This window comes from Nannospalax galili, unplaced genomic scaffold (assembly GCF_000622305.1).
Source record: "Nannospalax galili isolate Female #2095 unplaced genomic scaffold, S.galili_v1.0 scaffold8, whole genome shotgun sequence".
Classification (NCBI taxonomy): Eukaryota; Metazoa; Chordata; class Mammalia; order Rodentia; family Spalacidae; genus Nannospalax; species Nannospalax galili.
The window spans coordinates 1,730,679-1,789,374 of NW_008358318.1; the positions used below are offsets into that span (position 1 = coordinate 1,730,679).

The 58,696-nt window shown below is 45.2% G+C and overlaps 1 long non-coding RNA gene across 2 annotated transcripts; it reads right to left on the reverse strand.

Moving 5' to 3' along the window:
* Window positions 1-23,266: 23,266 nt before the first annotated feature.
* On the reverse strand, window positions 23,267-47,170 carry LOC115068171. 2 transcript variants are annotated; one of them, XR_003847546.1, is made up of 3 exons: window positions 47,055-47,170; window positions 25,127-25,246; window positions 23,267-24,024 (listed from the first exon to the last, which is right to left on the reverse strand). It is a non-coding gene; the product is annotated as an uncharacterized LOC115068171 (long non-coding RNA). The 2 variants fall into 2 exon arrangements; XR_003847547.1 differs by lacking the exon at window positions 47,055-47,170 and adding an exon at window positions 32,940-33,063.
* Window positions 47,171-58,696: the final 11,526 nt, after the last annotated feature.

Genomic DNA, 58,696 nt, shown 5'->3' on the forward strand with positions numbered 1-58,696 from the left:
GAGGGTTCAAAAATGAAAAAGACCCTAAAGATTTCCCAGCAGCAGATTCGACAGCCCTAAAAAATAAAGAAAAAAATCCTGAAGATTGCCCAGTAGCAGATTCAACAGCCCCCAAAATAAAATTCGACCAAGTCAGACAAAACTCACCCAACAACAAAAATAACTCTTACCCCCCTCTTGCTGATTTAACAAGCCCAGATGTTAATGCCCAGACTTCAAAAACTCCCAAAGATCCTCAGATAAATCCCCCTCCCCCTTCACCTTGGCTGCCACCACCTGTGGCGCCGTTCCAGCCATGCCCCTCTGCCATATAGCAGCTGTGTAATCTTAGGGATAATGGGAGTTGCCAGTCCCAAAGCCTCCAGACACAATGGCCTCAGAACCCCAAAACCCCACCGGTAGAGGCTTTTCCTGTCAACTTACAAAGAACAAGGCAACGCCCACTAGCTTGGTACCCGCTCCCAGCAACAGAATTAAAAGAATTACGCCAAGCTGTCCGTGAAGATGGAATCCATGCTACATGGACAAAATCTATACTACAAACATTTAATACTAATCTGCTAACCCCCCAGGACTGGAGAGATATTTGCAGATCTACCCTCCCCAGTCCATTATTTGTACAATGGGAGGCTTTATTTAGAGATGAATGCCTGATTCAGGTTAAAAGAAATGACATACATAATCAACAACTAAGACCACAATAAAGGCAAGATCTACCACCTGGATTCATAGATTGGAACTATGACCAGCTTTTTGGTCAGGGCAACTTCTCCACAGGAATCCAGCAGGCTGCAATTCCCGCTGGCTGCTTTGAACAAGCTTGCTTATGTGCATTACAGGCATGGGACCGCCTAACCCCCTTGTCCACTGGGCCTGGAGAGACCTCTTCATTAACCTTCCTAAAGCAGAAATCAACTGAAACCTTTTCGGACTTTATACTAAGAGTACAGGCCAGTTTAGATAGAAAAATAACAGATCCTACAGCCAAAGCAATGCTTTTAAACAACCTTGTCTGGGAAGGGATGACCCCTGAGCACAGACAAGCATGCCAGGGACTAAAAAATAACCCTAATACTATGCAGTTCCAGTGGCCTGGAACTCACTAGGCAGACTAGGCTAGCTAGCCTGGAACTTATAGAGATCCACCTGCCTCTGCCTCCCAAGTGCTGGGATTAAAGGTGTGCAGCACCATACCCAGCACTCATGTGAGGATTTTGATAAAAGTTGTACAATTGAATAATTAATGAAGAATGGAGGCAGCTACTACAATCAGAGCCTAATTTGGGGTCTGTGACTGTTTAGATATGAAATGTCCCCTCTCCCAACAGGTTTGGCCTCTGGCTGGTGGTTCCAATCTCTGGAATGTGACTGGATCCTGAGGGGTCTGACTTCATGAATGTCTTCATCCATTGATGGATTCCCAGCTTGATGGCATTACTGGGAGGCAATGGAGACATTAGGAGGTGGGGTCTGGTGGGTGGCAGAGGGGATTGGGATGTGTCTTTGAAGGGCATCTTGTCCCTGTAACTTATTTACCGGTGCTTCCTGGCCACTGTGACATGAGGAACCTTTGTCACCATGCTCCCTCTGCCTTACCACTGAAAATAATGGGGCTCACTGAGTGTGGGCTAAAACCTCTGAAACCGTGAGCCAAAATGAATCTTTCCCTCTTTAGACTGTTCCTCTGAGGTGTTTGCCATGGGGCTGAACAGTCTGACTAACTCAAGGTCCTTAGATCTGACTGTGGAGACAGAGTGTCCATTGATGAGGACAGGACAGGTGCGGTCAGAACCCAATCCCAGTGGCCTCAGGCAGAAAGCTCATGTCTCACTGTGGCCATCAGCCCCTTTACGCTGCAGCTGCAGGCTCTGTCTTGCACCTCCCAGTCCTGGGACCCAGGCTGAGGGAGTGGTCTATCTGGAAAGTGGCTGGGCACGGTAGTAGGGAAAGTGTGTAGTGAGCCTCATGCTGGCTCTGAAAGTGTCACCTGAAGTGACAAGCCAAGTATTATGAATTGACTTTAAAGGTGATGGACAAGTGTCTCTGTCCCTGCAGAGAGAGGACAAGGAGCCAGGAGTTGGTGGCCAGTGCCGTTGAACTCTAAAGACATTGTCTGCCAGGCATTGAGTATACAAGGATACCCATAGAGGCTCTAGGTAAGAGGGCCAAGCAAAACTTCAGCCCTGTGGCATCTGACTGTGGTCCCAAGAGCTGGTCAGAGGCCTGCACCAGCCAGCCTGGGGCTGGGGAAAAGGAGCGAGGGATCTGGTGCTGAAGGCAGGATTCCCATTCCATCCCTTTACCATACCTGCCACCTCTAGGGCCCCTGTCTCTTTTCATTCCCCATTTTCCTCTTTCCTGGACCTCATGGCTTTAAGGCTCAGAAATAATGTATACCTGTTTTGCTTTTATCAGCCTCCGAGCCGCAGAAACATACCACAGACAGAAACAACCTCAGTATTCAACAGCAGAGGTGCTGAAATATTTGCCAGCCTGACCAGACTATTACGGCTATTTAAAATAGCATTATAAGTGAACCTTTGTATTTGTGGACAATGATTTATATGACAGCCTGTCCTTTCCAAGAAGGGGCTAAAGATGGTGAGGGGGATGCCAGGCGGCAGAGGCAGCAGTGGTATAAGCATCTGGCCTCTGAGGGTGAGGAACTGTGCTGAGTGTATGCATGCTGATTCAGAAAGAAGCTTGTCCCGGTCTGATGGAACATCAGTGAGATCCTGTCCCAAAAATCCAAAGTTAAAGTGTTGTGGCTTTAAGTCAGTGGTAAAGTGCTTAGTATGCTCAAGGCTGTAGATTCAATCCCCAATATGAAAAAAAAAGGAACACAAAGTTGAAAAACTAGTATTCAAAGAACTGGGTGGTATCAAGGGCTGGGTCTAAGGAACTAAAGAGATGCATTCACAGGCCAAGGTAGCAACCGGCATGCCCCAGGAACTACTGTGATACAAATGAGTGTGAGCAGACCCACCCATCCTGTCACCTTGGTGAATTTCCCAGAGGCTGCTGGATGGAGTCCCCTAGTTGTAACTAGGGTCTGGTCCAGTGCCTGGAGCAGGATGCTCTCCATATACCATAAGGCTTTGAATGTACACACATTTTCTGATCATCACTTTGTCTCTCAACTCCCCTCACTTCCCCTCCTACAGTGAGGCTTCCCAGCCTGATTAACACCACACAGTACTGGAGTTTGAATCTAATCTCAGTGTCATGCTGAAGGATTTTAGTGAGACACTTATTCTGGCCTTGATGTTCCCAGATGTGAATTAATATTTCATGGACTTGTGTTACAAGGTGAGTTAAATTCAATAGAAAGGCTTAGAATGGACCCCGAAGGGAGAAGGCAACCAATAAACACCAAATGTTTAGAAAGTTTTAGACCACCAACTCTGAATTTCAGCCAACAGTTTGCAAGTCACTCAGGGCATCTTTGTAGATGATTGGGGAATATGAGAACGCTTGTAGAAAATCAGGTGAAATTGAGACAGGCTGGACACATTCAGAGGCAAATCGTCAATGGAGTTAATGTCATCTTTGAAAGCAGGTGCTTAGGCTTAGGTAAGCAATTCAAAATATTACACAGTGAAACGTCAGGTCAATTGTCTTAACACTGGGGTGGGGAGTAGGGAGTTATGCTAGAAGCTCACTGTAGCATCATGCTTAGAAATGAGTCTTCACAGATGAGGGAGCTGCATGTGAGACATGAACAGATCTAGAAGAGGCCTAGAACAGAGATCTAGAAAAGGATGTGGGTGCAGACCAGTGCTAAGCAATGTTGGGCAAGTTCATTTCTCAAACATTTAATGAACTACTGGGAACATGAAGATGGAGTATGGAAAGGCGGCAGTCAGCTGCCCTGAGGCCCCGAGCTGAGTGTGAGTCTAACACTAAGGGGCAGATACACTTCTCATAGCTTCAGTGCAAGTCAGACACTTCACCACAAAAACCAGCCTCACCAGGATCCATTCTATAAAAAGGAACACTAACCAGGATGTACCAAACAGAAACGACGGCTCCAGCAGCTGTGGGCCCTCTCTGAATGTCTCCAGATCACCTCTGTGGCTTCCCGTGCAGGACAGATCCTCCTGCTCTTTTCCCCACCTGAGGGTCCAGCACCCCCATGCCGTCCCGCTCTTCTCTCCCGTTATTATCATTCATTGCTTTCTAACATTATTTACTTATTCATTTGACTTATTTTTTATTATCTTGGTCTCTAAAGGGGTTCGGAAAATGTCAATCCAAAGTATGCCCCTTTGGCATGTTTTTAAACACATTTTATTCATTATTATTATTTTTAAAAATAGTTTATTATTTTATGTGGATGAGTGTATTGCCTGCATGTATGTAAGTGCACCCGTGTTGTGGGGCTTCAGAGGGCTTCAGAGTCCCCTGGAACTGGAGTTAAGTTCATAGCCTCCATGTGGGTGCTGGGAATTGAACCGTGTCCTCTGCAAGAGCAGTCAGTGCTCTTAACTGCTGAGCCATCTCTCCAGCCCATTTATTTATTATTTTTATTATATGTGTATGAATTTTTTGCCTGCATGTATGTAAGTACACCCATGTCATGTGATGTAGTGCCCATAAGAGGGCATTGGATCCCCTAGAACTAGAGTTATGGACAGTTGTTAGCTGCTGTGTGAGTGTTGGGAACTGAACCCAGGTCCTCTGCAAGAGCAGCCAGTGTTCTTTGTTTTTTAACTTAAAAAATTTTTATTGAGACTTTCATACATGGATATAAGGTGTTTTGATCAAATCTACACCCACTCCCTCCCCTCCAACTCCTCCCATATCTCCCCATCACTTTTTTCTGACAACTTCATGTACTCTTTTTTTTTTGCTGCTCTAACATTCCCCCCTCTGAAGAGGTAACCCTAAAATCTTTTAGGGATTAGATAAGAGCTCCCAAATACTTTTGACATTTTTGGCCTTTGGACAGAGTATATTTTTAAAAGGCCCAAGGACATTTTGACTTTTAGCCAAGAAATTGGCTATTTTTCTTTGGAGTCTTTTAACCCAAACTGCCTAGCCAATTCCTACCTCCTATTCTTATCACACCATCCTCTGAAGAGGTCACCCAAATTGCTGATGGGGAATTGGGACACAGACCACGCTGGCTTCTTCCATTCTGAACAGGGACACAGGGTGAGGCAATTGGGATACCCCTTCAGTGGGTCTATCTAAAAGACTCCCAAATTGCATAACTCTTAACTGTAGGGAGAAAAGAAAGTCCTTGACTGGTGGATAGGGGATGTGAAGGAGAAGTAAAGGCAAGAATAGTTAGCATTACAAGTTCTAGACAGGGAACCAGAAAAAAGTCAGAACAGGGCAAATTTCAGATGTTCATATGAGAGCCCATTGGGATTTTCTTGATGAGAACTTCCAAAAGCATCCCTCTATTGTCTGCCAAGGCTGGACTTGAGAGTGATCGACTCAGGATTTATTTTCAGGCACTTTGATAGCTGTTGGAGTGGTTAGAATCAGTGTCAGTTCCCTCTCAAAGGCTTCTAGATGGGGGAGAAAACAAATTTGGCCATCATTTTAGAACAATAGTGGGTTGTCTCCCTTAGCTGCAGGTGGGCACTACAGTATTGAAGACCAAGATTTGAAGTCTTACACCTGAGCAGCACTTTCTGATTAGAAACAAAATCATCAATGAGAAATAATTGTCTAAATAACATTTTATATGGGATTAAGCCTAATGTCTGGGAATTGTAATCCTTTGAACTCTTAAAGAAATATACTGATCACTTTAATCTTTGGTTATACTTTCCTTTTGGGTTATTTAGGACTATACAGTTGACCTAAATAAACCAATTTACTTTTACTTTTAAGGTCATTTGGGAATATGTTCCTCCTGGGTCACATGGGCTTGGGAGGAGCCCCTGGCTCCTTTATTTTACCAGTTCCATCTGTGTGAAGATAAGTCAAAGGTCGTGCTTGACCATGGCTGGCTTCACTTGGAAGCATGGAGGAAATGTTTCCTCCGAGTTGACCCTCCTTTTTGTAGACTGGACACTGGTTCAAGTCCCTCTGGTAGGGTCTCCATGGCCTCCCTGAACAGGAAGACAGGGGATTCACCACAGTTACAGGACATTTTAAGAGATACTCAATAGTCTCCTGAAACTTGTCCTTGGAGGACAAGGGGCAAAAACTGTCCTTTAAGTCCCTCTGACCAGATTAGTATAGGCCTCAAAGTATGGCTATTAAACATCCAAGAAGGTTAGTTCCAACACTCTGGTTCTTTTAATTACCATGTGCTATGTAGATAAAGCTTAAACTAGTTGACTAAACTATGACCTTAGAACATTTAAGATCATGTGTATATTATTTTTGTCTCATCCTTTATATATCATAACAGCAGCCAGTGTTCCTAACCACTGAGCCACCTCTCCAGCCCCATGTTGATTATTTCTTAGTTAAAAGAAACTGAGAACTGACTCAGGAAGAGTTCTTTGCCTCCCCCTCAATCACCAAAAATAAAGTATCATTTTCCCACGATGAAATGTATGTTTGTAAAGGAAAATTTCAATAATAAAGTTACCTGCATTGGGAGGAGGGCCCTTCCCAGACAGCCCTATTCCACTACACTTTCATTTGCACAAGTCAATCTTATTCGCCAGACATCCCTCACCTCCCATACCCTCCATCCAGGACCATCCCCAAACCCCTGTTCCTTTCTGGAACTCAGGATGACACCTAAGCTTCAATCATCTGGCCACTTCCTTGAGTCTGGTTTCTGTGAGACTCCCATTATGTACGCATGTAATTAAAATTGTTTTTCTCTTGGACATTTGTCTATGTCACTGTAATTCGCAGACCAGCCAAGGAACCTAAAGAGTAGAAGGAAGCAAAGTTTTTTCCCCAACAGGAGAGTAGGAACTTGATTTTTTTGCCCATAGAAGTCCCTGCAATAGAACTAGCTGACACTTTAAAAAACACTTGTTCATTTCCTTGGGTTAGGAAAAGGCCTTCTAAGCTCAATATCCAAGATATTGGATAGATGGCTTAGGGGATAAAAGTACTCACTGCTTAAGCCTGAGAACTTGAGTTTGATTTCTAGAATTCAGGGTGGAAGGACAGAACTGGCTCCTGAAAGTTGTTCTCTGCCCTCCACACACGCACTGTGGCATGTGTGTGTCTGCCTGTGCATGCACATACACGTGCACACATAACAAATATTTTAACTAAAAAAAAACAAGCCAGGCATGGTGGCACATGCCTTTAATCCCAGCACTTTGGAGGCAGAGGCAGGAGGATCTCTGTGAGTTCGAGGCCACCCTAATCTACCTAATGAGTTCCAGGCTAGCCAGAGTTACATAGTGAGACACTGTCCAAACAAACAAACAACACAAAACAAAACAGAGAAAGAAAAAAATAGACAAAATCTCTGAGAGTTCAAGGCCAGTCTGGTCTACACAGAAAGTTCCAGGCCAGCTGGGAATACAGAGAATCTTTTTTTTTTTTTAAATTGATGTGTGTGAGTGTATTGCCTGCATGTATGTAAGTGCACCCATGTTGTGCAATACCTATGGAGGTCAGAAGACGTGTCGGATCCCATGGAACTGGAGTGCTGGGAACCAAATCTGGGTCTTCTGTAAGAGCAGCCGGTGCTCTTAACCTCTGATCCAGCTCTCCAACCCCTCCACTTTATTTTTGAGATACAGTCTCTTACTGACCATGGAGCTCATCAGTTCATAGCCATACTAGCTGGCCAGTGAACCTGGGGATCCTCCTGTTTCTGCTCCCCAGTGCTGGGGTTTGAGGCCAAGTGCTACTGCCCCTAACTTTTACATGGGTGCTGGGGATGAAACTCAGGTCCTCATACCTGTGGGGTAAGCACTTTTCCAACTAAACTATCTCCCCAGGTGTCTTTTGTATATTTTGGGGGATTGCATTGTCATGTTTTCCTTTGGGTTAAAAACATATATTGGGGCTGGTGAGGTGACTCAGCAGTTAAGAACACTGGTTGTTCTTACAGAAGACCCGGGTTTGAATCCCAGCACCCACATGGCAGCTAACAACTGTCTGTAACTCCAGTCCCAGTGGATCTGACAGCATCTTCTGACCTCCGCAGGCATTACACGACACAGGTGCACTTACCTACATGCAGACAATACTCGCATACACCAGGGCTTTGTGCATGCTGGACAAGCTCTCCCAGCTGAGCCTCATCCCCAGCCCCTCGACTGACAGTATATCATAAATCTTAGTAACAACATTTATGGTATGGAAATGGTGACCATTATGGGGACCAGAGACATAGATTCTTACACCCTTAATCCCTGCTACCCAACATGAGTTTCTCCCCTCCCTTGTCAACAGTATAGAAAATGTGCCTGTCTCTTATCCCCTTATACAAAAGAAAACCCCACAAGGTACAGGATAACCAGGATGTCTCCAGAGACAAACTGGCCAGTGATCCTATCCTATATGGGAAAGTCCCCCCTAAACTTTAAGGAACAAGGGGGCTGGAGAGCTGGCTCAGCAGTTAAGAACACTGGCTGCTCTTGGAGAGGATCTGCCTGCCTCTGCCTCCCAAGTGCTGAGATTAAAGGCATGCACCACCACGCTCAGCTAATAAAAATAAATTTTAAAATGAAATAAAAATAAAAATAAAGTGGAGTGGGCATTGATAAGACACCCAGCATTGATCTCTGACCCCCACATGCACACATACATGAACACACACACACACATACACACACACAGAGTATAGAAAAGTATCTAGATGATAATATTAAGATGGGTTTGTTGATGGATAATTTAATTCCACTTTGTAAGTACTAGAGTTACAAATGAGTCGCCCAGTTGCCTCTTTATTTGACAGGGTCTCTCGAGGTAGCCTAGGCTGGCTTCGAACTCTCAATCTTCCTGCCTTTGCCTCCCAAATGTTCAAGTGTTGGGGTTCTAGCTATATACTACTGCACCCAGCTGAAGAAGATCCATTTTGCAGATTTTTATGATACAGACCACAAGTGAAGTTGGGAAAGGTGGGCATTGTATTCAGGGAAGAAACACGGCAGTCTAAGAACTTCTCCAAGAGAGTAAGCAGTCTCCATGGAACTTCTGGTGGCCCCACGGCACCCCACATCATAGATGGGCCATAATTAAATCAAACTTCACCATAGTTTTTAAAAAATACCTGCAAGATGGCTCAGCAGGTAAAGGTATTTGCCAGCAAGTCTGATGACCTGAGTTTGATCCCCAGGGTCCACATGATGGAAGGAGAGAACCGACTCTCATGGGTTGTCCTCTGACCTCCACATGGGTACTGTGATGCATGCCATACCTCCCCCAAATATGTAAATGTAATTTTAAAAAATACCTGAATGATGCTATAATGAAAACATTTGTCTATAAAACTTTAAGCACATCTTAATGTGAGATTGGTACATACTGATCACTGAGCATTCTAGCCTTGCCACCTTATCTAACACTTTTGATTCTGTATGTATTGCTGACCCCAGTATCTCAAATATGAAGTGGAAGCTGGGGAAATCAGTGCTGCTCTTGCCCTGGTCCCACTGCCCACCCTCTGCCCAGTTGCACATCTCCTGGCTGCCCATCCCCTGCCCAGCAGCCCAGCCTCTGGCCCATCTGATGCTTGGCCTCCCCATGAGACAGCACAGAGATGGTGCCACTGCAAGCAGTCTGGCCAAGCCCGGGAGCAGAGCTTCTGAATTACAGGCTGAAGCACCTTAAATTACAGGCCCCCTGAGGCTCTAACTGGCATTTGGAGAGCTAGAAACAAGGTACCGCAAGTGGCAGGAGTGGCTGTTTACTACGCTGCCTCCTCCTCAGTCCTGAGGGGCTGATTTGGGCCACTTGACCCTTAGTCACTCCATAGTACAATCTGGACTCCTTGAGCCAGAATGCACTCCCACAGGCCTTTGCCCTTTGCGTAGCCCAGCAGGCTGTAAGGGTTGGGAGCACCTTGTACATTGAACTCATGGACAGCATAAAAAAGCTTACAGTACGCTGCCCTGCTTCAACATGCCTTTCCAGGAGCCTCTGGTGTTTGTGTGGACAGGTCTTGTTCATCGCCTACCTTCCTGACCTCTCAGTTCTTTGGCTGACTCCACTTAAACATTCTGTCCCGGCCTCTTCCTCAGACCTTCTCTAGGGAGGTATTTACAGCTGATGAAAGTAGTACCTAGAATATATAAAGAATTGCTAAGAACAAATTTGTAATTGGATAAAGAGGACTGGAGAGATGGCTCAATGGTTAAGAGCCCATACTACTCTTCCAAAGTTTCTGAGTTCAATTCCCAACACCCATATCAGGCAGCTCATAACCACCTGTTATGTAACTCCAGCTCCAGGGGGTTCAATGCCTCTGACCTTCACATGCACCTGCACACACACACACACACACACACGCACACACATACACATATCCAATTAAAAATAAAAGTAATACAAATGAGTAAAGAGCGTGGTATACAGGCCACAGGGGGCAAAGTCCAACAATGGCAGTTAGTGTATGAAAGGATTCACTTGGAAATGAACATTTTATGCAGCCCTGAGAGACTGTCTGACACCCATCAGGCTCACCACTTTTGTTTAGCATGACAGCAGCAAGGGTGAGGGGACAATTGTATAAAAGACAATTGTATAAAAGCCAGGCGTGGTGGCGCATGCCTTTAATCCCAGCACTTGGGAAGCAGAGGCAGGCAGATCTCTGTGAGTTCAAGGCCAGCCTGGTCTACATAGTGAGTTCCAGGATAGCTGAGGCTACAGGGAGACCCTGTCTCAAAAAAAAAAAAAAAGACCAAAAATCAGAAAGACCTGAATTCACTTTCCAGCACTCATGTTGGAATGGCTCACAACTGCCTGTGACTCGAGCTCCAAGGCATCAGATGCCCTCTTCTGTCCTCCATGGATACCTGTACATATGTGTGCATAAACACACACACACACACACACACACACACACACACACATGTAAATAAAAATAAAATAAATCTTAAAAAACAATGTGGAGAAAGAGGAAGACAGCTGGCATTGAGCTCTAGCCTCTACGTGCATACTCACACACACATGCACATGAACACATATACATGCACACACCACACACATACACAAATAAAATGTGTGGAGGCAATAACCCAACTGTGGTAGATTGAAGGCAAATCTTATCCCATTAATGGATAGAGTCTATTTAAACTTTTTTGAATCTTTTGTTTTGACCAGAAGAATACACAGAAGTAAAGCTGTGTAACTTTCAAGGCCGAGCCTTAAGTGACCTATGGTTTCCATCTAGAATGTTCCTTCTTGACATCACATTGTGAGGAAATCTCAATGAGTCATGTGAAGCCATGAACCTTCTGGTTGTCATAGTGTGAAGCTAGTGCCACAGGGGACAGAACCACCCATACAAAATATGAAAACTAATAGATTTGTGTTGTAAGCTGAAGGTTACACAGCAATAGGTACCCCCCCCCACACACACACAGTACTACCTAGATTATATTGGAGAGAAGTTCTCTCACACGGGCATTGAGATAGGTCTGTGTGTGTGTTTACCGAAACATTCTCTGTGATGACAAGAAGTTGAACACAACTGAGTATCCATCAACAGGAGTAAGGGTAAATAAACTGTTCCATAGTCATGCCATGGAATACTATGCAGCTTGGGAAATTAATGAGTTAAGGGGCTGGGGATATGGCTCAGGAGTTGAGCATGTGCCTGGCATGTGTATACCCTGGGTTAAATTTCTAGAAGCACAATAAGTTAAACAGTCAGACTTAACTATAGGAGATCTTCTTCAAGGGAGTGACTCTAGATAGGCTGACTAGGCTCTGGTAAATAAACTTGTACCAAGGGACATCTGTATAGAAATGTTTGACCAGATAGGACTTAACATATATCACAGAATACCTGAAATCTGGTGGTGGGGGTGGCTATGAGGGGTGGGGAGGGAGGAGGAGGTCTAAATGTGATTAAGATGTGTTATATGAAATGCAAAAAAAAGTTTGAAGCATAAACAATAGCTCTTTATACTAAATCTCAAACATAAAAGGAAAAAATAAAAGACTAAATACCAAATACTGTGTCATAAAAGAGCCACAAATCAGCCAGGCGTTGCTGGCTCAGGCCTTTAACCTAGCACTTGGGAGACAGAGGCAGAGGCAGAGGCAGGCAGATCTCTGTTAGATTGAGGCCAGCCTGGTCTGCATAGCGAGTTTTAGGCCAGCTGGGGCTACAGGGGGATCCTGTCTCAAAAAAATAAAAGCTTCAAATGAAAAACAAAAAGAAAATGCTTCGACAGCTGCTCATATTTCAGCCCCGGGGTGGTCACCCTGCTCAAGAAAGAGCAAGTATCTGAAGGACAAGAGGGGCCACACGGCAGGACGGGGCAGGGTGTGGGGAGCCCTCCTACTCCCCGGTCTCTTCTGCCATCACTGGCACGCTGGAGTCCAGGAGTGTCGACTGAGCTGTTAAGGCTGAGAATCTGCTAAGCCTTCCAAGGCAGGGCTTCCTAAACCTCCCCACTCCTGCCCCTTTGCTGCCTGAGAAGTATCTGTGGGACCCCGGGTACACAGCATGTAAAATAGGTATACAATCAAACACTTACTGATAATAAATTGTACATTTGTTAAAAAAGTCCTTTGGTAGACATATAATTTAACTATTAAAGATGAAAGCTAATTTGCATACTAATGAGATGGCTGTCCTTTATTATTTTTACAAAAAGAATTAAAATACTTGCTAAGTATTTGCTACCACAGGACAAAGAGCATTTTATTGTTTTTTAGAGTCGATCAATATTTCAGTTGTATAATTGTCAACACAAAGAATGTCCTTTTACACAAGTAGAAGTGTGCTTCAGGGCATTTCAGAAATTGTTGAAAATTATGTCCTAAGCCCAAGCCAAAATTCTTTTAATGATTATGTATTAAGCTCAAGGTAGCAACTCAAATAGTAGTATTTTTTAGCTTTTTAAATTTTTTTATTTATTTTTATTTTACATGTATGAGTGTTTTGGCTGCATGTATGTAAGTGCACCCATACTGTGCAGTGCCCGTGGAGACCAGAAGAGGGCGTTGGATCTCCTGGAATTGGAGTTACAGAGATTTGTGAGCTGTCATGTGGGTGATGGGAACGGAACTGAGCTACAAGAGCAGCCAGTGCTCTTAACCGCTGCACCATCCCTCCAGCCCCTTAATCAAACATCCTAACACAGTACAATTCAAAGATAACTAATCTGACGTGCTGAAGCAGGATGGGAGGAAAATAAGAAAAAATTTTCTTTTCCATAATTAAATCATTATATTTCTGTAAGAGCAGTGGCTTTGTATTTACAGTAAAAACTGTACCGTGTAGCATACAATATATATCTAATCTTAGCTGAGGTGTTTCAGGTGGCATTCCATGCTGTCACAGAACAGAGACTGCAGTGAAGTTGTGCAATGCAACATGGGAGAGTGTCGCCAGAAACGTTTAGGGTTCATTATGTGTTTGATTTTGAATTAATTTTGGTCACTGCACATTCATAAACCATTTACTGTTGCCAGGTTTTATTTTTGTTTGTTTTTGTTTTTATTTTTGCCTCCCTCCTCTAGTTAAGAAGCTGGGCTTCTGGCCAGTAAGCTGGCTTAGTGGGTAAAGGTGCTTGCCACTTGACCCTGCAAGCCTGATGATGACCTCTGTTTGATTCCTGGACCCCATATAAAGGCAGAAAGAAAGAATGGACTCCCCAAAGTTGTTTTCTGACCTCTACTCCCCGCATCACACACACGCACGCACACACACACACACACACACACACACACACACACACACACACCAAACAATAAATTTTTTTTAAAAAAATTAAAGAAGTTGGGCTATAGAGAAAAGTATCCTAGGAATGAATTCTGGTCTCATTGGTATCTGTTTTTGAGACAGGGTCTCTCTGTCTGTGTGGTGCAGGCTCACCTCAAACTTGCAATCTTTCTGCCTCAATGCTGGGGCTTATAGCCATGTGCCACCATATCTGATTGGGAACAAATTCTGATCTTTTGTTGTTGTTGTTCATTCAGAAAAGGGCTGATCACGGGGAGGTGTTACCAGTGGTTAGGGTCTGGGAAGAGTGTTTTCAGGGTTTTGACATCTTATTTAAGAATAAAAGAAGGGCTGGAGAGATGGCTCAGCAGTTAAGAACACTGGCTGCTCTTGTGGAAGACCCCAGTTCAGTTCCCAGTATCCACATGGCAGCTAACAACTGTCCATAACTCCAGTTCCGGGGGATCCAACACCTTCTTCTGACCTCCACAGACATTGCATGACACGGGTACACTTACATGCAGGCAATACCCTCATACACATAAAAATAAAAATAACAAATAAAATACTTTTTTAAAAGAATAAAAGGTGTACACATATTTGTAAAGCTATAGAACAGTTCAGATGTGCTGTCAAGAAAGACATCCGCCCTCATGAGTGCAAGAGATATAACTGTCCCAGGTTGCCTGGGTTGTTATTAATGGGGTCTAAGGGAAGGAGGGGCTGATTGCTAAGGATGTACTTTGGGTGGTTCTCCATTTTGATGGGCAGATTTTAATTATATAACCTTTCTTCTACTGCCCAAGTACCTTTGCATAGTAGAGCAGATTTTAATCATATACACACTCAATTACACATAGGCATAAGATGATAAATAGGAAATTCTTTATAAAAGTTCACTTAGAAGACACAGTTTGTCTTCTTGTGCATGCACCCAAAATCAGTCTAGACTGGATCTGCACCCCCACACACATATAGGATATAACTGGAGTACTAATTGAGTACTGACTGTATTTGGTGGTTTTTTAAGGGGAGGAGAATCTTATTCCATTGTTCAGGGATGGATGTAGTGAAGGTTGATGCACGTGGGGGTGTTAGCTTGCTAACAGGTTGCTAAGTACATTGTTCAGAGAGGTGTATGTGTGCATACGTGTGCAGGTAAGGGTCTCAGGCTGCCAAGTACATTGTTAGAAAACAGATGTTTGTACAGCCAAAGCCAAGTGGAGTCCCAGGTTGCTAAACTATTCCCTATGTGTGCCTGCCTCAGAGGGTGAACCTCAGAGACTCATATCCACCCACAGAACCAGCATCAGGACGGTGGAGCTGCTGCTTTAAAAAACAAAAAACATCCAAAGACAGCCCCCCCACACACCATTTTCTCCTCCCTCTATCTCTACTGCAGCCACACCCGGGCCCTGCCTTTCAGACCATCTCACCCTTCAGTCTTCTTCCCAAGCTTTCTAAGGCCGCTCCTTGTTCTTCCCAGTTATTTGAAAGTTGGTGATGTGGAGTCTGGTGAGCTCCTACAAGGGGGGCAACCACCCCTCCCCACCACCCCAGGCCTGGAAGAGGCGGCCTTGAAAGCCGAGGAAGAACAAACTCTGGAGTCAACTACAGCCATGTCAGATTCCAGAGCCTTGGATTAGGCTTGGTGGCTCATAGATTCTAGAGCCTTAACTTGCCTCAGCCTCAAGGCCAGAACTGGAGAATAGGGGGTAATGGAGAATCTCTGTCAGAGTTGAAATGCCTGACTGGCCTCCTACCAGCATCCTCTAGGAGGGAGTCACTGGCATTTCAAGCAGACTATCTTGTTGTGCTCTAGGACCCTCAATGTCAGTAGTACCTTTGACCCCTGGGATAACCAACAAGAATCTCTAAGCTGGCTGTCTAAGGAGAACAATGGGGACAGCTGAGCTCCCTGAAGGCAAGGACCATGTCATTGAGTCTGCACAGGCCCTGTGTGGGTTGACTCTTTCCATGGATCTAAAAAAGAGATTTATTTGTATTTATTTATTATTTATTTATTTATTTATTTATTTGTTTGTTTATTGGTCTTTTTGAGACAGGGTCTCCCTGTAGCCCCAGCTGTCCTGGAACTCACTATGTAGACCAGGCTGGCCTTGAACTCACAGAGATCCGGCTGCCTCTGCCTCCTGAGTGCTGGGATTAAAGGCGTGTGCCACCACGCCTGGCCCTTATCTTTGTTTTTAACTACATGTGTGTATATCTGTGTGTGGGTATGTGGACATGGGTACAGGGGCCTGTGGAGGTCAGAGGCTTAGGATCTCCTGAGGCTGGAGTTACAGGTGGTTGTTAGCCACCTGATGTGGGTGCTGGGAATCAAACTTGGGTCTGCTGGAAGAGTGGCAAGCACTCCTAACTTCTGAGCTATCTCTCCAGTGCCTGGACTTTGGTTTTTGATGATGATAATACAATCACCCCTAGGCAGCCATGTGACGAGGAAGCACTTTTCCTTACCCAGGCTGCTGGCAGGATAGGCAGAATGCCATCACCTTATAAGTCCCAGAAATCAGGTCAGCCAGACTTGGCTGACAGAGCCCTGCAGTGGGGTGAGGCGTCAAGGAGGGGGTGGCAATACCAGGGTGACACCACAAAGATTCAGGGCAGAGTGACATGATAGCCAGTCAGAATGGCCTGACTCCAGTCCAAACAGCCTGCCCTCCTCTGTCACCCAGCCAGCAAACAGGATCCTGGGCCAGCTCTGCCCAAAGAAGACTTTGGATATGTCCACTCCATGACACTCATGCTGAAGGCATGCAGTACATTTGGAGACCATATAGCAGGAAGCTGGGACGGCCCCTTCTCCTCCCCTCTTCCAATAAGCAACTGAACAAGGGAGTCCCAGCTCAGGTTCCGAATGCAATGTGTTTGGCAAATTATTTTAACTCTTAGAGCAATAAACAGCATGACTGTCACTGCCCTTCCTGCCTCCAGGAAGCTATTGGGACAATCCTACCACCTGAGGGTTGTGACAGTCTTTTTGCCAGATCTAAAGCCAGTGCAGCCGCTGGCCTGTCTTGCTCTCGCCCTTAGCCAGAATTCTAGCATGATCCTGCAGGGCAGCAGGCTCTCCCGCCCTTCCTGGCCCGTCCTCTGTGGAGACAGCTCCCTGGCTTCCAGCAGCTCTCAAGGATTTTAGAAGTAAACATTTTACATTCAATGATGTGACTTCTTTCAACATGAAGCCTTTTCTCTTTACTATGCAAAAACCTACCCAGTTGCCAAACTGACATTTTTCTTTTTTGGTGTGTTTTTCTTCCTAAGGACAGGAGGCTTCCTTCTACCGCCACCCGCCCCCCAACCCCTGACCACTAAGCATTCTGGGCAGGGTCAATTGCTTGGGGAGTCCACAGTGCAGGCCTTGGGCAAGTAAAGCCAGGGACTGCAGTGTTGATTAAGAATAAATACCGCTGTCGGAAAAGATCCACAGCTGTGCAACCAGGAAGAGGATTTTTTTTTTTTTTTCCCAGCTCACTTCACTAGGAACCTATTATAAAGTCAATTGGGTAACACATCTCAAAAAAACAGTAGAACCCCTCTGATATGGTGGCCCAGTAGCCACACACTCTTGGGCCTGGCTGTGTCATTTCTTGCTAAGACGCAATAAAAGCCATTCCCTCCAAATGAGATTTAAAGCCCGAGCTGCCTGGGCCTTTCACCCTTTTAAAGGGACTGCTGCCAAAAGCAGCCCAGCTTTGGCTGATGTGCCTTAATCCTATTGCACTGTTCTCATAAAACTCACTAACTGCCAGGATACCAAAGCTCAAAGCCCATTCATGGCTTCTTCCCCAGGAAGTCACCTGCCTCACAGGCTCGCTGCATGTGGACACTTTCGCCTTGACAGTGCATGATTCTTTGTCCTGTTGTCTGCAGACTGTTCCTACTTCCCTATATTTATCTAGACCCGCTCTCATCTATGCCACCCCTCTGTGACTGTGGGCTCCTACAGGGCAAAGACCATCTTAACCCCTTGTCATAGCCCCACAGTGTCAGTACAGCACTGTCCGCAGAGGGTAGTCCCCCATTTAATCAAATGAATCAGGCTTCACCTCCTAGCTGAGCTAGAATGGAGCTTCTTTGAAGGACAAAGCTTCAAAGTCACTTCTAGTATTTAATCTATTCACTGGTTCACATCCAGCGGCAGCTTTATACTTAATGTATAGGCGCTCAAATGCCCAAAGATTTGCTGGATTACATGTAGCAGTATTGAACCTGGATTCAGAATATATTCAGACGTGTGAAGAAAGCATCATTCTTTTCTCTATAGCTGAAATGCTGGTAGTGGTGTGTGTGTGTGTGTGTGTGTGTGTGTGTGTGTGTGTGTGTGACACACACATTATTAGAGATGGAATGTGAGCTTTGTGCATGCTGAGCAGGCACTCCTCTACTGAACTACATCCTCAGCACCCTAATGTGCTTGCCTTAGGAGCCCCCCAGGTAACCAGATCAGCTAAGACTTCCTAATTAAAGGTGGTTCATTCTACAGACCCCAACACTGAATACGTGACCACTAACTTGATGTTCTCAGGATCCTTGTGCCTGTTTGCACATTTCTTATCCCAAACAGGGGACTCTCATTTTTTGAATTTGTAAAAATTTATTTTTATTTTATGTATATGAGTGTTGTGCGTGCACGTATGTACGTGCACCACATGCACACAGTGCCTGTGGATGCCAGAAAAGAGGTGTTGGATCCCTTGGAACTGGAGTTATAGACACTTGTGAGCCACCACATGGGTACCGGGAACTGAATCTGGGTCCTCTGTGAGAGTAGCTAGTACTCTTAACTGCTGAGTTGTCTCCCCTGCCCAAGATCTTCATTCTTAACAAAGTCCTTTGGGCCTGGAGTCATGGCTTCCTCTGCTTTAGATATGCTCTCTACTTCAAAGCAGCCAGCTCTGGGGTCTTTACACCCATGGAAGGGGCAGTGGCGAGCCCTTCATGCCAGATGACTCAGAAGCTAGAGGAACTGAGTGCTCCTGGCTGTCCTCCACACCTTGCTCTCAAGCACATCATTTGCTTTGGGGTCAAGTAAAGATCTAATTGGACAATGCTGCACAGTCATTGTTGCTCCAGCAGATATCCACTGTCTCCTGAAACCCTCCATGGATGAGAAACCTCATAGTAACACGATTTATAGACACAGAACTACATGTGGAAAATGTCCCATATATAATACAACTATATTTGAAATCACAATCTCAACTAGGTATTGTCAATCCTCATTACACACAGATTCCATGATTTCAAATTTACCTACATGAAAACATCTACTTATAGCACCCACATGGGTACTTCTGTGTGTGTGTGGTGCTAGGGGTGAAATCAGGGGCCTCATGCGTGCTAGAAAAGAGCTCCGCCACTGAGCCACATCCCAGCTCCCAAGTCAACACTTGCAGACCTTTCACAGTCATTCACGGATGTGGGAAGAGAGGTGGTACACCGGGCTGCCTGATGTGCAGGGTCTGCTGAGATTGACACTCTTGGTTCTGCTGTTACTGTAAATGACTGTCCTGTTTAGTAACACACTCTCTACATCTCTGTGTTTCGTGTTGGTGCTTTTGTTCTTTAGAATGGCTCCAAGCATCACACTGCTGACTAGTGCTCCTCAGTGCAAGAGGATTATGACACACCTTTGCACATGAGTTAGAGTGCCATCAGTTATGAGTTCAATGTTAGTGAATCAACAATATGCATTAAACAAAGTGCCTTTAAATAGAGATGTACATAAAACAATGTCATGTACTAGCAGGTTAATGGAAACGCTGTGTCCAGAGGCTCAGAGAAACCAGTTTCAATTTCTCCACAGGGGCAAAGGTTCATATTTGTTCAATGTTCCAGTAACTTTATAGAATATACTGACCATGAATAACAAGAATGAAAAACCCAACCAATATATACATATTCCACATCTATCTAAGGGAAACTTGTTATTCTTTTTTGCCACCAGCATCTAGATCCCATTTTATAGTTTCAAAATTTCTTGCCTTATGGGTCTTAGCTGGCAAGGAGTTCATGTCCTGTTCCAGTTCCAGGTATATGATCCAGCCTCTGTCAACCATATCCACATGTCTAGAACTGAACTAAATCCAGAGTCACAAAGAGAAGTGATCCAGGGTCTCTGGAGACAAGGATAATGAAGGTGGTGCCAGGGGCCGGTATTAGCAGGGCTGGTGAGGCTATGGTGCCCACAGTATCCTGCACCTGCTTTAAGAGCTTACAACTGGTTGTGTAGATAGCCTGGCTCCTCAGTTGTCTTATCCCTTTGGGGTGAAGCAACATCCTTTTATTTTGATTTTTATTTAGTTATTTTTGTGTATGAGTGTTTTGCCTACATGTATATAAGTGCACCCATGTGTGTTCAATGCCTGCAGAGGCCAGAAGTGGACGTCAGATCCCCTAGCACTGGAGTTATGTACAGTTGTTAGCCACCATGTGGGTACTAGGAGCTGAACCTGGGCTCCTTGGAAGAACAGTCAGTACTCTTAACCACTGATCCATCTGTCCAGCCAGCTCCTCAACATCCTTTTAATAAAATTATATATAAATCAGCCAGGGTTGGTTTCTATTGTTTACAGCCAAGATATGATATGTATACATGTATGTATGTAGTATGTATGTATGTAGTGTGTATGATTTTAATTGTATTCCTCTGCAAGTGTGTAATGGCTAATACTGTCAATTTAACAGGATCTAAAATCACAAAGTCCTTTGGGACTGGGATCATGGCTTCCTCTGCTTTAGATATGCTCTCTACTTCAAAAGCAGCCAGCTCTGGGGTCTTTACACCCATGGAAGGGGCAGTGGCGAGCCCTTCATGCCAGATGACTCAGAAGCTAGAGGAACTGAGTGCTCCTGGCTGTCCTCCACACCTTGCTCTCAAGCACATCATTTGCTTTGGGGTCAAGTAAAGATCTAATTGGACAATGCTGCACAGTCATTGTTGCTCCAGCAGATATCCACTGTCTCCTGAAACCCTCCATGGATGAGAAACTTCATAGTAACACAATTTATAGACAGAACTGTGTGGGAAATGTCCTATGTATAATACAACTATAATACAACTATATTTGAAATCACAAGGACTTTGCATATGTCTGTGAAGAAATTTCTAGATTAGGTTAGTTGAAATAGGAAGACCCACCCTAAGTGTGGATGGTGCTACCCCAAGGGCTGGGCTCCTGCACTAAATAAAAAAGAGAGATTGAGGACTGGGAAGATGGCTCAGTGGGTAAAGCACTTGCCATGAAAGCAGGAGGACCTGCGTTCGAATCCCCAGAACCCATGTAAAGTTAGATGCAGCAGTGTGAATCTGTAATCCCAGTGCTCCTATGGCAAGATGGGAGATGGGTACAGGATAATTCCCAGACGCTGGTTGACCAGCTAGCCTGGTATACACAGGGGCAAATGAGACCTTCTCTCAAAGTGGCAGGCAGAGGCTGAGACTCAAAATTTTCCTCTGATGTCCATGTGTGTGGGGGGGGGAGAGAGAGAGAGAGAGAGAGAGAGAGAGAGAGAGAAAAAAATAATAAGGGGAAAGTTGGCTGAGCACCAGTGTGCTGGATAGCTTTAGTGTCAACTTACACACCTGGGTGGAGGGAGCCTCAATTGGGGAATTGCCTCTATTGGACTGGCCTGTGGCCATGTCTGTGGGACAGCTTCTTGACTGTTGAGTGATGTGGGAGGACCCAGCCCACCGTGGGTGGTGCCGCCCCTGGGCAGACAGGCCTATGTTGTATAAGAAAGTAGGCTGAGCAGGGGCCAGGGGAGCAAGCCAGTAAACATCGTTCCTCCATGGTCTGTGCTTCAGCTCCTGCCTCCAGGTTCCTGCCCTGAGTTCCTACCTTGGGCTCCCTGATGAACTCTGACCTGGGAGATGTAAGCCGAACAAACCTTTTCCTCCCCAAGTTGGTATTGATCAGAATATTTTGTCATGGCAACGGAGAAACAAACTAGGACACCCTGGTTGTTCAGATTTTGAAATCTGTGCTGTTTTCTTTCCTCCAGGTCACTGAGGGTACAGAGCTGAGACACTGGCATTAGAAACCTCTTTCAGTAGAACTGAAAAAGGCATTTAACCTCTGTGTGCCTTAATTTACCATCTGCAAAATCAGTACAAAGGCAATTAAATAGGGTGGTTGTGAGAATTAATCAATGCAGGTTGGGAATGGGAGGTGAACATGTAAAAGTGGTATCTAATCATGCCATCCTTATTATGAACAATAATAACATCATCAACGTTGAGTTCCTAACTCAGTTCACGATGCACTGACCCACCAGCTCTGATTATTACTGTTGATAATTAATATGGATAAGACTTGAGGCTAATGAGGGCTTTTCATGTCTTCAAACCTTTACTGGAGTAGGAGGAGAAGAAAATTCAATATTTTCTTTACACCAAATGTAACTGGCTTTGGATTTGTTGTCTATTTTTGTGTTTATCTTTCCTTAAAATTCCCTGAAGCCCACTTGGAATAATGGAGTAAATGAGTCAGTATGTAAAAATGAATTTTAAAGCCCACACGTGGTTGCTGAGACAGTGGCTCATCCGGGAAATGTTGGATATTTTTTGAAATTCAGAAAGCAATGATTGAGAGCGAGATAACCCTCTACAGCTGTAAGTCCAGGGGTTAGGAAACTTCAGAGAGACTTGTGACTCCATGCATGAGTATTTTGTGAGTCATAGCACTTCTATGGCCGTAAGCTGAATAAACCCTTTCCTCCCCAGGTTGGTACTGGTCAGAGTGTTTTGTCACAGCAATGAAGAACAAACTAGGACAACCAGCACTCATCTTTCTCGGATTCCTGGCTGAAGATGTCATGTGACCAAATTCCTCAGCTCCTGCCACTATGACTCCCCCACCATGATGGACTAACCTCAAACTGTGAACCAAAATAAACCCTTCCTTAAGGTTTTTCAGATATTTTGTCACAGCAATGAGAAAAGTAATTAATACAAAGTAAATGAGTGAACAGGGTTCCCGGAGGGTTCCCGGAGGAGGCTTCGGGGAGGGCTTGAGGATGGCTGAGCGTTTCCAGGGGAACAAAAGAGGAAGACGAGTTCCAGGCAGGTAGGCAGCCTGTGTATTGGCATGGAATTATCAACAGGGCACACCGGGGACATCCTGAGTCACTTAGGGAATCTGGGGGTTGTGAGGGGATGAAGGTGGAAGTGGGGCTCCAAGAGCAGGCTGCAGCTGCTGGGTGCAGGCAAAGGACCAGGCCCCATTCTCTTCATGGGTGCCTGAGACCCCGATCCATGCTCTCTTCCATACCTGGCACAATCAACAGCCCAAGATCCACATAGCCCATGCTGTATCAAGTCAAACACTGCTGCTGGGGGCAGACAAAAACAGTGCACTTTCCAGTAGTTTCTTCTAACAAGGTAGAGTGGCACCTCACTAGGAAATCAATTTTGGTTCCTCAGAGACTCTGATTGGGAACATGACTGAGGTAAAGTCCGACTATCTCAGTCTGCTTGGGCGGTCAGGATAAAAGGCCTCAAACCAGGGCACATCAGTAACATATTTCCTTATAATCTGGAGGCTAGAAGACTAAGATCAGTCTGGGGAGGGCTCTCACTGGTTGAAGGATAGCCACCTTCTTGCTGGGCACTTGTGGTATGAAGAGAGAGCCTTTTCTTGTCCCATAAAGATACAGTCCTATCAGATTAGGACCCCATCCTTAGGGCCCTCCCTAAAGCCCCTGTCTCATGCTTTGTTCACAACAGAGATTAGGCTTCAATAAATGAAGGGGTTGGGGGAAGGCACAGGATTCAGTCTACAACACAGACCTTCAAAGAGTTTCTTTGAGTGGACAAGAGCCTGACTGGGGCCAGAGACCAGCCTTCTCAGCCTTTTCTCAACCCGGCAGAGCCGCCGTGGTGAGTCGTGTGGTTAAGCCTCCAGTTTGTCTTCTCACTATGATTCCTTGAGTCCCAGGGCTCCTTGCTGGTGGAAGGTGGGGAAGAAGGCTCTTCCGAGCCCCCCAGGAAGGTCAGGTCGCAAGGAGCTTGGCTGTTTTCCTTCCAGCTTATCCATGAATACACTTGGTACATGAACTGTCTGCTACCATGGACACAGCATCCTGTGATACTAGGCCTGGGAGACCCCCTGCCAGGTCTGTAGCATCTCTGGGCATGAGGGGTGCTGCAGGGAGGGAATCAGAGGGTTCTAACTTGAGGAGAGGTCCACAGCTGGCAGATTTTGTAGCAGCATTGGCTGAAAGGGAAACAAAGCAGTTTTGCTGATTACCAAACCCCACCAGTTCCCCATTCTCTCTTTTATTCCTTGTTACTTTACTACAAGTTGAAGATCATTTCTTTCCTGAGAGTCAACTCTTGTATGCTGGATGTTTGTTAAAAATGAATCTGGAGTTGGGGAAATGGCTCAGGTAAGGTGCTTGCCACACATGGACGAAGACCTGAGTTCGAGTCCCAGAACTCAGGAGCAGGAGAGATGGGCAATGAATGCTCTTGCAGAGGATCCTGGTTAGGCTCGCAGCACCCACATGGTGGCTAACACCCACTGCCTGTGGCGGTCAGAAGAAGGTGTCAGATCCCCTGAAACTGGAGTCAAGGATGGGTGTTAGCCACCATGTGGGTGCTGGACTATGGGACCCTGTCTCAAAAATCCCCCAAATATGAATAAATCAGTTTAGGAGGCATGATGAATGGAACTCAACTACTCAAAATCTGGTCCTAAGCCAACAACATGGGCCTCACCAGGAACTTTTTCAACCTGCAGCATTCCAAGTTTACCATACCCACGAAATCAGAATCCACATTTTGGCAAGATCCCGGGGGGTTGTATGTACCTTAAAGTTCCAGAAGCCATAGGGTGGAAGGAAGGATGGCAGCCCAGAGGAAAGTGGGCCTGGCTTTCTGGAGGAGACAAGGCGAGTAATAAATAGCCTTTGGGTAAGTAGTCACAGGACCTGTGGTGTGATTAAACTGGTAGTCAACATATCCAGTCAAAACTCAAACACATATCCAATCAGAAATAGAACCTGGCTTTTTGCAAGGAGGCAGTTGGGGGAGGTTTGTCCCCTGTGGACCACAGTGAATTGATATCACACATTCTCATGTGGTTAGTTTAGTAGAAAGCATCTTGAACTTGAGCTTATATATGGAGAGCTGTTAAAACCCAAATCGCCAGGGCCCAGTGTGGTGACCTTTAACCCCAGCAGTTGAGGCAGAGGTAAGCAAATCTCTGTGAGATCGAGGCCAGCTTGATCTACATTAGTGAATTCCAGGCCAGCTGGGACTACTACTTTGTCCCCAAAAAAACAAAGCAAAACAAAACAAAAATAGATGGACTGTACCTCAGAGTTTCTGACATAGCAGGTACTACAGTCTGAAATGTGTATCCTGCATTCACGAATTGAAGTCCCAATTTCAGTTTTCCATATCCATGGGTTCACCATTCACAGATTCAACCAATTCTGAAGAGAAAATTTTTAAAAGGTTGTGTCTTTACTAAATATATACATTTTCTCATTATTATTCCCTAAACAGAGTATAATATTTACATAGCAGTTACATTGTATTACAGATAAGTAATCAAGAGAATTGTTGCAGCACATGGGAGATTGTGAGTAGATACTATATAAATATCATTTTATATGGGAGATTAAGCATCTATGGAATTTGGTCATCTATCCTGGACCCAACCCAGTCCTCCTCAGATATGGGCAGATGGCTGTTATCAGGAGGTTTGTGTTTTTGTTTTTTTAAATTTTATTTATTTATTTGTGTGTGTGTGTGTGTGTGTGTGTGTGTGTGTGTGTGTGTGCCACATACACACATGCATGAATGGAGATGCCTGCAGAAGCCAGAGAGGATGTTGGATGGAGTTATAGACAGTTGTGAGCTGCCTGACATGGCTTGTGGGAACTGAACTCAGGTCCTCTGCAAGAGCGTTGTGCTCTCCTAACCTCTGAGCCATCATCCCTTCCCCAAGATTTGATTTTAAAGAGCTAATTAAGGTTACATGAGGTCATAGGGATGTAGTCCTAATCCCATAGATATCCCTGGCTTTATAAGAAGAGAGACTACACACACGTGTGTGAGCACACTTGCATGTGAGTACACTTGCATGCTGGCATCCTGGGCTCAGACTTCAAGTCTTCAGAACTGTGAGAAATAAACTTCAGTTTAAGCTACTGGCAAATGGCATTTTTTCAGGGCAGCCTGAACAGACAAATGCGGTAGATCTAAGGTAGAATCAACAATGTGCCTTTCTGACCCAGGTAGTTTGAATACTGCTGGTCTGCGGACCCACTTTTGAGGCTTTTAGATACACTGTCTGTCAGGGAGAGGCTATGATACCTGTCTTAGATATGAGGTCCATGTGAATCTAGCTGGCTGGAGGGAAGGCAGACTGTGGGAAAGAAAAGGCAAGACCAGCCATAATGCATGCTCAGTTTCCTGTGCACCGCAGCCCTAAGCACTCAGAAGTGAGAAGGACCCCACTGCACAGGTCTCATCTGGGAGGAGCAGGGATCAGGGCAGGAGAGAGGAGGACAGCAATCTAGGTAGGGGACTCTCCCAGAGCAAGTCTGGTGCTGGAGCATAGGAATTTGACCACAAGGTTGACAGGTATAGGGAATCCTAAGCCACATGGATGGGCCCTGAATGTCCCCTGACTGGGCTGAACCCCTAATTGGGAAGTGCTGGGGGGCCAGGAAGCCTATGACTCCAAGTCTTCTCTGGGAACCAGAGTGCCAGGTAAAGTAGCAACCCAGAAATGTAAGGCCTAGTCCTGCTCAACACAGTCCTGGGTAGACAGATCACTCCTAGGCTGGGTCAGGTAAAAATCATGAGTTAGTTTTCCTGCCAGGGAGGGAGGGAGCTTTCCCTTACTTGTCCTTTGGGTAGAGCTAGTGACTTCCAGTTACAGCTGGGAGCTAGGATTGCAAAGACAGGAACATGTGCTGTGCCAGGCTCGGGGAGGGCCATTCCTTTAGGGTCTAGAGCCCATGTGGATTTTCCACAAGGGGTAGTATCCTGACGCTTATCTTTTTTATGTTCACAGTTTAAATGAGCCCACAAACCTTTGAGAGCTACAAGACCCTTACAGACCAACAAGCTGGCTGCTCATTTTAACAATGGGGTGGATCTGTTAGGGAGTGTCTGCAACTCCCTTTCTGGCTACTGTCCCCCATTTCCCTTAGTATTTGCTGAAAGGGCACCTCTGGGTGGTCATGTTTCTAACCACAAGACTCACTGCTCCTTGCTTGCTGTATCTGATGACAGGCAGTTCCCCTGACTTAAAGAGAGCCAATCTGTTGGCTGGCTGAGAGCCAATCAGTTTCAATCTCTCTTCCAAAAAAACTGAATTTAGAGATCTGGTCAACGTTGGTACTAAATCCGGAAATGTTAGAGTGTCATGACGGACCATTCCTGAGCAAACTAAGGTAATCAAGAGAGAAGAGAAAGACTCAACATCACACAGACACCTCCCAGGTGCCCGAAGTCATGGTGTCCAGAACAAGATTCTTCTTCCACTGTCCAGCTTAGTGGAAGGTACCATCCTTGGTGTAGTTGAGCAAATTAAAAGCCTTGGTATCATCTGTCAGTTCCTCACTCACAGTGTCCAATCAATGGGAGCATCTTGTTTTCACTCCCTTTATTTGCTCAAGCCCTGCTTCCCTTCTCTCCCCCATCATCCCGACAACCCATCCTGACCTGCCTAGAGCACTGCAATGACCTCTGTGTGTTTGTTCTGGCGTCTTCCTGCTACATGCCCCTCCTCCACAGCCAGGACAAACCTTCCAACATGCAAATCTGATCATGCCTCTCTCCTACCTCCCTCTCCAGCTCCTCACACAACCCTCACCACTCTGTTCTTTGTACTCACTACCTGACCTCTTTAGAGCGTCTCAATCTGGAATGTTCTTCCTCCCCCATCTTTGACCTGAAAACAGATCTCCTGCAGGGTAACAGGTAGAAATGGAGAGAGACGCTGCACTGTGCTATATCTGCAGCTCGTCCCACACCTGCTAATTCCCCTTCGCTTCATTCAATCCAGTGTGGAATCAGTCTTCAGCTACTCATAATACAGAGAGCCCTGACCAGTTCAGTCTGCCTCTTTGACTCCGAGCTCCTAGAATTAGGATTTTCCCCTATTCTGATCTATGTCCTCCCTCAGAAGAAGTGCCCTTGCCTTCTGTGGTAGAAAGGAAGAGGTAGGAACGGAATCTATGCATGGCCAATAGGAATAGAGGTGGGACCTACTATGTGTCAAATTCAAACTAGATATTTTTAAATTTTATTTTTGTTACTTTTAACTATGTGTGTGTTTACTTGTGGGTATGTGCACATGTGTGCAGGTGCCTGAGGAGGCCAGAGGCTTCAGATCTCCTGGAGCTGGAATTACAGGTGGCTGTGAACTGCCTGATGGTTGTGAGCTGTCTGATGTGAGTACTGGGAGCTGACCTCAGGTCCTCTGTAAGAGCAGTACACTCTTTTTAAATTTTTATTTATTTATTTATTTTGATTTTATGTGTATGAGTGTTTTGCCTGCATGTATGTAAATGTACCCATGTCATGCAAAGCCCATGGAGGCCAGAAGAGGGTGTTAGATACCCTGGAACTGGAGTTATAGATCGTTGTTAGCTGCCATGTAGGTGCTGGTAATTGAACCTGGGTCCTCTGGAAGAGCAGTCAGTGCTTTTAATCACTGAGCTATCTCTCCTGGCCCCACTGGAGCCGTCTCTTAACCACTGGGCCATCTCTCTAGCGCCCAAGCTAGGTATTTTACAAATTAACTCCTGAGGTGCATGTCATCATTATTACTATCTAATGAGAAAACCGAAGCTCAGAGATTACTTGCCCATTAATGGCTGAGACACTCAACCCCTACTAGACAACAAACAACTATTAACTCTGAACAAAGAATAAAAACCAAACTTGGGTAAAGGCTCTGGAAAGCCGCTAAAAGCAAGCAAAAACTAAAAGAGGTCTACTTAGAAGGTAGAGATGGCCAAAGGAAGAGTTAGTGAACTTGAAAATACATCAATAGAAAATCTCTCGTATGAGGAACGTGAAGGACTGAAGAAAATGAGAAGAGCGCCTTGGAGACCTATGAGGCCATGTCAGAATCTACATAGCAGAAGTCTGGGAAGGAGAGAGGGAAAGAGCACACGGTATCTGAAAGCATAGTGGATGAATTTTCCCTGTGTTTGGTGAAAAACATAAATTTCCATATCCAAAGGGCTGGAAAGATGACTCAGTGGTTAAGAGCACTAGTTGATCTTGCAGAAGACCTAGGTTTGAATCCTAACACCCACATGGCAGCTAACAACCTTCCGTAACTCTAGTTCCAGGAGATCCAACACCCTCTTCTGACCTCCGCAGGCACTGTACAACATGGGTGCCCTTACATACATGCAGGCAATGCACTCTACACATAAAAAAATAAAAATAATAAAATATTAAAAATAAATGAATTTTCATATCCAAGAACCCCAGGGAATAAGATATGTACAAACTTACACAGATAATCAGACTACCAGAAACTAAAGAGCCAAAAAAATGAAAACAACCAGAGGAAATGTCACATATTTTGTATAAGGGAGCTGTGACATGAATACCTCCGCCCTTTCATTAGAAAGAAGGGAACATCTTTAAAGCACAGAAAAGAAGAAGGATGCCTCTCTCTGTGGCCCCATCCTTCCCTCCTCCCGTAGTTGTCTGTCTGAGTTAGCACTTGGTCTCTGATTGCATTTTCCCTCCTTTCTCAGTATTGTAGTCATGTTCTCAGACCAATTGCTCACAGAAGCCGAGAACGGAAGGCGTTACGGTATGTTAGCATGCATAACTATGACCTATCTTGGAGACATACAGAGGTAGGAAACATATCTCAGTTTCCTACATGCTGTTACTACAGGGAACATGTGAATTCTTTGTTGTTTCTTCTCTGTCATCTGTTTTTTTCCCCTCTGGAAAATGGATTTTTGGACGAGCCTCACAACTAAGCTCTTAAACTAACTCACAGACTGACGCATTCACCCACCCATCCTCATTCTCGCATGTCCTTTCCTGCCACACTCTTGCCTTTCTTTAATGTTCTTGTTGACCTCACCCAAACTATATAATCATGTTGGTTGTAAGGACTGAGGCTTACCCCTGAAGTGGAAAGGCTGCAAAGTGAAAAGCAGAGGACGTGCAAATAAGAAGACATTGGTACACAGGGATTTTCCTCATTGTTGGCAACAGTTTCAGCCTTTGCTGAGAGGCTGTGTTCCCCACAACCCCTTCCCCCTGAGGTCCCAGGATGTGCATGGCAGTTTTTGCTTCTGTGTTGGGCTTATGCTGGGTCAGGGGAAGGGTTCTGTCATTTGCAGTTTCTAGTCTCGGAAGGACTTTCCACCTCCCTCTATGGCCAGCTGTGGTCTTGACTCGACACGTGGTCCTGGGCACCAGGACTTGACAGTGGACCTTTCCCATTCAGGCACCTAGAGGTTTTCCGTCATTTTTCTATTACTCTTCTGTAACCCCAGTGCACCTTCACCCGTGCCCCACAGAAAAAGCAAAACATCTAATTGAACTAGAGACTGAAAAAAAAAATCACAGTCTGGGAAGTTAAAAATAAAAAATAGACAAAATAATTAAGACGAGGAGGAGGAGGAAGAGGAAGAGAAAGAGGAGGAGGAGGAGGAGAAAGGTGGGTGAACTCAAAATGGTATGTTCAGTGAAAATACCTTTCGTGAATGAAAAGGAACTATTCAGAAAACTAAAAACTAAGAGAATCCACCGCCAGTCATTCTGTCCGAAGCAAGTTTTCAGGTGGAAGGGAAACAACAGTGAGTGGAAACTTAGATTACAGGAGGCCCCAAGGGAACCAGAAATAGCCAATGTGTGGTACATATGAAAAACTGCTTCCCTTTGGTTTGCTCAGACTCTGCATGATGATCAGGATGCCGGGGCATGTACCAGCTACTTGGAGGGTGTAAGTGGAAGGATCACTTCAGCCTAGTTGTTCAAGACCAGCCTGGCAACATAGCAAGACCATGTCCCTTTAGAAAAATAAATAAGCTAGGCCTGATGACACTGGCCTGCAATCCCAGGTCCTGGGGAGGCTGAAGGACAGGAGAAGGAGCAGAAACTCAAGGCCAGCCTGGGTAAGTTAATGACAGCCTACTTCCAAATAAAATAAATAAAAACAACCCAAAAGGACTGAGGATATAATTCAGTGGTACAGCACTGGCCTAACAAGTACAAGACTCTAGTTTTAATTAATCCTAGTACTGCAAAAAAAAAATAAATATGTATATGGTTGTTTAAAAGCAAAAAATTGCAACAGCATATTGTGGTGTTCACAATGTGTGTGCTCGTGATAGACGTAACAACTGTGTACCCTATGAGGGATAGGGGAGTTCGTGGTTAATGGCTTATAAAATCACAAGGTTTTTATATCTAATGAGTGGTACAAGTAATTTGCCAGTGTCCTCTAGTCAAGAAGTGATGGAGCAAAGCATGATTAATGTGCAAATCCCCATACTCTTTCTTCTTCATCAGACAAGTGAATAAGTACGGGAGAGCAAGACAGGCAAGAGCCTAACAGCTTCAACTGGCCTCAGGGGCCCCACATTGCTGAATGCTGAGGATTCCCAGGCCTCGGAGTCTGACCCAGCAGAGACAAGGCTTCTTCTTATGCCAGGCATAGGATGAGGCATCAGGGAGGGGCACAAGCCAAGGGCCAAATTCTCATCTAGCCTTGAAGTCAACCCTTGTGTCTAAGCAGACACCCAGGTGCCAGGTACCCTCCAGACAGGTAGCAAGGTATAGTCATCACAGTCAGCTCTGCTCTGCCCCCGGCCAGGGAGTGGCCACTGGTCTAAGGGCACCACCTTGCAAGCTGTCTAGGCTTGCCAAGCTTTGTGAAGATATCTAGGCAAAGTGGATTGGAATTCTCATTGGAAGGAGCTGGGGGCCAGTGCAGACGAGGACATGAGATGAATTTGGGTATTTGGGGGGGAACAACCTGGTCTTTGGCCAGAGTGGAAAAGACAAAAGAGAAACCTTCTATTGGTTTACTTGTTGCCCCTCAGCTTGGCTCTGCAGCCCCATTTCTAGATGCCTTTGCCAGCTTCTGTCTGGTGCTACACACAGGAGGGCTTGGCCAGAGATAGGATGGCAGGAGAGGGGGAAAGGCATTTATTTTCCTGTTTGTTGCTCCCATCAGCACAGCCCAGCAGTGGGAGCTGCTCCCAGAACCCAACTTCCCTCAGTCTTCCTGCAGAGCCAGGTGGCACCCTTCCTCCATGCCAGAGCTACAGCCTTGGGACCCCGCTACTTTCCTAGGTCCCTGTTACCCCATCCACTTGTGTCCTTCTGTTTCCTTAGTCCTAGCACTGGCAACCACCTCCTAGAGTAATTTTCACTGGGTCTCCTTAAGAATTCTCTTTTTCTTTTCTATAACCAAATCTTTCTATTAGATTTCCTTGGTTGAAATCCTGGTGTGCTTTCTGTTTTCTTGACCTGGCTCAGCTGATAGAGAAAGAATCATTCCTTCAGGGAGCCTGCTGGGACCACCAGAGGCAGAGAACATAGGAAAGGGGGCTCAGGTGGCCCTAAGCCCAAATCTTCTTTTAGCTTTCATTCCCTGGTTGATTTTGCATAAACTACTTTTTGAGACAGGGTCTCCCTGTAGCTCCAGCTGTCCTGGAACTCACTATGTAGACCTCCTTTTTCTGTGCCTCAGTTTCCACATCTGAAAATAAGATTGATAACCCAAACTTGATCCATTAGTCTCTGTGGGCACAAAAGGGAAAAAACTAAAAATAAACTTGAAGTACATTAGGCAAAAAGGTAAAATTATCCTCAGAATTTTCTAAAACAGTAACCATGGAGTACAAAGAACAAGGACGGGCTGGCCCTGCCTCGTACACAGCTGGTACTTCTTTGTTTGAGTCAGAGGGAGTCAATCACTTCAGCCCTATCTGCTCTAGGTGGTAGAAGAGAATGGTTTGGAACCTTCTAGGCACTCATCCTTACAGCTTTGCCCAAAGGAGAAAGGGCTTCCCATACCTAGCCTTCATTCTTGTCATTTCCAGGGAGGGCCAGCCCTGCACATGTCACTGTGGCTTAGGTGACATAAAGAATGACAGCTGTCAGTCAGTTACAACCCACCTGGTTTTAGAAACTGGGAGCATTTCCAGGCTGATGATTCCCATTTCAGAGACAGACAAGCTGAGGCTCGGGGAAGGAAGGGTGAACCACAGACTTGTGACTTTTATCCAAGTAACAAAACTGGACACTGCATCAGGTGCAACCTAGAATATAAGAAGTTGGGGAGGGGGTGCTGAGCAGTTAAGAGCACTGGGTGCCAAAAACTGTCCTTAACTCCAGTTCCAGGGGATCTTACACCCTCTTCTGACCTCTGTGGGAAATGCACAACATAGGTACACTTACATACATGCAGGCAAAACACACACATAAATTAATTAGTTCATTAATTAATTAAAATTAATAAAAAAGAAGTGCTGGGTAAGTAAGGGAACCACGCCTTCTACATAGGCTGTTTAGAAGGACAAGAAAGCAAAGGTTCAGAGAGGTTGCCTAGCTAAACCTAGGTCCCACAGCTAAGAGGCAGGGTTGGAATCTAAATGCCCTCATGGGCTCCCTGTGCCCAGTCCCCTCAGGCGATGTCCTATGATTGGGTGGCTCTGGAGGAGATGACAGTTCCATGGCTCTTTTCTCTCTGGTCTTGGATGTTGGCATGGCCTGCTGGGGCTTGCAGCATTTGAAAAAAAAATGTAGAGAAAGGGTAGAAAGAGACTAAAAATGACCAAAGGGCCAGAAAGAGCCTCCTGAGGAAAGGCAATGACAAGAGGTCCACTGGGCACTGGTGGCCCTGACACTGCCTGAGCTCTCAGTCACTAAATGATTGAAGTTTCCTGCATGTGCCCCATTGTCTAGGCATGTATTCTAACATGATTTTCTTCTGTGTCTTTATTAAAAAACAAAATTGTTTTCTTACCTAAAAAACTTCCTTCTGCTCCTATCTGAACTCTGTCCCAGGAAACTCCTACACATCCTTCAAAGCACATTTCAGGCCTCTCCTCTGGGAAGGCTTCATGCTTCTTAGCAGTGGAGCCTTACTGCTCCACACACCAGGGTCCCTTTGTTACACCAACACACCTAAGACTCTTCCAGAATAGCTGTGAATCTGCTGCAACAGAATCACCTCAGGAGTAATTGCAAAATAGTCAAGCCCAGGCCTCATCCTGTGAGAATCTGACTCAGGAAGGCTGGGGTGCCACCAGGTGTCAAAAATGGAAATATGTGCCCCTCCACCCCAAGTGTTTGTGCTGCTCAGCCAGGGGTGGGGAAGTCTGGGCTATGCACCTTGGAAGCTGGGCATTCTCCTGTACATCAGGGCCTGGTGCTGAGGAGTGCGAGAGGAGGGAGGAATGAGGAAAAGGAACGGGAGGTGGAAATGGGCAGGGTCTGAGGTGGGCATCAGGATAGGAAGCAGGTAACTTGGGGCAATGCCGCTGGGCCTTTCTGCTTTAAGATCTTATTGGAGGAAGCTGGAGTGATGGCTCAGTAGTTAAGAGCACTGGCTATACTTGCAGAGGACTTGGATTCAGTTCCCAGCACCTACATGGCAACTAACGACCATCTCTAACTCTAGTTCCAAGGGATCTGACATCGTCTTCTGGCCTCCACAAACACACATGGTATACCTACATACATGTGGGCAAAACACTCATACACACAAAATAAAATTTTTTTAAAAATCAAAAAAAAAAAATTTAAAGACCTTATTGGAAAAGTCCCCAGTTTTGGGCTTAGAAACTCCAGAATATGAGTCCTGATTCTGCTGCTCATAGCTGTGTGTGCCTCAGCAAATCACTCAGTCTTTGTTTCCTCTGACTGATGGTGAAGATCTTGTCGCTGGCTTCTGCAGGATGTTCTGAGCAGGTATCTGTCTAGCATTCAGGTGCAAGAGAGCTAGCTGGACTCAGTTGTCTGGGCTAGAGCCTGAGCTCTATGGATCCAGTGGGGACCAGCTTTGTGTGGTAGGGACACATGGCAAAGGCTCACAAGGCCCTTTTTAGAGAACTAAGCAGATTTCTGCAACTCCAGTGGGAATGAGGCCAGAGGTGCCTTCTGCAGGGCACAGTCCAGGCACTGAGCTCAGCCACTCTGCCCTGTTTTCTCAAAGCCTGAGCAACAGTGGCCTTGAGATGCTCAATTTTTTTTCTTTTCTTTTTTTTTTTTTTTCGGTCTTTTTTATTTGAGACAGAGTCTCCCTGTAGCCCCAGCTGGCCTGGAACTATGTAGACCAGGCTGGCCTTGAACTCACAGAGATCTGCCTGCCTCTGCCTCCCAAGTGCTGGGATTAAAGGCGTGCACGCTTGGAATTCCAGCACTGAGGAGGCAGAAACAGGAGGATCCCTGAGGTCTCACTGGTCAGCCAGCCTAGCATAATTGGTGAGCTCTAAGCCCAGGAGAGACCCTGTCTCAAAGGAGGCGGGCAGCATTGATGAGAGCACGACTGTTAGGGTTGTCTTCTGGCCTACACACACACACACACACACACACACACGCACACACACACACACACTCATGTATATATGTATGTATATACATATACCATGTTTCCTCAAAACAGTTTTTCCCTTAACCTTGTAGTTCCCATCGCATGGTTACAAACTGAACTGACGCTCCTGCTGACCACATGTGCTGAACCTGTTAATAGCTCTTAGGGGCAAATGGAGGGAGTCCGAGGCTTGCCCACCATCTCCATCAAAGCAAAGACAGGCCTTGACTTGACTTGCAGGCGGGGAGCAACTACCCTGATTGTCCTGGGGCTGAGGGTTTTCCTGGGAAAACTGGGACAAGCTGTTCACCCAACTTGCAGGGCAGCTACAAGAAGCCCAGCTGGGCTTGGCAGCTATCCACTCTGCTGCCCCAGGCGAGTGGGCAGCCAGCTCAGTCCCACAGCTGGTTGGGTTCCTTGCTGTTATAAAAGACTGTCCACATGAAACAGTGTCTGTGGGTGACAGCTGGAGCTGAACTGAAAAGACGGCTGCTTAGACACAGGGACTCCAGGTCTCCGTGATTCAGGAGCTGGAATTTTCTCGAGTCACTATGGGGACAGAGTTAGGACTCAGGCTGGGAGGGAAGAATTAAATTGACAAAGATAAAACTCTATGGAAGGACCGGTGAAATGACTCAGTGGGTAAAGATATCTACTGGCATACTTCAGGACGTGATTTCGATCTTTGGAACCCATATGGTAGAAGGAGAGACTCTCAAAAGTTGTCTTCTGATTGTCATAAGCATGCCATGCACATACACAGAGGCACACACAAAATAAATAATAGTAATAATAATAATTAATAATAATAAAACTTCTGAAAAGCCCAATGCCATATAGAAGCTTGCCATGGGGGCATGGCTTCCCAGAGTCAAGGGCTGTCATGCTTGGGGGCCTAAGGCTGCTGCTGTGAGGTGGTATGAGGTATCAGGATGAGGCAGACCCTGCATGATCTGCCTGTCAGCAGTGACCTTGGACAAGCTTCCTAGCACTTCTGAGCTATATTTTGTCACTCATGGCATGAGGCTAATGACACCTCTGTACAGAGTTAAGATGAACCATCTGTCATCAACAAATGGCCTTGCCTAATACCCAACAGGCTGCTCTACCCCCAGGGCCAGACCAAGGTCAGTGGGTAAACAACCTCCCAACCTGAAGGCTGTCTGGTGAGCCAGATGAACCCAGGGCTGCTCCACTCAGGCTGGGACCCAGGGCCCTTCCCTTCTCAGGTGAACTTTTCTCCTTTGTTGAGGTTTTTACCAACTCCTTGACCACCCTTTCCTCACTGCTTCATGTTGGCTATATTATAGGAAAATGAGATTTGGGGTCCAGCATACGACACACAGATACCCCACTAAGCTTTTCATTCTTTTTATGTGAATGATCTCATCTGACCCTTGAACAACACTTTGAGGATAAAGATCTCACTTCCTACTTCATGTGTGTGGAAACTGAGACCTGGGGAGATTGAAGAAGTTATTCAGGGTCACACAGAGTCAGGCCCTCAGTTCTGGGCTCTAAGTGCAATGCTCACAGAAGCAGATCTTGGACACATCAGGAGGGTAAGGCACAGCTCACCCTGGCTAAACTGCCACAGTTCCTCCAACTTTTGGATCCCTCCTTCTCATCATGGCATTACCAACAGGCAAAAAGTTCTTTTCTAGAATAACAGCCTCCCTCTCAGTTCCAGACGCAGGGACTGAGAGATGGTGTCCTGAGTCTGACGTCTGACTCACCATCCCCCATCTCTCACCCCACCATGGACTGATTATCCTAAGCTGCTAATGATGGACCAGACAACTCCAGCTTCCTTTTGCCAGAGAAAAGGGAATGTATTACATTGAAAAGAGATGGTGAGAACCAAGTAGGAAAGTGATGAATGTCAACAGAGCCAGGGAGAATCCTATCACATGACTGGCTGTCCTGGCCTAAATCACACCATCTGGGTGTGGCACTTTGATACTGCTTCCTAAAGGTCTGGAATACTGCCACAAGAGGGAACAGGGCTGGGCTCTAGATTTAGTTCCCTAACAGATGTCCCCAAAACTTTATTGACTCTTGTAAAGTAGAAGATCTTGAAGGCTGGAATCAATCACAACTTTGGTTTCTGAGGGACACATCAAAGCATCTGTCACTGGATGTGATTGAAGGTATGATCAGCCTCACAGCTCGGAAGGAAGAAGGATGACAGGGAAATGAGGCAAGACAGGAGGACCGAGAGTAACCACACAGGGATTCAAAGGCATGTCCAGCATGTCAGTGTGGAGTGATGGTAATCAGCCTGTCTGTCCCTCAAAAAAGTCTTGGGAAAATGGGATACAAAATATGTGTACCTGTAAGAGTTATAAGCCCCCCAAACAGCCTCAAGGGGCTGGTGAGATGGCTTAGTGGGTAAAGGTGCTTGCTTCACAAGCCTGGCACAAGCCTGGCAACCTTAATTTGATCACTAGAACCCATGTAAAGGTAGAGGGAGAAAACCATCTCCACAAAATTGTCCTCTGACCTGTACACACATGCTGAGGCACATGTATGCGTTCCCCCACCCCCACATCATGCACATACATACATAGTAATAAATAAAAATTTAAAGAAAAACAGCCTCAAGGTGAAACTTCTGTTCAAATGCCCTCGTTTGGCAGCACCTCCTTGTGGAGAACTTGTCAAACTGCCTGTAGAACTGTAGGTTTAACTGTAACTGTTGAACATAGCTAGAGTAATATCTGTTTCACAGACTAAGCCAATAGGAGGTTGAACACACACACACATACACCAGCACTGCATGCACATGATGCACTTATACACATGCAGGCAAAACACTCATATACATAAAATAAAAAATATATTTTTAAAAAGTGAGACATTACACACACAGAGAAAACACTCAAGGAAACCAGCCACCCAGTCCTCAGAACACAGCCCTGGTGACACTCTGCTCTTAAACTTCTGACACCCAAAATTACAAAGTATACATTTTTTTGTTTTTTTCAAGTTTTTTCATTTTTCTTATTTTCTAGCCACCAGGTTTGCATCTGATTTGCTATGGCAGCATTGTGATATTAACATGGGGGAAGAAGAAATAGTCTATGAAATAACGGCTGGGAAATTTCCAGAACAGCAGTAATGCATCAATACTCACATCAGCATCCCAACTACTACCACATACAGTAGTTAAAAGGGAAATCTCGCTTGAACAGACTGAATGGCACCCAGAACCTCAAGAGGCGACCCGAACCTTAAAACGGCAAAGGAGAAGACACATTGTTCAAGAACTGTTTCCTCAGCCACCACAGCAGATGGAGAAGGAAGTAGAAGGGTGTCTTTCATGTCCAAGAGAAGTGACTGTCAGCACAGGGTGTCATCTGCAGCAAAGTCAGCATTCCAGAGCAAGAGTGACGGGAAAGAGTCTTGGCATGTAGAAGTATCACCAGCCAACTCTGAGTGAGGAATTCCGTGACCTCTGTCAATAGAGGGAGAGCATCCTGACCAGAAGGTGTGAGAAAAGCGTGGGAGCAAGGGAAGGAACAGGCATGGGGACTCCTGAGTCAACAAGGGCTGTGTGATACAACATGTACATCATAGAGGGACCGCTGCACTCAGCCTGCCAGGCACTAGCTTTGCACTTGTCTTGCATTGCAAGGTTAGAGCAGAAGCTGGATTGTTTGGACTCCCGTGCCAGGTAACAAAAGTGTAGGAAACACAGAAGAGCCCTGTCCTGGGATCACAGGGCCTTCTGCAGCCTCACCCCTGGCTAATGTTCCTTTACCCCTACTTTGTCTCTCCAGGCTTTCCAACGGATTGAGAGCCAAATTTCCCATATGAAATCCTGTTTAACTGTGTAACATAGCTAGAGTAATATCTGTTTCACAGACTAAGCCAACAGGAGGTTGAACACACACACAAAGAGATTCACATATACACATACACACATACACATACACAAATATGCATACACACACCTACACACATACACACATGCCACACACACACACACACACACACACACACACACAGAGGAAAATATCTGGCCAGGACAGCATCTATGCTGGAGTAGAATTAATGAAGTCAAGTGATTTAAGATGCTTGTATCATTTGGAAGGGAGGCAAAGGTTTCCATTAACTTCTGACTTTGATAAATTAACAATGCACATTGTGTCTACTGGGGTAATTACTAAAATAATGAAAAAGAGGTTTTTAAAAAGTGGAATTAACTTTTCATAGACATAATTATTACAAAAGGAGGGGAGGAAGGAGAGCAAACACAGGCGGAACAGGCAGGACAAAATGACAGCAAAACCAAGGAGGCAGATTTAAATCCAAATCTATACTACACTGATTATGTATCTGTTCTAGTTAAACATAAAGATTATCAGCATGAATTAAAAGCAAAAATCTAGGACTGGAGAGATGGTTCAGCAGCTAAGAGCACTGGCTGTTCTTGCAGAGGACCTGGGTTCAATTCCCAGCACCCACATAGTGGCCAAGACCCATACGTAACTCCAGTTCCAGGGGAATCCAATGCCCCTCTCTGATCTCCTTGGGCATTGCATGACACAGGTTCACTTACATACATGCAGGCAATACACTCATAAGCATCTCTCCAGCCCCTCTTCTTATAAAAAGCAAAAATCCCACTATCCGCTTTATACAAACAATATATGAGTCCATAAAGGGGGTGGGGATAGAGATGGCTCAGTGGATAAATCATTCGCTATGCAAGCCTGAGGACCTGGGTTCGAGGCCCCAGAACCCACATAAAAGCCCCACACAGTAGTGTCTGTAATTCCAGAGCACCCCTGCCAGTAGATGGGAGGAGGAGACTGGAAGATCATAGGCCAGCCACCCTGGTGCATGCAGCAGTGCACAAGAGAGACCTTGTCCCAAATGAGGTGGAAAAAGAGGACTGACACCCAAGGTTGTCCTCTGACCTCCACATACTCACTGTGGCATGCGTGTACCCACACCCCCCGCCTACACATACACCCCACACACACGTGCACACACACACAAGAATGTATGCATGACAAAGAACAGAGAAAGATATAAACCCTGACCAAAAGAGAGTCTGCACGGTGCACTCACTATCATATTGATTATGTTGCTATCCATCACATAGACTCCACAGAGAAAAACCTTACAAAAAGAAAACAGGTTCATTTCAAATAATAAAGGGTTTAATTATGAATTATATGCGAAAATGAAATGAAAGAACTTGAAAGAAAAACAAAAGAGTTGTTTGAGGACTAAATTTTATACATACAAAAAGAAATCCCAAGTGGGGCTAGGGATGTAGCTCAGTTGGTAAAGTGCTTGCCTAGCTGCACAGAGCCCGAGATTTAATCCCAGTGCCACATAAACCAAGTGTGGTGATTCATACCTATAGTCCCAGCAATCTTGGGGGGAGTAGCTGGAGGGTCAGAAATTCAAGGTCATCCTCAGCTACATAGCAATTTTGAGGCTGTCTGAGACATTAAGAAACAAATAAAAAAGGAAAAAGTCTAAAGACTCTAGAGATAAACTACCAGATAACTAAGAAAATTGGACAAGGGGCTGGCAAGATGGCCTGAATTTGAGCTCTGGGTCTCACATGGTAGGAGGAGAGAACTGATTCCTGCAAGTTGTCCTCTAACCTCCACACATACATTGTGGCACCTCCCTAAAATGCACACATTCAGAACATAGAGTTTTCAAAACTGGAGAAGAAAACAGTTCAGTTGGAAATGAACAAAAAAGGCTGGGTAAAGTATCACATGCCTGTAATGCCAGCACTTAGGAGGCAGAGGCAGGAGGATGTCAAGTTTAAAACCTAAACATACAGGTGGTGGGAGTAAGACTGAGATTTGAACAGACACTCCACCAAAGATTTGTGAATGGAAGACCAGTGCTTGTAAAGAAGCTCGATGCCACTGTGGAGAGGAGGCTGGGGTGCACTGGGAGGGGGCTATAAAGGGAGCGAAGAAATATTTGGGGCTGATGACTATGCTCATCATCTTCAGTGAAGTGTTGGTTTCATGGGTGTGTTGTATGTTAAAATTTACCAAATTGTACGCTTTGTCTGTGCTGTTTAATGCATGTCAATCATGCCTCATTCCAGCTGTTTTTACAGAGACACCAGAAAAAAAAAAAAAAACACCAGAAACATACCATGTTTGTGGGCTGAAAAACTCAACAGTCTCCCCAGTTTGATTTATAGATTGAAGGCTATCTCAATGAAAGAAAATTCCCAGCTCTCTCTCTCTCTCTCTCTCTCTCTCTCTCTCTCTCTCTCTCCTTGATGAGCTCATTCTGACTTGTATGTGAACATTCAAAGGACTAGAAGTCAAAACCCTGAGATTCCCCTAATAGGTCAAAGAATTTGGTGGGCAAAACAAAAATTGATTATAAATCTGCAATAATTTAGACAGTGTGCTATTCTCAGGAATCGACCAGTGAACAACCAGGCAGAAGAAGGTCCAAAATTACCAGGCTTGCATGGACAGCTGGTATATGATAGAGGTGAATCACAGGGCAGGGGAAAGGGTGGACTTCATGATAAATAGTTATGTAAGAAGGTGAAGTAGGAAGCCCTACCTCACACCATACACAAAAACCAATTCCAGGAGCCAGGGAGGTAACTTGGTGGTCGAGCACATGCTTAGCATACTCTGAAGTTCAATCCTTACCACCAAAACTAACTAAAACCCAAACAGCAATTAAAAAATCAACCAATTCCAAGTAGACTATGAACTTAAATGTCAAAGACAACACTTTATTTTCATTTGGGTTTTTGAGACAGGGTCCACTATATAGCCCCAGCTGGCCTGGAACTCATTATCTAGACCATCACAGGCTGACCTCAATCTCACAGAGATCTGCCTGCCTCTGCCTCCTGAGTGCTGGAGCTAAAGTCATACACTACCATGCCCAGGGTATCTGCCCCAAGAGTTATAAACAGTGAATGCCTGCATCAGCTTTCTTGTTAAACCAGAATTCTAGAAATAGTACAAATCTCCACTGATAGTAGACTAGATAAATGAGATGCAGTACATTTTTAAAAATGGAATGCTGGGGCTGGAGAGATGGTTCAGCAGTTAGGAGCACTGGCTGCTCTTGCAGAGGACCTGAGCTCAGTTCCTAGCACCCATGTCAGGCAGCTCACAACACCTAGAACTGCAGTCCCAGGAGATCCAACACCCTCTTTTGGACTCCATGGATACCTACACTCATGTATGCACATACTCACACACAGAGACACATACACATAATTAAAACCTAGCATACAACAAACTATATTCAATAACATGGGTAAAGCTTATGATTATAATGTTGATCAAACAATGAGTATAAAGAATATATTTCTTATAATTAAACATCTTTAAAAATGTGTGTATTTAGCCGGGTATGGTGGTACACACCTTTAATCCCAACACTCTGGAAGCAGAGGCAGGTAGATCTCTGTGAGTTCGAGGCTAGCCTGGTCTACAAAGCAAGTTTCACCATGCCTGGCAGAAAAGAGAATTTTTAAAAATCATATTTTTACAGTTCCATTTAAACTTAAAATACTTCTAGAGAGCACTCAAGAGACAAATAACAACAGTTACAGAGAAGATGAGGTGAGGATCAAGAGAGAGGAAGGCAGTATTCAGAGAGACTTTCCCTTCTCATGTATGCCTGTTGATATATTTTATTTTGTGAATGTAGTTCTTATTCCTAAAATTAAACATTTAACTTACTAAAACGGTGTCACTGGGAACTACATGGAGCCTTGTGAAAAAATTAGGATGAACAGTTCTCTCCCCTCACTTAACCTGGAACCCTGGCATCTGTTAATGCAGTCTGAGACCTTGACAGCTTGCTTTTGCCTCAGACTTACAAGTTTCCAGTGAACAAATTCAGTGGAGCCTTTGGCCTGGCCTCTAGCCTCTTGCCCTTGGGAGGCCTGGCCTCTGGTTGAGGCCACTTGCCCTGGGGAGGCCTGGCTCCTGGCTGCAGGAGCAGTGGGGAAAACACCTCTCTGGCCACTGAGAGGCTTCCCACAGGCCAAGATGCCTGTCTGTCTGTCTGTCATCCTCCCACCAACCAGATTACCTGCCTGGACTTCATGATGCCCCCATGGACCCATGATTCTACCTCAGCTCCCCTCCTTTTTCTTGGACCTGCCTTCCTGGCTCAGAACCAGGCCTACCCTCCTACCTGGGTGGCCTCCTCCTGGCCCAGGCTCTACCCAGATGCCAGCCCCAGATGACACCCAGACCCTAATTAAATCTCCATCCTTGTCTGCTTGGAATTCAAGTCCCAGCATTGCCTACCAGCTTTGGCCCTTTCTTTGCCTGTGGTTTTCCAGCTCCATTGAGCCTGACATATGTACTAGCAGCAAATAATAGTTAACATCATTAACAACAATCTGTAGCTCCTTTAAGCCAGCATCATGAAGTTTGGAAGAGACAGCTGTCAAAGGCACATTTGTGATCACTTTTGAAGCTCATGACAGAAATAGCCTAGCAGAGGCCAACCTTGTATCTAGACACTTACAAGCTGGGAAGGGTCAGACATGTGCAGATGACGAGATAATTCTGAACACGCATGGCATGCAGGGCCATGTAAACACACGGAGGACCAGATCAGAGAAGGACCCTGGGGACCTGTCCCCAAACCACCCCGCCGGGACAGACACAGCCTTACAAAACCAGCAGCTCTTCAACAAGGAAGAAAAATGGGATGGGATGCCTGGGAAGCAGGGTGTAAAACCGCAGAAGGTAGCCAAGGAGAGAGTCCCCCACCACCCCCGCACATCCTGAGGCTCTATCTTCAAACATCAGTCCGTGGCATCAAGCCCACCAGCGCCCATAAATATTTTTCTATTGACTTTTGTTTTAGTCTTTAACAGTATCCTATGAACTATTTCAATAAACAGTGCAAGGCAGAGGAAGGGAAGATTCAGAGCACAGAATAAATCTTTGATGCATGAACATGGGCTTTAGCCAACCCTGTCTTGGGCTGTAGTGAGGAGCTTAGGACACTGACATTTTGCAGTGCACAGACCAGGCATGGATATGGCCCTCAGGGCTCCTCCAGGATCTTCAGCAGTGTTGCTGAGTGAAGAGGGAAGGACCAGAGAGCAAGGCCAGCTGGAGGGAGAGACGGAGAGAGGGAAATAAGGCTCAGCTAGCCATGGCCTCAGAGGCCCTCAGACCTTTCCTGCTGTGATGTGATATTTGAGCAGACTGTGGAACCTGATTGCCCAGGTTCAGCTCCTACTTGTACCATTCCCTAGCTGCACACCCTAGCCCTCAGCTTCTGTGTCTATAAGGTGTAGATAAAACTAGCATCTGCCATATAAGGCTGAGGTCAATGCTGAATGAGATCATTCATGGAGGGCTAGGGATGTGGCTCAGCTGGTAGTGTTTGCTCAGCATTCAGGAAGTCCTGGACTTGATACCAGGACTGCATAAAACTGGGCTTGATGATACATGACTATAATCCCAGCATCCAGGAGATAGAGGCAAAGGGATTAGGAGTTCAAGGTTGTCTTTGGCTACAGAGCAAGTTTGCCAGCCTGGGCTACTTTATCTATCTATCTATCTATCTATCTATCTATCTATCTATCATCTATCTATCTATCTCTATATAGAGATAGAGATAGAAACAGAGAGACACAGACATACATACATACATACACACACACACACACACACACACACACACACATACACACACACACAGCAAGAGAGAGAGAACCTCCAAGGATACTTATTAGTCCTAAATCCATTTTATAGTTGCCCACCCCCCACTCTCCCAAAGCTGTTCAAGTTCTAGGAAACAGGCTTCCACATCTATTAACTTGAGTAAAGCTGTTTAATGTGTAAAGTAGTCACGGAATGCTTGAGATAGTCAGCCCAGCTCCTGGGAGGCGGGTGTATTCGGAAAGCAAAGCACACAGAAGAATGAGTGAGGCCAGCGACAGAACCTGGTTCCCACGCTTGGGCCTTGGGCAGGGTGCTTGGCCTGTTGGGGCTTTGAGTTGGCTCATCCATAAAGTGGGTGTGACTGCACCATCACCATGATTACTGGGAAAAGCAAACGGGAGTAAGGGTGAAGAGTGTGTGCAGCGGGTGCAGCCCAGCCTCACAGAACAAAGGGAAGGTGGCCTCATTGGGGGTACAGGTGAGAAGTAGCTAGTAGGAACTTCAGGGAAGTCATTTCTCTGTCCAGGTCTAACTGAATAAGGTACCATAAGTGCTTTAATGGTGATAATAATTTGCAAAGCATCCTAGGGTTTCCTAAGTACTCTTTTATTTTCTTTTTGATAGTTGTACATGATACACAAAGCTGGTATGGAAGTTACTACATAGCCCAGGCTGACCCTGACTTTGTGGCAATCCTGCACAAGTGTTAGGATTACAGCTGTGTTTCCCTGCCTGGCTCCCCTAAGCACTCTACTGAGTCTCACTAAAACTGCTGAGGCTCAGACAAATGCAGTGACTTGCTTGAGGTCACAGCATAAGTGGCAAAGTCGACCAGACACTAGTTTTGCAAGGTCATATTCTTGTTTCTTTCTCTCTTGCTCATCTGCCCCAGGGCTTAGGGCTTTGTAGCCTGATGGCTAGGCTCACTCTCAATGTCTTGAACCTGGCAAGGAGAGCCCGACTGGCCCCGCCTCCCAGCTCCTCCCCCACTGGTTGGGGACTCAGGGAATGTGAGGCACTGTCACCCTAAGGTCTGGTGGGGAGGGCCTAGGATGTGAGTCTTGGCCAGTCTGGCTCCATTTGCAAGTGCCTATTGAGCTCAGTGCTTAGCTCATATCAATTCTCAGTACATGGCTGTTGGCAAGAGTTTTGCTACATTATGAGCCAAGGCTGTGGGTTTTGTGTCTTTTAAACTCTGTTGAGTACAGACTGAGAAAAAGCATGCAAGACCTGGGAGACAGCAGCCTCTAGTACGGTAACCAAGAAAGAACATAGACAAGACAAGAGTGAAAAACGATCCCTGAGGCAGCTGTGGGTATAATCCAGTAGTAGGGTGCTTGCATAGCATACATCCCCAGCACTGCACAACAAACAAGGGATCTTCCATTAAAGATGAAAACAAATGGAGCTGGAGAGATGCCTCAGTGGTTAAGAATGTGTGTCGTTCTTGCAGAGGACCAGAGTTTGATACTCAACACCCAGATTGTTCACAATAGGCTATAACTCCAGCTGCAGGGGAATCTGACACCTTTGGCCTCCATGTGCACCTGCACTCATGTGCGCACACACACACACACACACACACACACACACACACACACATGCAGGCACACACACAATAAATAGATGTATTAGTTTTCTGTTGTGATTAAACACCATGACCAAGGCAACTTACAAAAGGAAGGGTTTATTGGGTTTATGGTTTCAGAGGGGTTAGAGTCCATCCCAGCCAGGGAAGCATGATGGCAGAGGCAGCCAGAGAAGAAAGCTGAGCACTCACATCTTCAGGCAAGCACAGGAAGCGGGGGGGGGGGGGGGGGAGGATCCCCAGCAGCTGTCAAAGCCAGCCCCAGTAATGTGCTTCCTCTAGCAAGGCTGCACCTCCCCACACCTCTACAAACAGCACTAGCAACTGGAGTGAAATACTCAAATACTTGGAGCTTGTGGGGGACAGACATTCTCATTCAAACCACCGCAAAAAAATAAACAAATAAATGACTGCTTAAAACAAACAAACAGCACCACTGCACATACCACCCAGTGAATGTACCACATAAGCTTCCACGATTCCAGCTGTCCTTCAACCAGCCTGGGTACATACGCTGACCGGTCCCCATTTGCCAGCTATGGCAGAGGCCCAGAGATTTTGCTATGGAATGGATGACTATGAAAGTGCTGCACCAAGAAAGAGGCGGTAACTTGTTCTCACTGACCAACTGTCCAGAGACCAATGAATGAGATCTAGAAACAGTCAGCATGAATCATTCATTCATTCGCCCACTCATAGCCTCCATTGTGAGTACACTCATAGAGACAGAAAGACCACAGTCCCTGACTTCAACTTGGGGAGACAGATGAGGAGACTGGATATTCCTCTAAATGCCAAGGAAGCCCAGGCCCTTGGAGCAAAGAGGCTGGCACATGGGGGGCTTGCTGTCAGTAGGGCAGGCTGGCCATCAGTCTTTTGCCCTCAAATGTAAGCAGTGTCTTCCTGGACTCTCATCATGACAAGGCAGCTGGACGGGTACCTGTGTGTCCTCATTCCTAGATAGCTGTCCTGTGATGCCCCCCCTTCTGAGAATCTCAGTGGCCAGCCTGGCTAGACACTGCTAATGGGCAGGGCTGGAGACAAAACCTCAACCCAGTAGGAATCATGACCACTGCATCTCTGCCACCAGTGCTATGCTGGAGTCATACCACACACTCCTGAACCTTGAGTTCCTCATTTGTCCCATAGGCCAGACCCTGCAAGACGCAGAGAGAACAGAGTGGGCTGGTACCTGTGGCAGTGCCTTTCAAACCATCAGTCTTGAACAAAGAAAGACCAGGGGTTTCTCTGAGGCTCCTAGGGCATCCCACACTAGAAGTTCCAGAGATCCTCTGCAACCACAGGCAGCTGATGAGTTAATTCTTAAACTCTCCAACCCTTGGGGAGCATAGGCAGAGCAAAGGGCAGGCTTGGAGGCCTCTTTTAGAAATGACAAGATCCATTTAGCAATCAATTAGCACGGTCCCCAGGCTCCGTCCTGCACGTTCACTTGCTAGTAGAGAGAATGCGCCTTCCTGTGCTGATTAGAAACAGATGCACTGGTGAGCAGGGCTGGCTAGGTTGGGCTGGAATTCCTGGGCACCCAGCTGCTGGCTGGGAGATTTGTTATTACTTTTTGGACACCAGCATAGGAGAGAGCCCAAAGCAACCAAGCTAAGAGAGCAGCCTTCCTGGACAATGTGGAACCTTCCAGGAGACTGGGGTGCAGGGGAGGGAATGATGCTGACTTTGTCAGCAGTGATCTGGGATAAAATTACTTTAGCCAAATATAGACTATGACTTTTGACCAACAGATGCCCAAATTCCAAATGTGATGCTGGTGACACATGAGGAAATGGATGAACCAGGAGCTGAGCATGTAGCAGGAGGCCTGGGATGGCTGGTGTGTGGAAACAGCCCCCTCATCTGCCCCCCACTTCCTGAGCTCGGACTGGGTAGAAAGCCCACCACCATGCCCTTTACACACCATCCCATTTACTAATCATAGATGTCCATTTTACAGATGTGAAAACAGAAGCACAGAGAGGCAGAATAATTCACCTAAAATAGCACAGCAAGTACAGGATCCAGTACTTGAACCTGCTATCAGACTCACCCTTCCATTGGCCACGGCAGAATAAATTCATCTTTTTCCAGCTCTTCCCTTCTCCCTTAATGACTGGAAGGGGAAGGTTGAACTCCTCTACTCCAGCCTCATAGCACTGCAGGAGAGCTCACTACTGTCCCCAGCAGGGCTCAGTGACTTCCATCAAATCCTGCCAGTGACAAGTAGCTCTCCACCTCCCCAGCTGCCAGCTCTAAGTTCACACACTTCACAGCCAGCCAGTCTTCCTTCTGTCAAGACGAAACTTGGGTGCCTGCAAACTTGGGGCTCCCCCAGAGGATTGCTGCTTCTGCCCCCCTGCATTCCTTTTCCCTTGAGTAGTCTCAGAGTGCCACTGCCACCCCAGTATTATTCTAAGCCTCTGAGCAGCTTCTCTAAGCAGAGTCTGCTGTAGGACCCTCATCACTAACAACCTTTCTCTGGACACTTTCCAGCCCCTCCTTGTCCTTGAAGGATCTGAATTTGTAGGAATCAACCAGCTCTCCTTTTCCCGAAAGCACAAGATGGATTTTTTTTTTTTTCTGTTTTTTTTGTTTTGTTTTCTGGAGCGAGTCCTACTACCTGGAACTGTGTAGACCAGAACTAACAGAGATCTGCCTGCCTCTACCTCCTGAGTGCTGGGACTAAAGGAGTGCGCCACCACACCCTGGAATAGTCTTTAAAGCCATTATGAGAATGACACAGTCCTGCCACAGAGTGAGCAGCAAGCAGAGCAAAACTGCTCTCCCAAAGGAGGCTGGCTGCCCACAGTCCTTTCTAGCCCTTTCCACTGTGTATAAATCTTACTTCATTCATCCTGTTTACATGTCCATTCTGCCTCTTTCTTTACAGCACAAGCAGCTTGCTGTGTGGTGATAAAGTAATGTCACAGAGTCGTACAACATCTGTGAAATGGGCAGGATTCCTTATCCCTTTGTCTCATTTGAGGCATTTTATTATAGATTCATCTCTCTAGTTCTTCCTTACTACAGAACCCCAGTTTGGTCTCTACATGATAGCACCCATGTTCTAGGAGATAAGCCTATGTTTCTCCTCCTCCTCCTCCTCTTCCTCCTCTCCCTCCTCCTTCACCTCCTCCTTTTTCTTTTTTTTTTTTAGTGAGTTGGGTTTTTTTTTTTTTTTTTTAGTGAGTTGGGTTTTTTTTTTTTTTGAGACAGAGTCTCATGTAGCTCAGGCTGGACTCAAACTCCTTATATAACTAGAGCTAGCCTAGAACTCCTGATCAAGGCCCATGTAGGGCCTGGAGGGCCCATGTTTCTAAGTTCCTGTGTCATAGTATTGACTGGCAACTTGACAAGATCTAAAATTTCCTAGGAGACAAACTCCTGGGAATGTCTGTGAGGTAGTTTCTAGATTCGATTAATTGAGATGGGAAGACTTACCCTAAATATGGGCAGTACCGTTCCACAGGCTGGGGTGCTGGATGGCATAAAATGTGAGCTGAGCACCAGCCTTCATCTCTCCCTGCTTCCTGACTGCAGATGCTGTGTGACCCAAGCTCCTGCCACCATGCCTTCCCCACCATGATGGAAGCCTCCAACTTGAGACAAAAGAAGCCTAAAGTTGCTTTTGTCAGGTGTTTTGTCACAGCAACAAGGAAAGTAGTGAATATACCTTATAAGAATATCAAGCTGCCCATACCCTGGTGGCCACGTCCATACACACCTCCCACATTACTAGGGAAGAGCTGAGGTTGCCGTTAATATCCAGGTTATAGTCCTTGCTTGATTTTATAATCAGTAGGACTTCCAGTTTTTCGGTCCAACACAGAAGTGATTGTTCTGTCCTAACAACAAGCAAAGAGCTAAACAACAGAAAAAAACTCTTTTTAGATCTGTCAGAGAAGTGATGTCACAGGGCAAATGGATGCTCCCCAAGTTGGAGAGGTAGATAGGTAGGTACAGAATCACAGCTCATGAGCAGACACTTGAAGAACAAGCCCCGGGGTAGTACAAGGCACCTGCTGGAGGTCTGGTGTGCGTGGGTTTGAGGATGAAGACCTCCAGGGGAGGGGGGCTCAGTCAACCAAGAGCCCTCACCACTCTGGGTGTTTTACTTATGGCAAGGTCTCCGGCTGAGGATCAGAGAAAAATCCCTCTGTTTCCAGCAGGGGGAGGAGAAGAGTGGTCGCTGTGAAATATGCCAGTGTTCTGTTCTTAGTCAGGCCAGGGTTAGCAGTATGGCTTGGTGGTAGGGTACATGCTTAGAACTCATGGCACCCTAGGTTTGCTCCCCAGCACTGAAGACCAGAGAAGCCTGCCCTCAAGAGAAAATGTTTGTCATAGCATAGCTAACCTCTTGGGGTTTTAGGAGAACCTGGCTGGCCAGAGAGGAGATAAATAAAACATTTGGCCCCTATAGCCATTCTTTTCCACCTCAGGAGGGGAAGGAGTAGAGACGCAGTGATAAAATTCATGTTCAGGGGTACAGGTTCACCAGACCAAGACTCAACACAGAACTAAGAGAACATTTCCCTCCCCACAACCATGTCATTGAAGACTGACTTTCTGCAACTCCTCTGACCCAGTCCATCCTGTACAGCCACTAAGAAAAACTTCTGAGACTATGAAAAGGCAAAACCCACAGTTTGTACACCTTGAGTGAGCATCGGATAAATGGGATGTGACTATCAGACCAGGAATGTCAGTGGTTAACAGTATGGATGTGTATCCCCCAAGGCCTACTTATAAAAAGCTCGGTTGCTAAGGAGGTACTATTGAGGGTAGTACAAACTTTGTAATACGGGATTTGGAAGAGGTCTTAAGTCACTGAGGTATGTCCTTGAAGGGGATTGTTAGACCCCACTCTGTCTCTGCTCTCTGACTCAACCTATAAGCAGTTCACACTGCCATGTGCTCTGGCCTCTCCAGAGGCTCAAAGCAATGATCCTGCCTCTCTTAGACTTGAGCCTTCAAAACAGTGAGTTAAGTATACCTCTTCTCTTTATATGTTAATCATCTTAGGTATTTTGTTACTGTCATGCAAAGCTAATTAATACATAAGCTAAGAGCTCTAATGGAAAAAACAGAGAACATGCAAGAGCAGATGGTTGGTACAAGCCAAGACATCAAAATTCCAGGAAAAAAAAAATTAAAGACACTCTTGATTTTTATTATTCCATTTTTTAAATCTTTAGTGGAGAATTAAATAAAAAACGAAATTTGTTTCTAGTAGATCAGTGTTGCAGGAAATGCACAAATTCTTTATGTATATATGTGTATGTATATTTAATTTATTAATTTTATTTTTTTCTGTATGAGTATATTGCCTGCATGTATGTAAGTGCACCCATGTCATGCAATGCCCAAGGCAGTCAGAAGAGGGTATAAGATTCCCCTGCAACTGGAGTTATGGATGGTTGTTAGCCACCATGTGGGTGTTGGGAATCAAACCCAGGTCCTCTGCAAGAACAGCCAGTGCTCTTAACCACTGAGCCATCACTCCAGTCCAGCAAACAAATTCTTCAGAGAGAAAGAAATACCCATGGAAAGGAAAAACACTGGGAAAGTAAGTGAGCAAGGGAAGGAAATAGTCACGTGAAGTCATGGGGGGGGTTGGTAAAGGTCGCCCTACTAAGCCACAGGTGCTAAAATTGAGTCCAGAGAGGGCAAGTGAATTGCCATGGATGCACAGGAGTCGAGTCTAGACAGAACTGCGGCCTCCTGTCTCCCAGCTCAGGATTTTCTCTACTCCCTCCCCATACTACCCAGGTTCACCAAAACTCCCAACCAGCCAGGGATAGGCTCAAGGAAGGACAACATTTGTTCTTACACACACACACACACTCACACACACACACACACACACACACAAATAAAATTTAAAATAATTAAAATATTAAATGGAAAATTCCAGAAATAATCAGAACAAGTGCTGAGTGATGTAAGGGACTCTCCTGCCATCCTGCCCCTTTCCTATCACTTTGCCCAGCATCTTAGCACTGTCTACAGTGAGGGATCATTAGCCATTTACTCTTGGTTATCAGATCAGCTGTAACAGTGTCCCACACTGGTGTTCGAGTTGCTCTTAATTTACTTAATCATGGCTCCAAAGCACAAGAGCAGTGGAGAGGGCCAGAATTCATAAGTGTGCAAAGAGTAAGTCTGTCAACGAGAGGTGCAATGCGCTTCCTTTAAGTGAAAGGTGACAGCTTTTATCTGTGTAAGAAAAGATATCACAAGCTGAGGTAAGAACAGTCTTCGGTGAACTTGTAGAGAAAGAAGAGAAAGTCAGTGCTGGTTTTGTTGTTACACCTTGAACTGTAAGAATTGTGGTCACATGACATGGGACACACTCAAGTGAGATGGGAACTGCATTAAATTTGAATGTGTTACTACAGAGAAAAGCACAGTATTCTGTCCATAGTGTTCGGTACCATCCGAGGTTTCGCTGGGGTCTTAGAATGCATGCCCTACAGATAAGAAGGGGCTACTGAAAATGAAAACCAGAGTGAGCAGCTCAAGCAGGGAAAGGCTCTGGGACCAACGCTGAGGAAAGACTAAAAGTCAGAGGAATATGCTTTGGTGTTAACGTTGTAGTTCTACAGGAGAGGGGTAGGGTAGGTGGAGGCGAGGAGGGGCAGAGAGGTTTTAAAGAAAGTGTTTTGCTTTATCTTAAGCTCCCTGAGACCTATCACCTTGGCTTATACCTGTTGAGTAGAAAATTTTTGTTTACTCTACCCTAGAGGTCCAGGAACTCCAAACACAACATAATGATTAATACCCAGACAGGTTGCATGGTCCTCACAGAATGCTGCTCCTGATGAGATCATGACCCCACATTACAAGATAATGTGAGCAAGAGTCAGACAAAATAAGCAGCAGAGTTCGTCATTCCTGCCGACAGCTTAACATTAGGGCAAACACCGTTTAAACTAACTATATAGCGGGTATGCCTTAAATAATTAACAACATAAGGAATTTTTTAAAGAACAAAAGATATCCTGAAAAAGAAGGCTATTTGGGAAGGGATCAACTTAAACTATTATGAATACACTTTAAAAAGCACTGACATAAAACAGATGAGTTAAAGTAAATTGGATTCAGCTGAAGACATACCAGGGATCAGGAAAGGTGCCCTGTAAAAATGTATCTTACTGTATTTTACACAGTTGAGTACTTTTTTGTTTTGGTTGATGTCTTTTTGACACAGGGTCTCCCTGTAACCTGAGCTGGCCTGGAACTCAGTATATAAACCAGACTAGCCTTGAATTCATAGAGATCTGCCTGCCTCTGCTTCCTGAGTGCTGGGATCAAAGGTGTGTGCCATCACACCTGGCTACAACAGAGTACTTTTGAACAGTGTTATGTTATTATAATTTGCAATGTTACTTTGAGATGAATAATTCAAAGATAAAGAAAGAGAAGCCAGGTGTGGTGATGTACACCTGTAGTCCAGCCCTTGAGTCCAGAAGTTTGTTGGAGACCAGCCTGGCAGCACAGTGAAACTATTGCTTGAAAGGAGAGACAAGGAGGAGGAGGGGGGGGAGGAGAAGGAGGAGGAGGAGGACATATACACACAGCGAATGAATAAGTGCATGCAAGATATCCTGGCTTGTCCAACCCTTCCTCCTCCCTGGTCAGATATGTAGATAGGACGCTGATTCATAGGCAGAGGCTAGTAGTTGGCCTGGACTCTGTAAGGTTAGAAATCTCTAAGATAAAAAGCAGTGTAGTGTTGGTTTGGGAGGTGACTACTGGATGAAATTGAAAGGAGAGCCCAGAAACAAATGCAAGGATATATGGTCCTGTGCTCTGAATGTGTCTGTCTCTCTAAAATTCTATGCTGAATTCATCTATTCCCAAGGGGGGACCCTTGGAAGGTGATTAGGTCATGGTGTGGAATTAGTGCCCCCATAACAGAGTTCCAAGACAGCCCCTGTGTCCCTTCCACCACGTAAGGACACAGCATGGTCCTCATCTATGACTCTTGCAACACACCATATCTGTCTTCATTTTGGAATTCCCAACCTCTGTAGCTGTGAGACATGCATTTATTTTGTTTATAAGCTACCCAGTTTATACTTTTTTGCTGTTGTTCTAGCATTCTAAATATTAAGATACAGAAACTGTATTTATGACAGAACAGATATTGCAGATAAGTAAAAAATGAATGATGACAATGAATGCAACAGATACGATTGTTATCCATATGAACAAACCTGAATTAACTTTCCTTCATGACCCACATAAAGATCAGTTGGAGGTAGGAGAAACAAATAGGAAATGTAAAAACACAAAAAATTAGAACACAATACAGGATAATAATTTTAAGCCCCCACAGTAGAGAGGAGCTTCTCAAACAAAGTATTTACCTTAAACAACAACAACAGGGGCTAGAGAGATGACTCAGTGGTTTAAGAGGACTGATCTTGCTGAGGATCCAGGTTCAGTTCCTAGCACTCACATGACTGCTAATAACCATCCAAAACTTCAGTTCCAGGGGATCTGATGCCCTCTTCTGGCCTCCACAGGCATTGCACACACAGGTACACTTACATACATGCAGGCAAAACACTCATACACATAAATAAAAATAAATTTGTTTTTTAAATTAAAAAAAGCAAGTCTTTACCTAGATAAATTAATAACTTATGGTTTGCAAGAGACTATAAGAATGAGAAAAAGGAGGCCACAAACTTGGTGATAACGGTTGTGACATAATGCTACAAAAGATTAACTTCTGGAACTTGTCAGGGATGTTTATAAATCAGTAAGAGAGAAGAAGACAACCCCAAAGAAAATAGATGGAAGGCACAAACAGGAACTCCACCGAAGAGAAAAGGCCTTGGCTAATGAGTATTCGGGAAGCTCAATATACTCAGAGCAAAGGAGACAGAAGCATAAGATACAATCAGCACAAGGGCAAAATTACAAGTCTAAACACACACATGCACGTGCACACACACACAGTTATTCCAGTCCACACTTACCAGTTTGGCAACAATTTCAGCACTGAATACCAAGTTAATGAGTACGTGAGGCAAAAGATGCTTATGTATTGAAAGTAGGCTATACAGTCGTGCCGTCTCTAATTGCCAGGTACTAATTAGTAATGCTGAACATGCATATGGCCTATGACCCAGAAATCCAAGTTTATAATTTAAGCAAAGAAAATATCCAAATGTCCTTAATTAGCAGGTAGATCTAAGTGCCGTGCTGTCTAAACAATGAGATAGAACATTGCAGGGAACCAGAGTGAATGCAAGTGGAACACATCACATGAATTGACTTCAAAACGAGGAAACTGAAAGAAAAAGAAGTCACAGGAGACTCTCTGGGAGTCCACTTCATGCCCTTCAAAATCAGGCATTTTCTTTAAAAACACACGTAATGTGGCGAAACTATCCAAAGACATGAAGGAATAACCACCATGAAATTCAGATCAGTAGTTACATGGGGAGGGGACTGGAGGCACTGCAACAGAGGCCAGCGGAGAGCATAAGTTGAAGGCACTAGGTCATGGTCTTGTTAACCGGAGTGCTGGCTCGTTGTTCTTTTATATATTTTATTCTTTAAATGGGTTTTATTTTTATTTTATTCTTGAGACGGGGTTTGAGGGTAGACCAGGCTGCCCTAAAACTCACAGAGATCCACCTGCCTATCTCCCGAAGTGCTGTGATTAAAGTATGTGCCACCATGCCTGGCCTATGTTTTATTTATTTAATGGGGATGAGTGAATGAGTGTTTTGCCTGCATGTATGTAAATGCACTCAGGTTGTATGATACCCGTGGAAACCAAGAAGAGAGTGTCAGATTCCCTGTTGTTAGTGGCCACGTGGGTGCTGGGAACCAAACTTGGGTCCTTTGCAAGAGCAACAAGTGCTCTTAGCCACTGAGCCACCTCTCCAGCTCCTGTTTTATATTTTAATGTATGTTTTATATAATTGTTTTGAAAGGCAAAGTTCTCACTGTGTAGCCCAAGCTGGCCTCAAACTCACAATCCTCCTGCCTCAGCTTTCATGGGATTTCAGGCATGTGTTACCACTCTGGTTAGTTTTATACACTCTCTGCATGATTGCAATAAAACCAAACACAGTAAGGGTTGAGGCAAGTGTCAGGGAACTGAGGCCACAAACTGTCCGTTTTACACATCTGGTGTATTGCAATAGTAACCATGCCAGCTTGGAAAGGTACTGGCCAGTCAGGTAACTTGATAAAAAGAACATATTAACTCAGTCGTAGATTTATTAACTTCTCATTTCCTAAGACAAAAAATAAACGATTTTAGCAAATTATCTAGTCTATGAATCATTGGACATGAAAAGTCTTGAGGGAGAAAAGATTTGCCAAACAAGAGATTCATTCTCAAAGGAATTGCTATAAATCAATTCTGAAGAAAAATTACTAATAGATATGAAAAGAAGTTTACAGAAGGGAAAGCATTTGAAAATAACCTTGACCTCATGAGTAATCAGGAAAACAAGGTAGCGCTTCATGGCTCTTGTGAGGGCCCCGTAGGCTGCATCACACCATGGTGGCAGCATTATGGTAGGAACATGTGCAAGTGGGAGAGATCACACAGTGGGACAGGAAGTCAGGAAGATTTAGAGGCCACAGTCATTCACTCCATGAGAACAGCACAAACCCCTTCCAAGGGCAGTGTCTCCAATGGCATAATTACCTAGCATCAGGCCCGCTTTTCTCAAAGATTCCACCACTCAACACCACACACTGAGGATAAGCCTCTAGGATGTCACCCTGTGGGGAACAAACTATAGCCTAGGCAGTGTCTAGAAAAAATGAAGGGGCTTCAGTCATGGCCAGCAGTCCCCTGGTTAGTGGTGTGCTGTAATCAGAGGACATCTCCAGGCCTCACTGCAGCAGCTTTTAACAGGCAAAAGTGGGTGAGGAAGAGCGAAAAGGCAGGTGGCTTGGAGGAGGAAAGCAAACAAAATTGTTAGCGCCTCTAGCAACAGAATAGATTACGTATGGTATGCCCACCTACCATCAGCAGAGGAAATGATGAACTGCAACCACATACATCAGAGCAAAAGGCTAAACAACAAAAAAGTAGGTCAAAGAATATATGTTGTATGTTTCCATTTATATAAAATTTGAAAGAAAAAAAGGAAAACTAAACAACCTATTGTTTAGGGATTTTAAAAATTGGTAAAAGTATAAAGAAAAGCAACAATCATATATGCAACCAGGAACAATGTTTACCTTTGAGAAGCAGGAAAAGGCCTGAGCGGAGAAGACCTTCCAAGGAGCCCACACAAGTAACACATCTTCTCCCTTAACCGGCAGGTGCACAGGAGTTCACTGTTTTACTATCCTTAGACACTAGACATCTTTTTTTTTTTTTTTGGTCTTTTTGAGACAGGGTCTCCCTGTAGCCCCAGCTGCCCTGGAACTCACTATGTAGACCAGGCTGGCCTCGAACTCACAGAGATCTGCCTGCCTCTGCCTCCCAAGTGCTGCCACCACGACCAGCTGACATTAGGCATCTTTTATAAACATTTCTACCACTTAACATTTAAATGCTTAATAACAACAATTTAAAACTTTTTATTTATTTTTTTAATGTGCTTGAGTGGTCTGTCTGCATGTATGTATGAATGACCTGTATCCAGCAATGCCTGTGGAGACCAGAAGGACTCAGATCCCCTGGAAGTGGAGTTCTGGATGGTTGTTAGCTACCATGTGGGTGCTGGGAACCAAACCAGGGTCTTCTGCAAGAGCACCCAGTTCTCTTAACCACTGATCCATCGCTCCATCCCCAATAACAGCAAAATTTTATAGACATGTACTGAAACTCAGAGGCCACCAATCATATATATTTTTTTTAAATACTAGAAGTGAATATAGAAAATATAAAAACTGGACAAACATAGTGGCTTAAGGATGTTCATGAGTCTCAAAATATTTTGCAGTAGCTGGCGATGGCACTGCATGCCTATAACACCAGCACTTAAAAAGGTAAAGGCAGGAGAATCAGAAATTCAAGGCCAACTTCAGCTACATAGCAAGTTCAAGGTCACCTATATATCTTACATATAAAACACTAATAGATATATAAAAC